At 38.1% G+C, this 65557-nt stretch overlaps 1 protein-coding gene and 3 pseudogenes across 2 annotated transcripts; all 4 read right to left on the bottom strand.

Annotated features, from left to right (window-relative positions):
- Positions 1-1168: 1168 nt before the first annotated feature.
- On the bottom strand, positions 1169-42408 carry HAT1 (histone acetyltransferase 1). Of its 2 annotated transcripts, XM_075529360.1 has the most exons (11): positions 42308-42408; positions 40153-40257; positions 29706-29781; positions 23992-24112; positions 11201-11380; positions 10908-11029; positions 10303-10407; positions 9877-9983; positions 6590-6741; positions 4265-4381; positions 1169-1592 (listed from the first exon to the last, which is right to left on the bottom strand). In XM_075529360.1, the coding sequence occupies exons 1-11, from the start codon at positions 42312-42314 to the stop codon at positions 1425-1427; spliced, it is 1260 nt and encodes a 419-aa protein (XP_075385475.1). In that variant the 5' UTR covers positions 42315-42408; the 3' UTR covers positions 1169-1424. The 2 variants fall into 2 exon arrangements, with proteins under 2 accessions (XP_075385475.1, XP_075385474.1); XM_075529359.1 differs by lacking the exons at positions 40153-40257; positions 42308-42408 and adding an exon at positions 30647-30847.
- On the bottom strand, positions 31109-31763 carry LOC142424244 (BCL2/adenovirus E1B 19 kDa protein-interacting protein 3 pseudogene; annotated as a pseudogene).
- Positions 42409-53614: 11206 nt separating the features above from the next.
- Positions 53615-54132, bottom strand: LOC142423822 (large ribosomal subunit protein eL21 pseudogene; annotated as a pseudogene).
- A 4391-nt stretch (positions 54133-58523) lies between these two features.
- On the bottom strand, positions 58524-58909 carry LOC142423995 (cytochrome c oxidase subunit 5B, mitochondrial-like; annotated as a pseudogene).
- Between the last annotated feature and the right edge of the window lie 6648 nt (positions 58910-65557).

The raw sequence follows: 65557 nt of genomic DNA on the forward strand, positions 1-65557 counted from the left end.
ACCCAACTTGTATGTAGGTGGTAGATGGAATGAAGGCTAAGACAAGGAGAGTGTTAGAAGTGGGCCGAAGAGACTGGCCGTGTGGGGTTTCACACCTGGTCCAGTGTAACACTTTTGGTATGAATGATTATCATTCTCTTATTTTGATTTCAAGTACTGAAGATTAATGTCAAAACATCTTCACCTACGAGCATAGGAACACTTTGCTTACAAAATAGAAAATGTATTTTGCGGGTTTTTCCTCTTCACAGTTCATCCTATCTATCAATCATGTGGAAACATGCATATACACAAGGGCTCTTGAAAATCAAGTTTTACCTATACTCAAGCTTCTGAGATGAAATGGGTTGAAGTCTGTGTAGCACCCCATCTGAAGAGGGCAGCTTGGTTGCATGTTGCTGGTCACAGTTGCTTTGTCTTCTTTCGAAGCTACATGTTTTTTGCCTTCTGCTTTGTTTGCCATACTTTACTGATGGAAGGATAAGATAGTGGGACTTTGCCCTCAGCAATGAGTAAGCCAGATTTTTAAAAGGTAAAAATTCAACTTTACATCTGGCTTTAGATGTTGTATAATACCTGGTTTACTCTGTAACATAAACAGCAAACTTTTTAGTGATTATCTAGCAATTAATTTGTGATACTTACCAAAAATTAAGCATTTTGGCAATAAATACCTTCATGTTCCCTTTGATTTAAATATAATAGTATCCAAATACTTTTATAAGATCTATTTTTACAATGGTATATATAAATTGGATTTTTAAAAGTTGGATTCTATAAACTGCTTTCTATAATACCTTAGTTTATAAAATGTTTATGCCAAATTCTAAATTATGACTAAATTTATTATCTGATGCCAAACATTAGGTTTTAGACTGCCAAGTTTCTCTTCTCTCTTACCTGTCCAAATCCCACAAAACAGTTACTAAAAGTTTCTTAAAAATGAGCTAACAAAAAAAGCCCAACTTTATATTAGGCATAGTTCTCATTTTGAAAAATCCCATAGAGAAACCAAGATTACCAAGACCTTAAAGAATGTTATTTTAAAGGTGCTAGAATGTAGAAGCAAAATATGGAAGGAATAATAAAAACTTTAAAACTTAGTATTTTAAAAATAAATGGAAAATGTATCACCATTATTTAAGGATCATATCGTCACACATTAACGTATCACAATCAAGTGTTTATTATATATGCTTATACTGTTTAAGAGGGGAAGCAATTGCAGTGGTATTTCAGAAGCTATACCTTTTTTCAATGGAATATATGCTTATAGATTCTAAATAGTATTTTAAAATATACAATCTCTCCAAAAGAAAATATTCAACTAAAGATAACTTTTAATGTAAGTAAAATATCACAGGATATTAAAATTAAAGTCATCATGAGATTTTTCACAGCACATTGTACAGACATTTGCATCTTTATTCTTGAGCAAGTCGTTCAATGACACGTCGGTAATCTTCCACGAGTTCCTGAAATCTCTCTTCCAGTTGTTCATGTTGCATGCTTATTTCTATTTGGTTCATCTGGTTTGTCAGTTCTTCTGGTCTGAGACATTTTCTCATCTTAGCAAGATCTCGCTGCTTTTTCTAAGCAATAAAGACAAATATTTGTTAGACTCAAAAAACGAGATATTTCTTTGTATCATCATTTTAAATCTCCAATATTTTTATTAAAAAGTGCATGAATATACCCATTTGTCTGTTTTTTTTCTTTCTTAAAGAACCTAAACTTAAGACTAAACACAAATGGAAAACCCTCTAAAAGGTGCTAAAGAACTATTTTCACCAATTGATGGGAAATAAAGGTTATGTGAACAGAAGATTGCTCCAGAGCTTAATAAAAATCGTACATGTCTCATTACGTATAGATGCTCAACCATGTCTTTAATAGAAAAATAACGCAGATGAGCTATAGATACACGATTAGTTTGGGGACTACCACCACTGTATGCTCATTTCCAGGTTCCCTTATCCAATATTATTTCTGACCACATGTTAATTTTAACTGTTAGAAAATTTTCAGAACGATAAATGAAAGAACAAAAAATACCCTCACTTTTTTCTTTTTTATAATTTTAACAATTTATTAGGGGCTCATACAATTCTTATCACAGTTCAAACATATACATTACCCTCACTTTTTAGACTGTTATAGATTTTACCACTATTCTTATTAGAATATGAGTTGATTTTAACTTTCTGAGTTACAGCATAAGTAAACTGAGAAGTCTAGCTTCAACAACAAACAGTTCGGCTGGGAATCTGTACTCTCAGTCTCCATATCAAACTGCCCTTTAACATACCATTACATTAATTTATACCCTTCTTAAAATGCAATAAAAGTCCCTTAAGAAGCACCCCAATAATTTTAGAATACTAGGCAAATGTTAGGATCACTACTTAAAAACTCATAATAAAATTAGTCACACAAAATTCCTAAAATAAGGGAAATAACAGTACTAAAAATAGGCCTTTATAAGAATAAGCTAACTGACCCAACAAAAAATTAGGTCGATCTTCGGTCTAAATTGGAAGGCGTAAAAGAAGTAAACAAGGGTGAAGAAAGTTGATGGTGCCCAACTATCAAAAGATAGAGTGTCTGGGGTCTTGAAGGCCTATAGATAAATAAGCGGCCATCTAGCTGAGAAGCAACAAAGTTCACAAGGAAGAAACACACCAGTCTGTGTGATCATGAGGTCTTGACTGGATCAAGAATCAGGCATCTAAGACCCAGAACAAAAAAAAAAATCACATCATTGTGAATGCGGGGGAGTGGAGACCCAAAACCCATCTGTAGACAATTGGACATCCCTTATAGAAGGATCCCAGGGATGAGACGAGTCAGTCAGGGTGCAATATAGCACTATTGAAACATATAACTTTCCTCTAGTCCTTTATTGTTTCCTCCCCACTCACTATGGTGACCCCAATTCTACCTTACAAATCTGGCTAGACCAGAACATGTACGTGAGTACAGATAAAAGCTGGAAGCACAGGGAATCCAGGACAGATAACACACTCAGGACCAATATTGAGAGTAGCAACACCAGTAGGGTAAGGGGAAGGTGAGGGGAAAAAGGGGGAAACGATCACAATGATCTACATATAACCCCCTCCCAGGGAGAGGGACAACAGAAAAGTGGGTGACAGGAGACACCAGTTAGTGTAAGACATGAAAAAATAATAACATAAATTATCAAGGGTTCATGAGGAGCTGATACCAAGGGCTGAAATAGAAAGAAAATGTTTGAAACTATGGCAACAAGCGTACAAGCCCCCAATAAAATGATTTAAAAAAATGGCTCTACAAAAAAATATATAGCAAGTAAAATTTGAGTTTTCTTTGAACTTATGTAAGGAAAATTAGAACCATGTGTATATGATTTATGAATTACTGATTAATTATTTTCTTCATATTAATTTTAAAACAGATTTGCATTGGTCATTTATAGTTCCAGGTAGCCTACTCAACTCCAACTCAGAATTCTACCGGACACAGTAGACTTATCCCCCTGAGCATTTCCATGATATCTATGGAAGCAGATAGCAACGCCTTTCTCTCTTGGACAAACCTCTGGGTTTAAACCACCAACACTCCGTATTTGGATCCAAGCACTTTAACCAATGCACCACTAAGTGCAAGCCTACAGGGATAATGTATATCAATGCAGAAACCATGTTAATAACAGGTGCTTAGTCATTATTTGTTGGGGAAAAAACCCAATTCTCTTCATTCAGCTCATGGCACAGTTTAACTAGCAAAGTGACTCTTCAGTCACACAAATTGGCACAATATCCTCATTACCACATCAGGAAAACAAATGAACTAGGCAAATTTTTTTAGGTAAAAGAAAAAGAAGTTACAGGGAATGAAAAAGTGAAAGGAGGGGGACAACAAATAGATAAGAAACTGCCATGGTATAGTTTCAGCTGTCGTGAGGTATAGTTTACAAATGGCAATCAAGGCCAAAATAGGAAGGAGAGCTATGGCACAGATGGATGAATATGGCAAATCGGACAAGAAAGACAGATTATGTGTGGGATTAGCATTGAAACAAAAGAAAAACAGATTTGTTAACTAAAGTTACAAAATTTACAGTGAGAATTTTTACTATCAACCTGGAAGAACATGTGCACTTTTATAAAAGTTAATATAGTTAAAAAGTATTTGCCCTCTCCCATAAAAGAGCATTATTATATTTCCTTCCCATTTAAACACTGACAAGAATACAATGGTTAAGATTATTAAAAAATCCTACCTTATAGGGACTGATCAGTCTTCTTTTAATATCCAGTCTGTAGCTTTTATATTGTTCAGCATCACTCATGTCAGTTACCAACAGTCGAAGAATTTCATAAACACGTCTAGTATGTTGCTAATATAAGAAGCAAAATAAATATATGAAGCTTTTAAAATTAAATTGTGGAAAAGGAATTGTGGTAGGTTTAGAGGAAAAGCAATGAAGTCATTTTCTTCAAAGGATTAGTAATCTAGTATGTTATATTAATTATTAAAGTATAGTCAATTGAATGATAGAAAAATTGGTAGTGTTATGGTAGCAGAAAAACTTCCTGGGAAAATAAACCCTGAGATGAACCTGAAGGCAGGGAGTGTGCCATTAAACTAGTAAGGAGCCTGTTCCATTAATTTAAAGAGCTGAACTTACAGTAAGTCAGAGGTTTTACATGGGCAAGTGAGCAGCACATACAGATCTGAGTAAAGCACTCTTTCAGTTACATGGATATGGGGAGATGGAAAGGGCAAGATGAACTGGGAAGTTGAGGTACTAAATCAGACAAAAAACAACCCAAGAAAAAAAGACCGAGGCAAATATTCTAGAAATACATAAAAGTAAACCTGGCTAAAAAGGAGGGTGTGAAATTACAGTGAATTTTCAGTCTAAGAGTTGAGGAGGTTGAAAAACAAATCTGAAGATGAGAAAGAACTTCTGGATTAAGGGTAGGGATTTAAGTGTTATCAATAGATAGATAAAGAGTTAAAGTCGAGTCATTTGTTAAGATCAACAAGGAAAGCAAGCATAATGATAATATAGGGGGAAAAGGTCAGAAGAATCCAGTAGTTTAGTGACAGGGCAAATAAAAGTCAGGAAAAAAGTCAAAGAAGCATCAGAAGAATCAGGAAGTTATCCCTGAAGTCACAGCTTCATATTTGCACTGTTTCACTTATTTATTTGGGGTTGTATACATTAAGCTCAGAGGATACATTTAAACTTCCTGTAAGGGATACATGAGATAATTTTTTTAAGGGGCAAAAATGGGAACGTAGGCATAGGGAATATCCTCAGCTTCAAAATTTTTATGGAAAAATGATGAAATTTTTCCTTAAGCTTCTCAATCCCTTCAAGTATATAAAGGTACACAAAAGAGTGATTGTGACATAGCTGGGCAAGCGATTAGGTAAAGCCAGAGCATTTAGGAAAGTGAAGCTAATGAGGTAGGCAGGGTTCAGGTTATGATGAACTGTGTATGTCAGTGGTTCTCAACATTCCTAATGCCACGGCCCTATCATACAGTTCGGCATGTGGTGATGACCCCCCCAACCATAAAATTATTTTCGTTGCTACTTCCTAACTGTAATTTTGTTACTGTTATGAATCATCTGCTATATAGGATGTATTTTCATTGTTACAAATTGAGCATAATGAAAGCATAGTGATTAATCACAAAAACAGTATGTAATTATATATTGCGAAATACTTATTTCCAATTACAAATCAATGAAATTTTGTCTTGAAGTACAGTATAGCATGGGTAACAGTCTTCAGGTTATTAGGGTGGAGACGATAGGGGACCGGTGTCTCGGTTCACAAGACCATTAGAAATCTGTGTTTTCTGGAAATCTGTGTTTTCCGATGGCCTTAGGCAACCCCTGTGAAAGGGTCGTTTGACTCCAAAAGGGGTTGCGACCCACAGGTTGAGAATCGCTGGTGAATGCCGTTATTAAGGAACTTGGACTTGTTTAAAACAAATACAAAATTGGGGTTGTTTTCATGCTCTCTTTAAAAAGAAGAAATAGTTAATAAATTTTCATGTATAAATATAGATCTAACAGTCTGGAGACAGAACCTTTGGGAGAGTTACATTTAAGGGGCATAGAAAAAAAGTAGAGGAGCCAGTGAAGGAATTCTAATAAGATATTAATGCTAGCTGGAGATGGAAAACCAGAGGATACAGTGTCTTAGAAGGCAAGGCAGTGAGTGCTCTTTATTACTGGAATACTCTTCATCCCACAAACCTCCAAGGCTTAAATAAAATGCCATACTCTGACTTCTGTGCTTATAGTCAATGTAATAAACTCCATCCTCTAAACCTCCATATTATTTTCTGTACCTATAAATAAGTGAATGTATGTATGTATTCTACTTCAATCCCTTTCCTGTTAATACTGTGTCTAGTATAAAGTTTAAACATTTTTTTTAGTTTAAACATTTTTTAAGTAAATACTAGATCTTATGTCCATCTCTGTTCTGCTTGTTACACTTTATAACTAAACACACACACAAAAGCCTTAAAATTTAAATTTTAAAATAAAAACACCTTAATCTTGAACAGAATAAAAATACCTTATTAATCTTGAACTTCTTTTGTGCATCTATTGCCATTTCTTCATTGAATCCTTGCATTAACTTTTCCCGAGAAAAACAAGGCAAATCTTGACAAAGCTTCACAAGCACAAAGTCTCTTAATTTCACATAACTTTTAGATGGATCTTCCGCTAAAGAAATAAAGCTAGATGAGATCAGGTGCATTCAGGGTGATATGACCATCACCAGAAATAGTCAGAATAACATCTCCTTTATTCAATCTAATTTTTTTCATTATTTACAATATAAGTATACACACTAGGATAAGAAGGCACAGTCTTTCAAGAATATATGAAAGTTGAAACATCTAATAAAACTATTTTTAAAAGCGTCAAAACATGAAAAAGCCATTTCTTATTAGTAATAAAACTATTGTCAAAATTGTAGGTAAAAACCTTTTGCAAGTGTATTTTGCAAATATACTTAATATCATTTGTGAGATGATAGTTACTTTGAAATGAAAACTTTTTGACTGGCATGTTATCACATGCTTCTTAGTTTTATTTTCCGTTAAGAGTAGCTTTATAAATAAGAGATTCAAGTTCAGATGCGCAATTCCAGAAATAATTATCTTCTGGTAGCTAAGGGCTCACAATCCATACATTCATCAATTGTGCAAGCACATTTGTACATGTTGCCATCATCATTTTCTTTCTTTTAAAAAAATCATTTTATTGGGGGCTCCTACAACTCTTATCACAATCCATACATCCATCGTGTCAAGCACCTTTATACATGTTGCCATCATGTTCAAAACATTCTTTCTACTTGAGTCCTTAATGTCAGCTCATTTTCCTGTTTCCCCACCCTTCATTCCTCATGAACCCTTGATAATTTATTATTTCCCCCTACCCCATATCTTACACTGACCACCTGCCTCCCCTCACCCACTTTTCTGTTGTCTGTCCCCCTGGGAGGGGGTTATATGCAGATCATTGTGATTGGTCCTTCCTTTCTCCCTCTACCTTCCCCTTCCCCTCCTGGTATCGCTACTCTCATTATTGGTCCTGAGGGGTATTTTACTGTCCTGGGGTATTTTACTTTTCAAAGTGAGTACTAAAAACTGAAAATAGACGGCGATTAATACCAAAGCACCTATTCATCAGCAGACTATTCTCAAGCAGGTAGGTATCACACCTACGTTGGTCACCAACAGCAAAGCAACCCAAACTCACTGCCAACTTATAGCAAATCTACAGCACAGACTAGAGCAGTCTCTTAATCCTACAGAGAACCTGGTGGGTTTAAACCATTGACTTTGTAGTTAGCAATCCAAGCCCCTGGGCACCTTTATTAAGTTTTAATTATTATTGCTTCTTGGCCTTTTGTCTAAGAATAAGTGAAGGTTTCATTATTTTTCTATAAGAATAAGTGAAGGTTTCATTATTTTTCTATCTGGCTAAGGAGCCCCAGTGGGTTATGAAACGGGTTGCTTACCACAAGTAGTTCAACACCACCAGTTGCTCTTCAGATTAAACGAGGCTTTCTGCACCCCTAAAGAATTACTTTCAGAAACCACAAAAGCCAGCTCTACTCGGTCCTATATGGTTGCTATGAATTGAAGTTGACTCAAGAGTGGTGACGTTTTCTTGTTAAGGTTAAGTATGCAAAATACCACCCTCACTATAAAGAACATTTATGATTTTAAAGGGAGAGCCAGAGTCTGCAAAAAAATCCAAGAGGTTATAAACGAAAACTAAATCAAATGTACAGGCAACCAGAGTAGGAAATTCTGTGTGTATTCACACACACACACACACACACACACACACACACACACACACACACACACACACGCTCTCTCTCTCTCTCTCTCTCTCTCCATGTACTAGGTAATGGGAATCTAGAATACTTTAATAAAAACAGTTAAGACATTTTCAGTATTGAAATTATAAATGTTATGCTAAAACTAAAGGCTAACACTCAGTTGTTAAGTTCACAAGTACTTTAGATTTAGGCCTTTCTCTTTAAAGACTTCACCTTGCAATAAGTAAAACCCAAAGGAAACCCACTGCTATCAAGTCAATTCCCGTTGCCTAGCAACCTGACAGGATAGTCAATCTGCCCAATAGGATTTCCAAAGCTGTAAATCTTTATGAAAACAGACTGCCATAATTTTCTCCCAAAGCATGGCCAATGGGTTCAAACACTGGAGTAGTGTAACCACTGCACCACCAGGGCTCCACAATGAATAAAGACTCATCACTAAGATTTAAGAAATAACATTCTTTATGTGCTAATTGGTGCTAAGCACCAAGGACTTTATTGAAGGTGGTAGACAAAAGAAAGTGGTTAAGTTTCACAAGAAAGAACTCCTCACATATTATACACTACAATAGAAAGATTGTGAACTCTTCATATCTTGATTCAAATGACCCATAAGACTCTCCATGTGGTATTAACTCCACACTCTACAAATGGAAATTCAACATTATTCAGTTCTGCTAAATAAACTGGTGCTGCTTCTATAAGTGACCAAGTCAGTGAAAGTTATCACTTAAACAATTTATAACTTTTGGCAGAAACAAATGTAACACTCCCTAACATTGTATCTCCCAAGTTTCAAGCCCATTTAACAGTAGCAGGTAAGCAGACTCAGAAGAGAGTAGAATCTCTTCTAAACATCCTATTTATAACTACGTCGAAGGCTACTTATACAGAAATCCATTTTCAAATCAAACAGGCCTCCAGTGTTCATCATCAAATAAAAGGGGGCTTCAAGTAACTTAGAGAAAAATGGGATTAAAAAGAGAATGGAATTTTTCTACAAACTTTTGAAGCCACCTCAGACTGCTGTGAAAGCATGCACTTAAAAAGTATAAATATGTGTATTCAGGAATATTTCCCTTGGTTTTTTTCCCTTGACGGAATTTAGAATCTTTGTCCCTCTTTAAGACAGACTATACAATGAGAGCATGGGCAGCCTATGAACACTTTTTAAGAGCTTACCAATGAAAGTGAAACAGTAAGTTCTATTGTAGCTTACTTGTTAATTTACTTAATGTGCTCAAGGCTGACCAAGATTTTTTGAGTATATATTCAAGTTATCTTCAATTTGGTCAACTAAATACTTAAGAATTAGGGATGTAATCCAACCCCCACCACCAGGATCATAGTCTAAAATGTTAGTCTTAAGCCATCTTTAGACAGCTCAAAAAAAAGGGCCCCCAAGGAGAATGGTATCAGCTGAAGCAGAAGAGTTAATTTCTGACAAGAACAGTATCAACCAGTAAAGAAAACATTTTTAAGAAAGAAGTTTCATATACCTGTAATATCAAGAACTGAAGGAGAGCCGATGTAGTATCTATGAACTGTTTCAAGAAGTTGTGCGCCATGGCCTTGACCTTGAAATGGAGTCAGTATCAGCATCTGACTACAATAAAAAATTGTTTTAAAATTAAAACATGACAATTTGAAAAAACAAAGCATTAATATGTTATAAACAACTTAAGTTGTGTGATTTAAATTTTAAAAACCTCCAATAAATCCCCAAATTATTATGATACTCAAAAGTGGTTTAATCTTCCATATTGTTTCAAAGGGAACAATGAAATAAATCAGTACAGAGCCAGTAAATAATGGTGATTTTAAAAAAACAAAAACAAATCAACACTATTATAACAAGTATTGGAAACTTCAGCAGTTCCTTCTTCTAAAATAAAAGACAAGGCACGTGTTATACTGCCAATTACCTTACACGTGGCCGGGTTTTGTCTGGGTACACATAGTAATTATAGACTGTCATGTAGCCTACGGTCGCAAAGAGCGTAGCTCCATCCTTATTATACTTCTCAAATCTGCAGATAAAACAGAAAGCCAAGCAGGTCAATTACAGTCGCGCTCCCATGCAGTGTCCATTTTCTTTTCCATTCTCTGACTGAATTTTCAGTGTCAGCAAGCTACTCTGTGAGGGCCCAATGGGTACACCTGCTACGTTCTGAATGTACAATTCACTTAATTGGTGTGCAGCAACTTGGATAAATCAGACCTCTTTACATCACTTCAGTGCACTTGCCTATTATAAAGATGAATAGGTGGCAAGTAAAAGAAAACACAGGCAAAGCTCATTTTACTGTTTAAGCCTACATTCAGGGTCCTAACGGACAACAGCATTTAATTCAGTTCTATTCTCAAGGTCTCCCAAAGCATAATGAAGGAAAACTCAAGCCTCATAAACAATAGTTTTTCATTCCTGGGAAAAATATCATTATACTGTCCCAATAATTGGGCCGCCACAATTAAAATGCTGGCTTTGTGGAGGTAATAAGGTCTACTGTGGCTTTAGAACTGTACTTACACTAGAAAGTAGTGCCATCTTTCATCATCCACGTCAATAAAGCTAGCAGTTTCAATAAACCACATCAAAAAGGTCTGGAGCCTTTCATGATATTCTCGAAAGCCTCTACATGTCATGTCAGCCTAGGGAAAAAGCCAAGAAAAGTCAGGTGAAGCTCATCACAGAGGTAAGTAAGTCTGCAAAGCATAAAACTATCCTTTGGGAAAATGTAGAGAGAGAGGGGGAGGAGGGGAAGGCATACAGGTTACAGGCAAGTGGATTTAACTATACCCTAGATTTACTCATATCTTTACCTTGTAAATCTGAAAAGTAAAGTTTTCTCCTCCTGTTGGACTGAGAACAGAGTAGGTATGGAGTAGGGTTCCAAATGGTTTGAAATCAACCTCTTTTTCCAGCAAAGAAAGAAAATCATTTGTGTTTGTGCAAAATCCAGGTGGAATGATCTGTCTAATTTTGCCCTCAACATCATCAGCCTAAGAAATGAAGATTTAAAAGACATTAAAAAAAGTAATAGCATATTAGACTTTTGGTCAAATATCCTCAATTTCTTTGAAAAGAACATAACAAAACTTCCATTCACAAATTATACAAACATACTGAACTGGAAAAGGTTAAGTTTCATGTACATAAAACTACACTGCCACAGTAATTTGAGATGAACGGAAATACAAATTAAAAAAATAAAAGTGTCAAGTAGCCTGATGTTAAATACGTAAACAAGGGAAAGTATATATTGAAATTCCTGACATATATAAAATGCTGACAATATCCCTTCATGGCAATTTAAAGTAGCCGAAACAAATAGGGGTTTTGTATTTTACAAGTGTCAGAGATTATATTATCCAAACATGAAAGGATTACCAAAACTAGTGACGTGAGGCTAGAGCCTCAGCAAATGAGTAACAACCTCCAATGAATTAGCAGACAGGTAACAACTTCACATGTCAAACTCAAAAATAAGACAGTTTTTATAATAAACCCACATAAGAAACACATAAACTATACGAATGGCTACATTATCCACTCCTTCCTATAATGTGGCAGTTTTTATCGACTTGGATTTGTGAAGGTAAAAATAGAGACATGTCTGGACAACAAAATTAAACTCAAAGATTAAAATTACCCTTCTTAAACAACCTTGATGAATGTTAAAACTATCAGCTGAGCAGACTTCATAATCCTTTTCAAAACCCCAAAAGACCACTTGATTGAATACATTTACTACTTCTCTTTAACCATGAATATTTGATGAAGTCTTACAATAAAGTATTACTGCTTCTCACCAGGCAATAAAACTTAATGAATTGGTCTCAACTTAACAAAACCTTATCCTTCAATACAGTCCCTAAAAGCCTGACATTACATTCAACAAAATGAGCTTGCATTCTATTCAAACTTTTTCCTGAACAATGAAGCCAGGTTTTTACTTAATGGAGTTTGCCGTGAGTTCAGCTGTAATGTTTGTATTGTATCTATTTCCACAAGGACTGACACAAGAACACTTTGTGTTAACTTACTAAGCAGCTCTTTCATACCGTTTACATGCATGATGGGTATTAGTTCTAAACCAAGACCCTTGCTACTTAGCATTCAAAACAGGGAAATTAAGATGCTTAGGACAAAATACACTACAAAAGGCTAATACAACATGCTACTAATTCCTGTCCTTTCAACCATCTTTTAAACCAAGTAGACGCAATGCACCTGCAGATGAATAGCACTTTATTATCATTCAGTTACATTTTAGGATAGAGAACCAGAGATGGCATTTATCACAAACAAGTTTTATTCTCAATACTCTGGTACCACCAACATTTATATGTAACTTGTTTCTAGCTATTTAAAAAAGAGCTTTTATTTTAAATATAGATCTGCAACATTTTGCCCAACATACATAAACCAGGTCCTTGCAATCCATTCACCCTGAAGACCAAATAAACTGCATTTGATCAGACTGTCTTGGCTTATTTTAAAAATACTATGTGATAAATATTTTCCCTCATAACTGCTATCAAATGTGACCATCATAACCATATCTTATAGAATTAGTATAGATTTCAATAAATACAAGTGAATACTGTAATAACAAGGGATAATTTTAATAGGTCTATTGTGTAGTAATTAAAATCCAAAGTAATGATGAACAAAGTAGCATAATTTTAGTTCTGTTCTTAAAAAGTTAAGGAAAAACTACCCTTACCAAAAGGATTTATAATCAATCATTTACAGTATGTATAATTTTAACTTTTGAAAAATTTCCCTATGTTGTCTTCTTAGTAAGTCTTCAAAAACTTGATCAAATCACTTTAAACATTTCTTGCCTCATATCTACTTCACACATTTCTCAGATACTAAGCTTCAAATGGCAATCCTGGTGGAAGACAGCAATTCAACAGTTTGAAGTAAAGTTGGTGAATTCATATTTAAATTTCAGCATTGAAATAATCTAATAAATGTCTTAAAATATTTTTCTCTCAGCAAGTTTACATATTATGTAAACAACTATTCTACAGAGGAATAAAAGAGGGGTGCTACAGAGGAACAGACTAAAAAATAATGTATTATTCGACCTACACAAAACACGTAACTTAATAAAAGACCAAATATTTACTGAACTTAAAATTAAGGTATTTGCTTCTCTCAGGAAAAAATTACTGTATTAAATTGATTCCACTGGAAAAAACCTCAGGAACTTTACATGTCATTGAGATCTGTACTTCAAAAAAAAGTTTACTAACAATTTAACATTGATTTTTAAATTGGCCAGGTAATTAAATCATCATTAGAGAAAAACTCTACCTAAGCAACTTTTAATTAAATGTAGGTAGTTAATGGTTAATGGAAACTTTCACTTAAATGCTTGTAGCTGAGTCAATTCTACTTTCTGCAGATCACTGACTAGAGACCAAGAATCCAGAATGCAGCCTGATGTCAGCCAAAAAGAAGACATCACTTACAAAATTTTCCTAATATGTGGCTATTCCTTTTAAAAAACAAGAAACATTTTGGACTATATTTTATCACTTTAGCCATTTCAAGTTCAAATGTTCTATACTTGTTACATATGAAGAGTATAATAAGCAGCAATTTTTGCTTTTCTTCTTCATTGTATTTAAAGGTATCTGAGAATAACTGGTGATTTTTTACATTTACACTTATTTGCATTTACATATATCTGAAAACTAAGTAGTCATTTCCTAACCTAAATAAAATAGCCAACCCACTACCATTGAGTAGATTCTGACTCATACTGACCTGACTCTAGATGGAGTTTCCAAGGCTGTAAATCTTTATAGAACAGAAAGCTCATCTTTTTTTCCCCAAGGAGCTACTGGTGGTCTTGACCTGTGGACCCCACAATTAGCAGCCCAATGCATAACCCACTAAGCCACCAAGGCTCTTTTTTACCCATAAGAATGAGGTAGTTAAGTAGCCAAAGGCATGTTAGGCAGGTGGTAGATGTTGTTTTTTACCTGGATACAGTGGTATATAAACTTAACAGTGCGTTATAAATGGGCTGTTTACCACTGGACCAACAGTTCAAAATCACCTGCTGATCCACAGGAGGGGAACAGAAATAAGGCTTTCTGCTCCCATAAATGTAGCTTCAGACACCCAAAGGGTCTTATATTGTGATAAGTTAAAATTGACTCGATAGTAGTTTGTTAGTTTTGGGGGGATTTATAATTCAAAGAATAACTAAGATTATGCTATATATAAAAAAAAGGTAAAACAATTTTCTACATTTAGTCAACTTGTTTAATTGTACATTCGCTGGCTTCAAAATGTATTTGGAAAAAGGGGATGGAAAGATAATGGAATTTCTCTACAAACTTCTAGAAATCTCTTCATATTACAGTTAAAAAAATCATTTTATTAGGGGCTCATACAACTTTTATCACAATCCATACATATATTGTGTAAAGCACATCTGTAAATTCACTGTCCTCATCATTCTCAAAACATTTGCTCTCCACTTAAGCCCCTGGCACCAGCTCCTCATTTCCCCCCTCTCTCCCCACTCCCCCCATATTACAGCTTTAACGGTATAGCTGAGTACTGTCAGAAAGTAAATTGTTTTTAAAGTGCACATTTCCTCACTACTGGACAAACATAAGGTCATATTTTATTTACTTTCACTGGATTAGACTAGATGCTACTAATAATAGCAGCACCTTACTATCTAAACTCATAAAATCTTAAGATTTATTTTATAAAATATTACCCATAAATAAAATTGTCCTATTATGAAGAATGTAGTGGAATATTAGTATTTACATGTTAAAATTTTGCATAGAAAGTTTATTCAAAATAAGATTTTTTAAGTGCATAGAATTTTCCAGAAAGAGGCTATCAAATCCTGATATTATAAAACAAAACTGCTCTAATTTACTCAAACTCAGTCACATTAATGGAGTTGAGGCCGACTCATAATGACTCTATGGAGCAAGGCTAAACTGCCCCTGTGATTTTCTAAAGCTGTAATTCTTGATGGGGGTAGAAAGAAGGAAAAGCTGATGGTTTTGAACTGCTGACCTTGTGTTTAGCAGCCCAACATGTATACACTACGCCACCAGTTCCAGGATAAAAGAGTGGAGTTCAACCTAAGGCCTCTCTTTGTGCTCACACAGTTGGTAGAAAACGACATCCAGGTCTAACAAGAAGCTACTGCCTGGCATGAAGGTCTTCGACTGGCACTACTATAACATGGTGCTGGGGAATGTGAAGGAGAGATGAACTGAGGTCTGAGAGGCAAAGTCAAGATGTCCAACCCTGTCAACAAGGACCATCACATCTCCAAGATGTTCCTGCAGGGGTCATCATTCAACAAGCAGAGGTCAGTCCCCAAGCCATATGACTGGGAAGAATAATTTCCGAGTGTTTTCACTACTTAAAAAAAAAAAAAAATTAAGGTAGTGCTTAATTGAGAGACTTTATAGACATCTTAACTCTGTCTCCAGAAGTTTGATACAATTAGAAAATTCAGTTTGGAAAATAAACAGATAATTGAATAATTTAATGGCAAAAATGAATGGCAAATTTACCCCTAATAAGATCTGCTATGGTTTCTGACCAAGTAAATGAACTTATTTTCATGCTAAAAACCAAACAATAAAGTTATTGCTTGCTCCATTATTATGAACTCACCACTAAGGTTTCTATCTGTAATCTTTCAAGTTGCTCTTGTCAGTTTGAATCTATATAGATAGATCACCCTTATTATTGCTTAGAAGGTTCATTTTAAACTTAGCTGGATGGCAAAACTGACTAACTCCCATGTTAAGGGTTCCATATACCCAATCTGCATGCCCCCATACATACAAAAGTGCCTTGTATATTATTCACATTATTACTAAACTATCCAATTCCCTTGCTGGGGCATAAAAACCCCACATTGCAAAACCTACCCAGTCACTTGGTGGGAATTCAGAGACTATGGCGAGAAGAATCTTAGCTAGCAATTCACTGCACTGCAACTCCTCCCTCCCACTTATTACGTATCTGACCCCTCTATATGGGCCCATCTCTGCTACTTATTCTTTTTTAAATAAAGGAGAAAAAGGTCTCTACTTGAACATTTAATAAAGTTATCTGACCAAAAAGCAACTAAGTAACACTGCAAAGACAGTATAAAAGATTGATTCCCAACGCAATACTCGTAAAAGCAGTAATAAATGGTTTTCAAAAGTGGAACTTATAAAAGTTATTAGAAGTACTATTAGAAGTACTATTAGAAGTTCCACTTTTTATATGAAAATAAAACAACTATTTTTACTGCACACAACATTTGAAAGATTTATCAATAACAAAGTCAATAGTTTCTTTGGAAGAAATTGATTGTGCTCTATTGGCCTCAAAAAAAAAAAAATAGAACCGTGAATTTTGTACAATATACAATAGCACCTGTGCTTTTAATAAGCCCTGGGTGAGTCTGAATGTCAAGATTAACATCTAATAAAAGTATCCACTTAAGGGGAAAAATGCAATTTTAATAAAGTTATGGTAAAATGCTAGTTTATCAAAGATGAAATATTTTCAAATATCAAGTCACCATAACTACAATATCATTAAAAATTAGTTTTTAATCCATACAATTTCCAAGGAACACAAACAGCTAAATAAAACAAGTAAGTACAACTCCATATTTATTTGGTAAGCTTAGTATTCTCAAACCTGCCTAGGAAGTGGGAGCAATAAAAAAACTATCACATATACTCGTGTATAAGCCAAGTTTTTCAGCACAAAAAATGTGCTGAAAAACGGGTTTGGTTTACACACGGGTCAGTGGTACCCCAGCGAGGTGTAATATCTCGCAGGTGATTGCTGTTCCTCCGCTGTTCATTCAAAACCCCGCTGACACTGCAGGGCTTTGAATGTTTGTTTACTCACATCTAACCAATCAGAGCCATCCTATGACATGGATGGCTCCAATTCGCAGAAGCATCCTTAGTGATTCACTTACGCCGTAAGGATGTGGCTGTGTTCTATCTCTCCCCTCTGGTCTCTGTGCTATAATTCACATCCTGCATTTCCCACCCTAGGCTTATACTTGAGTCAATCAGTTTTTCTGGTTTCCCAGGTAATAATTAAGTATGCCAGCTTATACTCGGGTCGGCTTATATTCAAGTATATACGGTAGGTGCTCAACAAACAAAAATGCATTAGTAAGAAGAGAGGGGTGGTGGTGGAGCGGAGACCTGAAGCCCGCGTGTAGACAATGAACATCCCTCCACATAGAGGTTGCAGGGGATGAACCAATCAGGGTGTAGTAGAGCACTAAATTGGTCACGCGATATACCTCTGAACCCTTGAAGCCTCCTCATCCCCCACTATCATGACTCCAGTGCTGCTTCCCACTCTGGATTAGACAGGAGCATGTACACAGGTATAAGCAAGAGATAAAACTCACAACACGTAGAACCCAGGAACAGGAATAAAGATACCAAAAAGATAGGGGGACAGGGGGGAGAGGTGGGAAAGGGGGCACCGATCGCAATGAATTGCATATAGCCACACACACCCCCATCCAGGGGGAAGAACACAGAAACCAGAGGGGAAGGGAAGAGTGTGTTTGGTATGATATTTGAAAATTAACAATCTATAATCAAGGGCCCATGAGGGTTGGGGAGGGGAGGAGTAGGGGGGGGGGGAGCTGATCCCAAGGGCTCAATGGAAAGTAAAGGTCTAGAAAAGGACAAAAGAATATATGTACTAATCTGTCGGATACAATTGATGTATGGATTGTAACAAGAGTTGTAAGAGCCCCCAATAAAATGAACTAAAAAAAAACCTGTCTAGGTGCTCAAAATATTTCTAACATTAAAGCTGAATAGCAGATGTGAAAGACTATTCAGACCATACTTATGGCACACGGTTTTTACATACAATTCCACTAAGCTTAGTATTATTTTTTTAATCTGTAAGACACAAGGAAGGGGCTCTGGGAATGCTATAGGGTTAAGTGTGAAAGGGCTAACTGCAAAGATGATGGTTCAAACATACCAGCTGCTTCTAGGGAAAGATGAGACTGCTCCAGAACAGATGTAGTCTTGGAAACACTATATACCACATATACTCGTGTATAAGCCGAGTTTTTCAGCACAAAAAACCTGCTGAAACACTGGGGTTCGGCTAATACACAGGTAGTGGTATCCCAGCGAGGTGTAACATCTCGCTGGGGCCCCCAAGGTAACGGGAGGAGCACCCGTTATCTTGCGGGTGATTGCCATTTCTCTGCTGTTCATTCAAAGCCCCGCTGACACTAAAGGGCTTTGAATGTTTGATTACTCACATCTGGTCAAACCCCACTAACAAAAGGAGGATATCTCATGAAGCCTAACAGAGTTAATAGCAAAGTGGGTTCAAGATGCACGGGAAGACATTCCAGAAGACATGGTGCGATGTGCCTTCCAGAAGTGTATTATTAGTAATGCTATGGATGGCAGTGAAAACTGCGCTTTGTATGAAAATGACAACAGTGATGGTGAGGACCTTGATCTCAGTGAGGACAGCGTCTATGATGACCTCACACCAGCTGAAGCTCTGCATTGGGATACGGATGATGATGAGGAATCCAGTTTTGAAGGATTTTAACTCTTTACATTTTAGTTTGGTTGCTGATTGAGCTCAGGGAATAGTACTCTTAAGGTATCATTGTTGATACCATATTGTTTTTGTTGAACCTATTTTCCACTTACTGTGCTGGTTTACTAATGTTAAATGACTTGTCCTTTTATTTATGTTTTTATTTAAAATAAATATTTAAACATATTACCCCACTGATGTCTCAAATTTTAGTAATTTTATTTTTATTTGTTTTGATTATTGATATTCACCAATAGCTTCTGCATTTCCCACCCTAGGCTTATACTCGAGTCAACCAGTTTTTCTGGTTTCCCAGTTAATAATTAAGTATCCCGGCTTATACTCGGGTCGGCTTATATTCGATATATACGGTAGGTTCAGTAAGTCAGAACTGATTCAATGCAATGCATTTGGTTTTGGTAAGGCAAAAAGATTTGTAAAACCTGAAAACAATGTCAGGGTCACCATTGGGGAATCTTAATGCAAGTTCCTTCTTATTTCCCAAGCTTCTATTCCTTATTAAAACCACAAAAACACACAGAAATAATGATTATTTTATATGATTGCTGTGAGGACTAACGAGTCCACGTTAAGTAAAAATCACCACTCATTTGTCAATGAAATCTTATGGATTACTTTTTAAATCTTAGGTACTTGCTCACTCTTCAAGAGTAGCAAGGACTGTCCTACGAAAATTTTATTGGGAAACTTCAACTCAGATACCCTATAGTCTCGATTCTGTCCCTTGAGACTTCTTTTTGTTCCCCAAACTCAAACACTGAAAAAGAACAAGATCTGTGTACCTTGAAGATGCCAAAAGCACCATTTAACACAGTGTAAACTGAAGAACATAGAATTATTCAGAGAAGGATTAGAAAGATGAAAACTGTGTAGATCTACATGAAGGATTAGTTGAGAAATGTTTCCTATTTTGATTTTTGCTTAATGCAATTTTATATAATTTTGCGGCAATATTTTTTCTTACTCAATAATAGGTAAGTATCAGTTCTTTCAGTTAAGCAGCCAAACTGATTGAAGTTCACAGCATAAAGGTCAGTATCACTTGCTTATTAATCAGTGTTAGCTACCACAAATATCCTATCCCTAGAAAGCACTGAACAATGATGCTGGTGTTCCTCCATGTCTAAAGTCAGTTGAAAGTCTTGAAAAAGTTGACCTCTTTGAAGGAATCGCTACCTCTACAGAAAATATATATAGTCTTAGACTGTGTGTATACTCTGTGTGTGTATGTATGTATGTATGTATATATATATATATATATATATATATATATATATAAAGTCTTCATTTCCCATATTTTAATTCTGTGCCTGATTGGATGAAGTAAAAGTTGATTAAAATAGAACATATCTGATTTGATAGAAACTTGCCAGATTCATGAACCCCACAGTGGGTGAATCTACAGACACAATAACCTGGGGGATACAGGAGGGGGGGGGGGTGAGTAAGAGGAAAGTGGTTTCAAGGAGTACGAGGAAGAAAATGTTTTGAAATTGATTGTGGTAGGGATTGTACAACACTGTCTGATATGATTGAACTATGGAAAGGTATGATGGCTGGATTAGATTCTAATAAAATGGTTTGAAAGAAAAATAGATTGCCAGAATCATAGGTCTAGAAGAGTTTTACTAAAAGAATGCAATTTCCCACTTGACACTTTTACAAACTTAGTAACAAAAGGATTTAAAAAAAAATCAGCACTGCAAAGCAACCGATTTAAAAAAAATCTTACAATATATTTGAATATTTTAATATTATTACTGGGAATATCCAGTAATAGAAAAAGCTTAAAGCACAATTTTGGGAGTCCTCCAGAAATTCATGCCAATCCTACATGAAAATCCATCTCAACATTCCCGTGCCTCAACTCATTAAGTCTAAAATCTCAATTAACATCTCAAAATTCACAAATCTCATTACCTTAAACTAAATTACATATGGGTGAGACTCAATGATCCATCCTAGGGCAAAATTCCTTTCCATTTGTGGCCATGTGGAAGACCCCTTCAGCCCAAAGTATTGCTTTCAAATCACAATAGAGTATAGGCACAGGGTAATAATTATTGATATTATCATTCCAAAGAGGAGGGAATAGGAGTCACTGTTGTCAAGCAATGACAAACTCCAGCAAGGCAAAGTCCATTAAGTTTCATAGCTCCACCCTGAGAATTTTGTCATGTCTCTATCCCTTTCAGTCCAAGCAGTGTTTATGCTGATAAAATACTCTCCAAATCCTTGTGGGTCTCATGTTTATTACTGGTACTTGCAAAATTGGACAAGATGGTTCTCCATAGACCTTTACTGAATCACAATTCCATCTCTATTTCTGACCTTTAGGGGGAAAATGATTAAGGATTCTATGAACCCTGGTGGCACAATATTTCATGTTGAGCTGCTAACCTCAAGCTTGACAGTTCAAAACTACCAGCAGCTCCATGGAAGCAAGATGAGGCTTTCTAGTCCCTTAATAGATTTACAGCCTTGGAAACCCATAAGGGAATTCTACCTTGTTGCTGAGTGGTTATTGTTTAGAAGGCATTGAGTTTGGAGTTTTGGGTATGAACCAGGGGCCCCTGGCAGCATAGTAGGTACACACTGAGCTGCGCACTCAAGGTCAGCAGTTCAAAACCACCAGCATCTCTGTAGGTGAAAGACGGGGATAGCCCCATAAAGAGAGTCTCAGAAACTCAGAGGGGGAGGTTCTACCCTATCCTACAGGGTCTCTGTGAGTCGGTATCCACTCCGTAGTAGTAAATCTGTTATGACCTACACACTTAATCTCTTCCACACAACCAAAGGGCACTCAGCCACCATTTTTGGCCTTCTCTAGAGTACACTTCTCTAAAGATAAATCTCCTAGTACTCACGTCTTTCGCAATCTGGACAGGCTGAGAATTTCCTCTATCCTCAAATATATATAGACCCTTTTATGCTTCTTAGTTCTTCCTTTAAAGAGATAAATTTCTTTCATATTTCACTCAAAGCAAGCAAAAAGAAACTGTACTACATTTTTAACACAACTCTTGGAAAGCTTATTAACCAAGTTCATTATTCACAAGGTCTATTTTCCAAATAATTATACAATTCAGCTAGGTTTGACACTACATGAGGGGGTTTAAAAATTTCATAGAAAAGCACCATTGTTTTTTTAAATTCAATTTTTCTACAAACTTTTTGACAGCTCTTTTATATATTAAGTGTCACCTTTTCTTGTTTCCAGTAACATGTTCGTTTCCTTCGGCAACACCTCCCACCAGTGTCTTAATATTCTATTTCTACTAACTTCCTATTTAAGATGATAGTACATAATCTCTAAAATGATATAGGCTTTCTCTCCCATGATTCTAACTTCCTTCTGATCTCTCCCAACCAGCAATCAAGGCTTATATTTCTACCTGTATCCAAGGAAACCTAGGCTTTTCCTACCATAAACCTAAAAATCCTTTAGTATACACATTTCCCAATTCCAAAGTCATTCCCAAGGCAGCTTCCCACTTGCTGATACCAATATTGTATTATTTTCCTGTGACTGGTTATAACCATTTACCAAAAACTCAATAGTTTAAAGCACCAGTAATTTACTATCTCTCAATTCTAGAGGCAGAGCCTAAAATTACCGAGTCAAAATCAAAGCATCAGCAATACGGTGTGCTCTGAGGACTTTAGGAATAACTTGTTCCCGGCCACTTCAAGTTTTTGGTGGTCATTGACATTCCTTGGCTATGACCACATCTCTCTCATCTCTGCCTCATTGATCACAATGCCTTCTCTTCTGTCTGTTGTCAAATCACTTTTGGCTTACCTCTTTTTACATGATTGTATTCAGGGTCCATCTGGATAATCCAAAATAATCTCCCCACCAAGATCCATTACTTACTATTTTTAGTTTTTTGGTTTTGCTTTGCCATCAATTATCATCCACAGGTTCTAATGATTGGATGATTAATATCTTTTGGGCCATTATGAAGGATACATAGCCTTTAATCCCTTTCTTAAAAAAATATTTTCCAATGGATGTATGTACGGATTGTGCTAAGAACTGTATGAGCTCCCAATAAAAAGATTAAAAGGACAATGATTTTATTAAAGAAAGCTACCTACCTACCAAAAAAAAAGATTAAAAGGAATTTCATGTCCACAATGAAAAACAGAACTGGTAAAGTTTAAAAGAAAATATAAGTTGAAGGAGGAAACGCTACAACTAACTGTGATGATGTATATAAATACAACTCTTTCTTTCTTTTTTTTTTTCTAAAAGTGATTTAACCATGGAAGCATACGCTATGTGAAAATTACATCAAGAAAACTACTAAAAAAAAAAAAGAAAAGAAACCAAACTTAATCAATTGTTACCATGGGTGAAGGAGAAAGAGCTGTTACTTATGGGGGCATTGAGTTTATGTTAATGGTGGTGGAATAATTTGGCAAAAGGCAATCAATATTGGGGGTACAAAATGAAGGGTATAATCAATGGCACCAAATTACGTTGTATACATGTATAAGTGTAGAGTTGGAGAATGTTTTGTGTATACTTTTTCCACAATTAGAAAAAATATTTACATAAGTAACAATATGCACAAGTAAGAAAATGTTCTAGACTGAATATAGTGCTAACTGTACAACTCTTTTTTTGGGGGGGCACAACTCTTCTTGATAGGATTGAATTATTGAATTGTAAGACATGTGGATGAAATGCTAATAAAACTTTTAAGAAATACAATTTGGATAATGAAAGCAGGATTTTATTTTTTTAATGGATTCCATTTATTTTTTTAACAGTATTTATTTATAAAAACCAGGTTTTTATGGAGAAGATCCACTTAGGAAACAATAAAGTTCATGATTCTAGCAGCTGTCTCTATAACTAAAGATTAAAAATGTGATTTTACAAGCACCACATAATAGTATCTCTCCCCCTCATGTCTTTGCATTTTAAAGATCGGAAAACAGTTTAATATAAACTTATTTCTGTTCTTACCTCTACACAATCAAAATTCTCATCAACTTTAGATGCATATTCAACACGGAACATTGTTGACAGGCTACCAGCAATATAGTATAAAAGGATCTTCAAACCCTTGTAACCAAAAGCAGTTTCACTAAAAACAAAACACAAAGCCAAATGAATTAAAATTATTTTAGCACCACTATTAACCCTACATAAAATTTTAATCCCACAGTTTTTTCTTTTTTCCCCCAGTACTCAGTGTCCTTTTATTGCCAAGCTTAACAAAAATTATGTCCTTATTCAGGAAACTTACATAACACTGGAATTATACTGTGTACAACTGGATGGGAACAATAAAGAGAAGCCCAAGTTGAAAACTGAAAAAGATGAAGGACAGGAGCCAACTACAGTATATTGATACCAAATTAATAGCGTGGGTTATAGTACTGAGTGACTTTTTGCTTTCCAAGTAGTATTTGGTTCTAGGAATTATACATCACCAGTGTCCTCTTCTAGACCACATGCAGTTTCAAGAAGGTTACTTTTTAAAACGTATTTTTTATGAAACTGTGTCTCAGTTTTCCTCATTTACTAAAATGGAGTGAATAGCAGAACTTACCTTAGGATTGTTATTTAGGTTAAGTAAGTTAAAAACAAAACAAAAGAATATAACAATTTTAAATATTTAATGTTAGTCATTACTACAAAGAGCCCTGGTAGCATCATGGGTTACACATTCAGCTACTAAAAGCAAGGTCAGCAGTTTGAAACCACCACCTACTTCTCAGGAGAAAGACAGGCTTTCTACTCCTGTAAGTATTACAGTCTCAGAAACTCACAGGGGACTGACTGTTCTACCCTACCAAATAGTTGGCACCAACTTGATGGCAGTGAGTTTGGCGTGGTTTGAAGTCATTACTACTACTGCAAATGCTGTTGGTGTTGCTATCACTAGTGTTTAATAAAAGCATTTCAAATCAAAGTAGTATAAAAACTAGGGCAGGAACTAGCTGGGCAAGCAGCTAAAAGTTAAGCTTGGCTGTCCTCAACTTAATATTTATTCAATCACCAATATTCAGGGTTTCTGAATAGCAATAGCAACAATTTGAGCCTTTGAAAGTGGTGATATACTACCCCACTACCAACAAGCTGATTCAGACTCATAGCAACCCTATATAATATATAGTACATGTGGTTGGTAAGACTGTGAGTTATATCTTCATGGAAGCAGATAGCCTCATCATTCTTTTGAGCAGCAGCTGGTGAGTTTGAATCACTGAATCCTGCAGTTAGAAAACCAACGCTAAGTATACTTAAAGGAGCCCAGGTGACTTAGTGATTCCCCATTGGGCAGCTAACTGCAAGGCTAGCAGTTCCAAACTACCAGCCAATCCTGGGCAGAAAGATGGGGCTTTCTACCCCTGTCCTATAGGGTGGGCAGGTCACTATGAATCAAAAATCACTTGATGGCACTGAGTTTGGTTTTTTGGTGATTCCCTCTATGAACCCAAAAAGCATATGTAGCACTGCTGTCATTTTTCTAACCTGACTTTTTGAGATTCCTTTTGCCAGCTTATTAAGTCTTCTAAAAAATGAAATTTGAAATGTGTATTCTCAATAGGCAAGTCTACCAAGACAGAAAGTAGATTCAGAGTTGCACAGAACTGAGGGTTGGGAAGGAGACAAGGCTGATAATAGGGGTAGGCAGGGTTGTTTTGTTTTTTTTTTGCCCCTAAAAGCTTATAGTGGTGGTGAGAATATTCTAAAATTAGACTCTGATGGCTGCATAAAACCAATGAATTACACATTCTAAATAAGTGAAGGTGAATAGTTACAGCTCCAAAATACTATTTTTATATACTTTTTTCTTAAATAGGAATGCCAAAAGAAGAATGTCTTTTAAAAGCAGTGCCATTTTCCAGATTTCTGTCCAGGCTATCAAATTAAAATATGTGCACTACAGGGACTCTGAAATGTACAGTAGAAAAGAATGGCAATGAGACATGTATCAAAACTAATGCCATGATGGGTCATGAAACACAGGGTTATAATTATACCAACTGCTTTCCTTAAAAGAGTGGTATATAACCTCAACACTCTCAGTGACATTATGCAAAACAGAGAGGTGAACATGCAAAGTGCCAGTAAGAAGCAATATCTATATCCACGAAGATATCAGCACAGGAAAAATCTTTCAAATTAAGAAAATATCCCCTTAGAGATATAAATCCAGGGAAAACATTTTGCTTTTTTTATAATAAAAAACTTTCAAGTATGAAAAGCTCAAATTTTATATGAACTAAAATTACAAAATATAATTAAGTTAAAAAGCCCATAAAATCCCTTAATACTTAAACAATGAGACATTCTTAAAAAGTTTTTGTCAGATATTTATCATTTTAAAAACACATAAAATAAATACAATGCTAAAATAATGTATATAAAATCCATGAATAACAAAATAATTTATGAATTATGAAGGGTTCATGAGGTAGCAGGGAGTGGGGAGAAAATGAGCAGCCAATATTAAGGGCTCAAGTAGAAGGCAAATGTTTTGAGAATTATGATGGCAACAATGTGCTTGACACGATGGATGTATATATGGATTGTGCTAAGAATTGTATGAGCCCCCCAATAAAATGATTTAAAAAAAGAAAATCCATGAATATAATCTTTTAAATGTCAACTGTTTAGGGGGAAAAGTCCTTGATTCCAGACTAGTAGGCAAATTTCAAGATAAATCTGGAGCATTTCATTATACCAAAAAGTGTCCCTCAAATGGTGAAGACCATATCAAAAGAGCTCAGAGGTTAGTTTGAAAGGGTTGTAAAGTGTAGAATCTGGGACAAGTGGAACATCAAAATTGGTAGGTTCATACATCTACGGTCAACAAAATTTTGGCAAGAGTGCCAAGACCATGTAATGAGAAAAGAATAGTCTCTTTAATAAATGGTGCTAAAATAACTGTATTTTATTGTAAACAAATAAAGTTGGGTACATAATGCACACCATATAAAGAAACTAACAAAACTAACCAGTGACTTAAATTTCAAAACTAGAATAAGTCCCTTAAAAGAAAACAGGGAAACAACTTCAGGGTCTAGTCTTTGATAATGAATTTTTAGATGTACCTCCAAAACTATTGGCAAAACAGACAAAATAGTTAAGTTGGGTTTCATCAACATTAAAACCACTTTGCTTCAGAGGGCTTTATTTGGCAACTCCAATTTATTAGCTTAATATCCAAATTATATAAAGAATTCTTATAACTCACCAAAATTACAAAGCAATTCAATTAAAAAATGAACAAAGGATTTAAATAAACACTACTCCTAAGATACACAATTGGCTAACAAGCACAAGAGATGCTTAACAATCATTAGTCCTTAAGGAAATAAAAGATCAACTAGATAGCACTTTTACCTAATAGGGGGGGTTTATGGGGGGAGGGGGAGAGGGAGAGGGAGGAGTTAGCAAAGATGTAATCAGAATCCTTGTATATTGCTGGTGGAAATGTCAAATGGTGCAACCTCTATGGGAAAAACATGGTTGGTCCGGAGACAGTTAAGCAGAGAATGACATGACCCAGCAATTCCACTTCTAGGCATATATCCAAAAGAACTGAAACCAGAAACTCTAACAGACACAGACCAATGATCCCTGCAGCAATGCTCACAATAGCCAATAGGTGGAAGCAATCAAATTACCCACCAACACACAAACAAAATGTGGTACTACTCATACAATGGTGTATTTTTTAGCCATAAAGAAAAATTATTTTCATGGATAAGACTGAAAACATTGTGCTAAGCAAAATACTTGTCTCAAAAGAACAAATATTTTAGGATTTCATTGAAATGAAATGTTTAAAATAGGCAGACGGATAGAGACAAAAGCTTATTTAGTGGTTCCCAGGAGTTGGAGAGGAGTGAGGAATTACTGCTTTAGGGCTTAGGTTCCCCAACTTACCTGGCTTACCATGCCATTTCGGAAGAAAAATTACTTGCCCCCCACGGCAATTAAAAAACTTCCGTGCTATAGCCCATAATCCAGGATAAAGTGTAGGTAAACCTTTTTGCAACCTCTCTGGATCATTCTGGCACACAGCCCCTGGGCTGTAACATCTGCTTTAGGAAACACTGTTTTAGGGTAAAAAGTTTCTGTTTGGGATAATGAAAAACACTTGGAAATGGATAGTAGTGATGATTGTCCAACAGTAATGTAAATAGTGTTCCTGAAGTATACATTTTAAAAAGGTCAAAACAGCGAATGTTTATGTATTTTAACAATAAAATTTTAATAAACAGTAATAAACTATAGCCATTGAATTAAAAAAACAAACAAACCTGACTTCATTCTGCTATAAACAAAGAAAGGGGAAAAACAATACTACCTTAAACTGGAGGAATAATAGTTATAAAATCACTATTTTACAATCACAGTAAAAAGGGTGGGGGGAAAGGGGGAGGAAATTAAGGCAAAAATGACCAAGTGAAAATTCATAGGAAACAGACTACTTCCCACAGGTGGCTTACAGACTACAAAGGGAAACTATTATTAAGCTTAAAATATAAGAAACTTGGTAGACATCTCCAAAACAAGTTATCCCAGTTAACCAACAATGGGACAAACTGATATGGACCTATTGGCGCAATACACTGAAAAGGATACAATACCACTTCTTTGCAAAAAAAAAAAAAAAAAAGCATTTTCCTGAATTTAATCACAAAGAACAATAAGACAACCCAAATTCAAAGTTCTATAAAAATCAGCAATACTACATTAAATTCCCTAATTAATGGTAACTGCACTATGGTTAGTGACCTTGTTTTGGGGGCATACTGAAAAATTTAGAATCAGGATAATATCTGCAACCTACTCACAAATGGTTCACTAACAATATAACATTTATATAAGAGTGATTATAACAAATATAATTAAACATTAACTGGTGAATCTAGGGAATGAGATTTCACTGTACTACTGTATATTATATGCTCACATGTATATAATGTACACAGTATATGCAGAAACTAATGCATATGTGGAGGGGTGGCATATTTATTAAAAAATAAGAGTGTTTTTATGTAGATATAGTAATCTTGTAACTCACTTGTCAATTCCCCCCACCCCACTCCCACAAATGATGTTTTAAAAAAATGAAATAAAATAACATGTAGTAGACTCAAAGCAAAATCCCCTGGGGGGCACTAGGAGCTGTGACTACTCATCAAAAGTTTTGGCATTTGAAACCCACTGAGAAGCCTCTCTGAAGGAAGGCCTGGAAATCGATTTTGAAAAGTTCAGAGTTCAAAGTTCTCCAACACCAAGAATCAATGGCTACTGGTTTTTTTTTTTTTTTTGGTACTTCCAAGTAGCACAGCAAAATGAGACGGGAGGAGGGGGATGATTAGTTATGGCTTTGGTTCCTGGAATCAGATTACTTGAATCTGAATGTCAACATTCATATGTCCTTAGGCAGTTCTCCAAAGCTACCAATATACAATAAATATAATAAATAATACCAGACAGTATTGTTTTGAAAATGAAATGATAATCTATATATAGCACTAAAGAGGACAATTCTATATCCGATTGGTAACTCAATGTAAAAAATGCCATTCCAATATGTTTAATATTCAAAAGTGACACAAAAGAAAAATTTTTATCTAGGACCTAAAGAAAAAGAATGCTCTTTTTATTTTTGCCGTACTCATTTGGCAACATTTCACTAAGTTACTTACTCATCCCCAAAGAGTTGGTGGGTATATTCAGGAAAGAAAGTTCTAATGTCATTCTCAAGATCTTCAGGAAATCGAACTGTTTAAAAGGAGGGGAAAAAAAGTGTAAGATATAGCTATATAAGATATCAAGTTAAAGATAAAATTAAAGATAACAGATATATCTCTTAGTGTAACTAAGATAACGCCATCACCTTCTAACTTAAAATGTCATTTTTATATTATGTAATTTATACTGGATTTTCATAAAAATTAGAAAATTACCAATTCCTTTGGCTTTAAAATGCTACTGAATCCAAGAATTAGAATAAAAAAATGAAGGTACTGCGAGAATTATTCTCTATTATTCTATATATTTAAACTAATGCAAAAATAGAAAACAAAGATACTTGGAGATAAGAAAAGGTATAGTATCTAGTTAAGAAACAATCAAAGAATAGCTTGAGTATAATATTGAGTATGATCATGTCATTTTTCTGAGTGCTAATAACATTTGTTTCTCCCAATTTGTCATTTAAAGTATTATTTTTCTAATATAACATGCATAAAGTACACAGAAAAACTCAACAAGAGGGGTTGGGACATTTGCAAATGTGCCTGTTATTATATGTCTATGTCTCATTATTTACATAAAATTGGGTTATATGCTGATATCCAAATACACATGTATATACTTTTTTGGTGGGGGTGTTTGGCAATGGTTTAATTTTTCACTTTCCAGTCTTTGAACCCAATACATGGATTTGCATACACTTGATTCTAAGAAACAGGAAGTTCCACACAAAGAGCATGGGACCCAATGATCCAGGCCTAAGGAAGAGGCCTAGCAGGCAGGTGCCCTGGAAGGAAAACTCATTGTCTGAGATGTCAACTTCACAGTCAGTGGGAGAGGGAGGGTCCAGTTAGGGCTAGTGTGTGAAGTGGCAGGAAATTCTAGTTTTTACCTGACGCAGTAACCTTCCGTCTTTGGTGGGCAGCCTGTGTCCGCTTAGAAGCAGCACAAGATGTCGTCTCACTACCAAATGAATATAAGGCCACAATATTTACTGTGAACAACCCCCTTAATGTAGTTTTAATATCAACAGTCTTCATCCTCCTGAAGTACAAAGTGTTTGAACTGAACTACAACTACAGCTAATTTTCAGTAAAGCACTACATGTCATGACTTGCATATTACAATTATTTCTCCTTAGATAAAATATCCAAGGGAAACTCACCAGGAGACACTGCAGTGGTGAGAATCCCTGACATGCTTAGTAACGGAGCCACAGGCAGGGCAGGGGGTTAGTGTGGTCTGGGTGTCACTCTTCCATGATTTACACAACAAACACCAGGCATGCAGCCACCCGGCTGAGACGCCCCCACCCAGGAGCTGGCAGGCCTCAGAACCCCTCCGCAGGAACAGTCGAGCCAGGTCTCCATCAGAAGGTGCTGGTTGAGGTGGTCAGACGCCTCCCGATGTAGATCCCAAGGCCAATGGCCAGCAAATGAGAGCAGCAGAGACGGGAGGAAAACCTTCAGGAATTCTGCCGAGAAGATGCCCCCCTTCTTCATGACACTCGTGTTCCTCATGCTGAGGCTGGCTGTGCGCTTGGGGTGCTTGAAGAGGAACTCCTTGGGGGGGGGGGGGATGTTCTCTGGCCGACTTGACCAATCCCATACCCAGTCCGAGTTTTCCTTCAAGATGTTTTCGACTTCTTTCCTTCTCTCAATGTAATCTTCCTCAGACTGAGAGCTGTTCTTTTCCCCAAGGCTGTGGGCATCGGTCTTAGAAGTTCGGTTTGTGTCCTGTGCCGTCTGGGAGCGTGGTGGACTGTCACAGTGGGAGCACTTGGAGCTGCTCCGTCCAGACTCCTGCTGGGCGTCCAGCAGTATTTTCTCCATGTCACCATTATACATGGACACCGAGGCAGGGACGCTGCCTCCATTCCCATTGCTGCTGAAGTGCAATTCCACCCAGGAGCCCTGCAGGCTCTCCTCCTGCAGCCCTGGGGCCCCGCTCTGCGACATGGCGCTGGAGGGACGCCGGAGGCCCGCGGCGGACACGGAGCAGCGGGGGCCAAGCAGCCGCCAGGGCAGCGCGTCACGTAGGCTCCGGGGCCGCGCCGCGGAGCGACCGACCGACGGACCAACCGTCAGACAGACGTGCTGACAATCACATGTATACACTTTTACAAGCATAAAATTGAGTACATTTTAGGGGGAAAATGCTAATTAATATATTAAAGTATCTTCAAAAGTACTGCTTTGATCCCTTTAAAAATATTCTAACAGTTCTTTAAAAACATTCTAACAGTTATCTACCAATAGGTACTTGAGTTCCTTGGTTCCCATACTTCTGAAAATATTCAAAATTATCTTCTACCAATAAGATGAAAATTAGTGTCTTGTTACTTTTACTCACATTTATTATGAGTACTGATATGGGCATTTAAAAAAATATTTTCCTTATAAAGTCCATATTTACCAAAAGGAACCTTAAACAACATGAGTGAAAAGATCAAGATATAGACTAAAAATTTCTGACACTGTTCTCATTGAGCAAGTAATTGACTGGTGCTAATGCAGATTACTAATTTATGAAAGTATCTTCCACTGATAAAGCACGGCATCACACAACACAGAGTAGCCCAACATCATGTCTTCTGATTCATTATAAAATATATATCATTATCTAACAAGTTTCTTTAACCAAACAATGCATATTTTAAATTTAGTCAGGCTTTAGCCATTCTAATTTATAGAAAATACAAAGGATAGAGAAACAAGTAATCATAATAGGAAATAATTAAACAATTCCAGATTGTTATCTACTAACATCAAGTCGACTCCGACTCCGAGTGACTGCACACAGGGTTTCTGAGGTTGTAACCCTTTACAGGAGCAGCTAGTCTCATCTGTTACCCACGGAAATGATGGTGAGTTTGAACTGCCAACCCGTGGTTGGTACTTCAATGCTTACCAATCCAGAAAATGGCTATTATCTATTTCTATAAAATGACTTTATTCTTTTAAATAAATCAATCAGGGGGAGGGAGGAAAAGGGGGGGGTGGGGAACCGAGCGTATTCCAGGAACCCAAGTGGAAGGTGAATTATGAGACTGACGAGTGCAACGAATGTATAAGGGTGCTTTGCTCAATTGATGTATGTACAGACTGTGATAAGAGCTTTACGAGCCCCAAGAAAAAGATTTAAAAAAACTCAGAAAAAAAATCAATCAGATTGGAGGGTGAGGTTGTATGTTGAAGGGAGGAAATGTTTTGGGTTAAAAGAATAATGAACTTTAATAATGCAATTCATGGCTTTTTTGGTTTAGTTTTTATTTACCGCTGTCAAGTCAATTTTGACTTTTTATGACCCTATAGGGCAGGGTAGATGGGTTTCTGAGACTGTAACTTTACAGGAATAGGCTGCTTCATCTTTCTCATGTTTAGTTCTAGACTTAGATAAAAGGAACTAACAACTAGTGTTAAGTTCTTAAAGAAAGGATTAAGTCTATTATTTATGGATCATTTGTGTTTACTCTAACAGAAAAATCTTTCCTACACAAGAGTAGTAATTACTTAGAAACAAAAGCAGATTTCTAAATTTTCCTATTGTGAATATTTCATATAAATGAAACCATACAATATATGGCCTCTTTCATTTAGCATGGTCCATTATCCATGTTGTAATATCTATCAGTCATTCATACTCTTTTGTGGTTAAGTTATATTCTATTATCTGTATATACAACTTTTTGTTTACGCACTCAACAGTTAATGGGCATCTGGGTTGTTTCTACAACAGGGTCCCTGTCAGAATAATGGCAGTGGGTTTTTGTTTTGTGAGTGTATGAAAAAAACAAAGTGTATTATGAACACTCAAGTGAAAGTTTTTGTGTGAACATTAGGTGTACTTTTAAGGAAAAAAATCACACACAAAGCAATATGTTATTAAGAATATCAGTTTTTACCTGAATATTTACTATGTTCTGGGCAATGTTCTAAAGATTTTATAAACATTACTGCAGTTAATCATCACAAAAACCATTAAAAGCAAGCACCATTATTACTTGCCTTTAAAGATGAAAAATGCAATAAAGACTGAATTTCTGAAGGAATGAATTTGGTAAGTAGTTGGTTGAAGATTGGCCAATCTGATATGCTATATGCTGAGCAAATCAGAGAAACTGGATTTTATGAAGAATGCGGGATCAGGATTGAAGGAAGGCTAATTAACCTACTTTGTGCAGATGACAAACTTGCTCACCAAAAGTGAAGAGGACTTGAAGCACTTGATGAAGATCAAGGTTAATGTCCTTCAGTATGGATTACAATTCAGTATAAAGAAGGATTGGTCTCACAACTGGACCAATAAGTAAAGGTAATTATAAGGATAAATGGAGCAAAGATTGAAGGTGCCAAGGATTTTGTCTTGGTTAGACTGGGGAAATCTGCTGCATAAGACATCTTTAGAGTGTTGAAAAGCAGAGGGGTTATTTTGAGGACTTAGGTGGGTCTGGACCAAATCAATTAAAACCTCACTGCCATCTAGTCCATGTCAACTCATAGCAATTCTACAGGACAGAGTACAACTGCCCCTGTTGGTTTCCAACACAATAATTATGGGAATAGAAAGCCACGTCTTTCTCTGGAGGGTTGGCTGATGGTTTCAAACTGCTTACTTTGCAATTAGCAGCTCAATGTGTACCCATTATGCCACAAGGGTTCCTGCATCTATTCCAATCCATGGTATTTTCAATTGCTTTGTATGCATGTGAAAGATAAGACATTGAATATGGAAGATCAATCAATGCCTTTGAATTGTGGTGTTCATCAAAAATACTGAAAGTAACATGGACTGCCAAAAGAACAAACAAATCTGTCCCAGAGAAGTATGGCCAGCATGCTCCTTTGAGACAAGGATGGCAAGATTGGACATATTTTCAGGAGAGACCAGACCCTTACAGACATTCTTGGTAAAGAGGCAAGGAAAGCCAAGTATGGCACAGGACTGGGCAGTGTACATACTAATTCTGCTGTGCTTAGGGTCCCTACAGGTCAGAACTGACTCAACAGCACTTAATAATCTGATATACACAGATACCTAAGAATATTCATGAAGCGTGAACCTTATGGGATATTGTAAACAGAATCTTTAACAATCTTTCCAATGCAGTTATGTGAGCAGTGCAGACCAAATGTCAATCAATTAAATTACAGTAAATACAAATACATTAAAGGGTTTATAAAATCATTAAAAAGCATGTTATTGAGAAATATTTGGTGATAGTTAAAATGACACATGCAGTTAAGTGAATAGGGCTCTGGAAACCCAAAAATTGTTTGAAAATAAGTAATTTAAGCAAATATATAGTAAAATAAATACTAAATGGGGTGAGGCTAAGGGCTCAGTGTGCTCCTACCAACAACCCCATCAGCACAAGGCTACATATCAGAGGCTTTATCATTACAATACACATTTGAAACCCTGAAACTATTGCTTTAACCTTTAAACCTTGCTCTAATCTTTAAACCTTAACCAAAAATAGGTTGAGAACAGCAGTTCTCAACCTGTAGGTCGCGACGCCTTTGGGGGTCGAAATTAGTTATGAAGTAGCAATGAAAATAATTTTATGGTTGAGGGGATCACCACAACATGAGGAACTGTATTACATTAGGGAGGTTGAGAACCACTGCTCTCAAGTCTTCCTAAAATGAAACAGTTTAACTTGTAAAGAATGTCTGCCTTGAGCACAGTGCTCTTTTAAAATCTATTTATATGAGATTAAATTGAAAACAGCAACTAGAAAGCCTAACAAAAGAGGTTCTGGGGAAAGTGAATTTCTGTGTTTTGTTTGTTTTTTTGTGAATTTCTGTTAACATGGAAAAATAACTCAGAAAACAAGAATGAGAATGGATGCACATCTTGAAGAATGTAATCATTGTGACTGAGTAGCACATTGAAATTGCAGAAAATGAAAAAAATTACAGAAATTGTTGAATTGGTGTATGCTCTAAAATTATTAGAAACTACTTTGGAGACCACTAAAATTAATTACATCATATTCATTATTATAATTTAGCCAAGTTCCTAGGCTTCCTTTATCTAGATTTTCATCCTACAAAAGAGTAAAACCATTAATTTGATACCAACTCCAACTCCTTTGCAACTCCTCCTGATCTCAAAAACTCTCACTGCCATTGAATTGATGCAGACTCATAGCATCAATTTATAAGACAAGATAAAATTACAGTTCTATGGGAGTAGAATGCCCCAAATTTCTCTTTTGGAGCATCAGTGGTTTTAAACTATTAACCTTGCAGTTAGCAGTCCCAAGATGTAACCATTATGCCACCAGGACTTCTGAAACTCTCCTAGCCATTGTGAAATTCACAGGTCAATTTTGATGATCATTTTGGTGACAAGCAAAATTCTCCTTATAACCACCTCTTCTTAAGAGAATGATTCCTAAGGCTTTCCGCCTGTATCAGTTCAGTGACAACCACACTCTCTTCCAGAACAGTGTTTTTTATAGCACTTTTCCAAGCTCTGTATCTTCACATTGTTGGGTCAAGGTGTCCTTATTTTCCCTTGTTTCGGAATAAAGTCTCTCTATACCATACCCTACCTCTATCTCCTCAAGAATATTCAACTTTGAAGCTCATGACAGATGTCTCTCACCCATTCCTTTTAGAATTTAGCTTCTTATTCTTTGATACTATTACCAACATTACATTGGATATCATTATTGGTAACTTCAAAATCACAAATAATAAATCTTCAAACCTCGCCCCTCATGGTTCCCTGATTATTCAACTCCTTGAAGAGTTTTAACATAACTTATCTTACAAGTACCAAGAACTGCTAAAAGAACAAAAATATCTGTATTAGAAGAAGCAAGGCCATAGGGCTCCTTGAAGGCATGATAGCAAGACTTCATCTTACATACTTTGGACATGCTGTCAGGAGACACCAGTCCCTGGAGAAGGACATCATATTTAGTAAAGTGGAAAGTGAGAAAAAGAGCAAGGGCCACAATATGGATTGAAACAGTGGCTGCATCAATAGGCTCAAGCATAGGAATAATTTTGAGGATGGCGGAGGACCATGCAGCGTTTCCTTCTGTTGTGCACAGGGTGGTTATGGATTGGAGCCAACTTAATGGTACCTAACAACATCTTACAAGTTAAGCAGCTTAATTTAAATAAGGAGAAAGATCTTGCTACTCATTATCTGAAAACTCATGGGGAGCTACCAGAAGAAATGTTAAAGCCACGACAGGAACCAATGCTAAATTCTTTTATTTCCCTTATTCTCTATGGTAGTTAAAAGGCTGAATTTGACATGAGAAAATACCTGGCTTTGGACCCCAGCTCCTTTACCACTACATGTGTGACCCTACATAAAGCACTTTACTTCTAGTTGTTTGGGCCAGGTCCGGACCATGCAGCCACCTCCACCTCCCCCAGCTCTCCGGCAAGATAGCCTGCTGGACTGTGCAGTCCTTTCCCCTGCCTCTCAAGGCCAGAGCTGGGCTGTGCAGTCCCTGCCTCCAGCATTCCAAGGAGCTTATCTCTCCAGACTAGGTCTGTACAGCCCCTTCCCTCAGTGTTCCGGAATGATTTACTGACAGACCACATCCTGACTCAGACCCTGCAACTGCAGCACCAGAAGGCCCTCCTTCCCCTTACCAGTACATGCGTGCCAGGCTCAAGTCCTCTATATGTCCCACTGCCCATGGCCAGGCGCGATTTCCTAACTCTTGAGTCTCGGAACCCAACAGGGGGCTTAAGATGCCCCTGTACCTTTCTCTGTTCTCCCTTCCCTCCCGGAAGTTCTTTCCCTGCCTCAATAAACCCTTTCTCAACTTCACATTCCTGGCTAAATTCTATCTCTGTTCCACGCCTCCGTCTCCAACCTCTCGGTGCCGAAAGACCCGGGACCAACAGGAGGGGCCTCTGTGGCGCCCCATCCTTCCTCTGGTCAGTGCGTAGCCCCGTCCTCCGTTTTCAACCTCTCACTAGTTAACTCAGTTATCCTCATCCATAAAACATGAATAGCAGCCATCTCAGCAATGTTGCCTAAGGGTTCGATGAGATTTTATATACATAAAGACTTAACACACGGTTAAGTGCTCAGTAAAAGTGGTATGTGTATGCAGGGGGGATACTTGTCTTCACTGTGTCTTATTCCCATGACTTCTTTTTGAGATGTTTAACTTTCATATTCATATACTATTTTTCAAGCATATTCATCCTCCCCTCCCCAACTCGCCCACATAACTATTTCCACAAACAACCCACAACTTTCCTTTAGAAACAAATTTTCTCCTGATAACTTCACTGACGGTTCAATTAGGAAACAGAAACATTCAGAGAAACCTGTACAGACTGTCAGCTTTATTCTTTCCTTACTCTATATTTCATACTCTCAAATTTCCTCTGGTTATGGCACAAAACTTCCCTATGCTCCCAACTAAAGCTAATTATTTTACTTAAGAATAAAATATTTTCCTCTACTGTTCTCAAGGACATCACTTCAGTACTCCCTTACCTCTCCTAAATCACTTCCCCCTTCTCTGACAGATATGACATCAGTATATAAAAATGTTTCAAAACTAATTATCATATTAGTATTCTAACAAAGATTTCAAGATAAGGAAAAGATGGAGCATTTAATATTTAAGTTTCACTTGATCATGATTAATGATTAAAGGGTTAATTCATCAAGAAACATGAGCCAAGTTATCTGCAAATTTAGACAAAAACGCATGAAACAAAATTGACAGTGGAAAACATGAGACAAATCTTCAATCTGTTAGATTCCAAAAGTCCTTTCAATTAATTATTCTAATTGATATAAAATAATAATCAGTAAAAATATTAAGAAACTGAATAAAACAATTAAGCCAAAGGACAATTATAGAACATTATACAACAAATTAAATTTTTCCCTGATGAACCTGAACATTCACCTAGGCTGTGAAACAAGTCCCAATAAATGAAAATAAAAATAAATAATAGAATTAATCAGGTATCAGAAAAGCCCCAAGATATGGAAAATTGAGTACATAACTTTTCTGCATAATCCATTGGTCACAGATGAAATAAAAAGAACATTTCTAATTAAATGGTAATGTTTATGTACGCAGATAACCTCATTTTCCTGCAAAGAGGCGGGTGGGCTTGAAAGGCGGACACTGCAGATTAGCAGTCCAATAGTAGTACTCGATCAACAGCTCCTCCATGGTCCTTTAATGCGGTTGTTGTAATGTGCCTTCAAGTCCAGTCCAATTCATAGCAACCCTATGTACATTGCCTAGTGCTGGGTCATCCTCACAATTGCTATATTTAAGCCATTGTTGCACTCAATGTCAATCATCTAATGCAGTCTTCCATTTCAATGCCACTCCACTTTACCAAACATGGATTGGTTTCTCCTGATAACATGTGCAAAGTATATGAGACAAGTCTTCATATCCTCTCTTCTAAGGAACATTCTGGCTGTACTTCTTCATGACAGGTTTGTTTGTTGTTCTGGCAGTTCATGGTACTTTAATTACTTTTCATCAGCACTATAATTCAAATGCACCGATTCTTCTTCTGTCTTCCTTAACCAATGTCCATTTTCACAAACATAAGAGGTGATCAAAAATACCATGGTCTGGGTTGGGCACATCGTGGTCCTCAAAGTGGCATCCTTGTTCTTCAACAACTGAGGGGTCTTGTGCAACTGATCTGCCCAATGAAATGTGTCCTTTGACTTCTTGTTTGCTTGTTTCCTTTTGATTTCTTGATTGCTGTTTCCATGAACAATGATTGTGGACCCAAGCAAGATGAAATTCTTGACAACTTTGATCCTTTCTCTATTTACCATGATGTTAACTATTGGTCCAGTTGTGAGAATTTTAGTTTTCTTTACACTGACCTGCAGTTCTTGAGCTTCATCAGCAATGCTTTCAGTCCTCCCATCTTTCAGTAAACAAGGTTGTGTCACCTGCATATCACAGTTTAATAAGCCTTCTTCCAAAACTGATGCCACATTCTTCCTCATATAATCCAGTTTCTCGGAGTATTTGTTCAGCATACAAATTGAGTAAGTATGACAAAAGGTCACAACCCTTACATAAACTCGGAAGCATTCCCTTGTTATATTAGAAGAATGGCTCTCTCGCTCCATGGACAGGTTCCAGAACAGCACGAGGGTTCTGAAATTTCTATATTCTTCTCAATGCTGTTCAGTTTGTTATGATCCACAATCAAATGTCTTTGCATAGTCACAAGTAAACCTCTACTTCTCAAACATCTTCCCAACCTAAAATGTTAAGACTGAATAACATCTAAATATGCTCATTAAGTGCAGTGTAAAACTACAAATTGTTCTTACATAAAATCCTACTTCAAAATTTTTTAAAAATCACTACATACATATAGGAGATATATAGTATCATTTAGAAACACATACCTAATTTTAATTCAATTGCTGTGTTGGTATTACATTTGTACTCTGCCAATTTCTTCTCCACCGCACTCTTATATTCAACCAAAAATTTCTCCATAGCACCAAATCCTACAAGAAAAGGCTTTTTTAAAAAAGGTTTGGGTGGCAGTGGTTTACATAGTTAAAGTTAGAAATGGAATTAAGATAAAATTTAAAACATGCTAATAAATCATAAAAATATAGACCACTCTTCACATACTGCTAAATCAATGTACTAAGTATGATTACCTCAAAACAGAAGAGGGGAAAACGTGCCCTTGAAATAGAAGTTTATAAATGAAGCCTGCTTTTTAAAAATGAGTTAACACTGAAAAGGACAGACTAAGGACATGTCTGAATATTTCATATTACTACTATTTACTTTGTAGGCTTTATAACCAGGCAGTCTTTCTTCTAAAGATCAAATGTTTAAGGGATATCAATACTACCACTTGTAGATATAAATAAGACACAAGGTGAAATGATCTTTTGATAATTCTGGTAACATTTTATTTCTGCTACTGGTAATTTTCTAGTGCTTTAGACTATTAAAAAACATTAACAGATAATGCAGATAGTTCAGAAAGAATATGCAGCTTACTAGTTAACAGAGATACAAAAGAAAAAAATTTCACTCTATTTTTGTTTTACCATGTGCATATAAAAGTCAAACATTGCGGGCTACTGGCCTGACGAAATGGCTACCCATTAATGTACATGTAACAAAAGGTTAGCACTAAAAGACATCATTTTCAAGAGAAGTTTTCAGGTAAATATGACAATATCCTGATAAAATAGATATCAACAATTAGTAAAAATTCAGTTCCATCTGCCAAAAAAGAACAGCATGAAACAAGTACACTGACATACCATATACTTAAAAAGTGACTAAAACACATAGAAAATGGGAAAGATGTGACATAGTGTAGAATGGTTTGAAGTCGGAACTCCTGGATTTAAATCCAGGCTTCACCATTTACTTACCAGCTCTGTGAATTTGAGCACCTTCCTTAATATCTGATCATTGTCGAAACAGATCATCAGAACTCTCAAGAAACCTATGATTAACCCAAGGAACGAAATCTAACGGGAAATCATGCATTACCTTACTAAACTTCTCCAGTTCTAGAAAACACATAGGTACAATGCCAGTGACATTTCCAATGTAAAAACTCAGTAAGTTTAGTGATGTCCTCAAGAGCACCCATCTAACTAAATGATGACGCTGAGATGAGAATTTAGGTGTAATTATTGCAATATGCCCCCATCTGTACTTGCGGTGGTACCCCATGTTCATTCTGTCATGATACTGTCTGGTACAACAGTCCTCCCTTAAACATATGTAAACTCAAGCACATCCATAGAGGCATTGGGGAACGATGAATAGAAATAAAGAGAAACTACCCGTCACTTCAAGACGTGTAAGTGGACCAAACGTGCTCCCACCAAAGGTGACAGCCCTCACAGACGTCCTAAGGCATAATAACCATTTTCAATGTGACGAAGCGAAGGGAGAGAGCAGGGGAGAACTGTCGATCACTCTCACGGACCAGTTTGGATGAAATTAGCGGGCGGCAGCTAACGCTTTCCCGAAGGAAGTCTAAATGCGAAACGAGTGTGGGATATTTCGGAGCCCACTTCCAAGGCAGTCACGACCCAGGGAGCCTCCTGGGGCGGCGCGACGCTAGTGGACTGGTGGCCAGCGGAGGGAGCGAGGTGAAGCAGGGAGCCCCGGAGCACTAGCATCAGCTGGCGGGTGGCGGGAAGACCAGCTGGGGTTGGGCTGATAGCCCGCAGAGGGGACGCAAAGAGAAACGGGCCCCAGAACAGGCAAGGTCTGGAGGACATCTGGCACCTTGCAGGCCCCAGTCGCTGGTACTTTCCTCCGGGCCTCTTCAGCCTTCAGCGCGAAGGCTCCTCACAGAAGGCGGACCCCAGACCGGTGGGGGAGGGGGCGGGGGCATGGAACGCGGGCGACCGAGAGCCGCGAGGAGCGTCCGGCGCTTCCCGGCCGAAGGCGGCCTTCGGGAACTACAGCGGAAGCCCCAAAGTCCCCGGCGGGCACTCCCACTGCCGTTTTGCAGTCCTTTCCCGGCCCTGCCCGCTTCCTCCCCTTGGTAAACTTTTCCCGGGAACTTACCCGCCATTTCCGAGCTGCGAAGACCCGCGGCTGAGGAAGGACGAATCAACCCGCGCGCTCTCGGGCCGGAAGTGAGCGCACAATCTAACACTGTTCCCCCGCCCACCTTCGGCGCGACGCTAACCAATGAGAGAAGAGCGTTCAAGGCGCGCATTAGCGGAAGCGCAGCCAGAAGGGGAGCTACCGCCGTCAGGAATGCTCGGTCCGTTGCCTGGCAACCGCAAGGGCTGCCGGGCCGCCGCCTCCTGCAGGCTTGAGCTTGAGGGGAGGCCGCAACTGGGACCTCCATTGTAGACGGACGCGCTGGCTCGGGAAGACTCCCTTCGGACTTGATTTGAATGAAATGGACACTCCACAACCATTTTTCCTTTCCTTCTACGGCTGTTTCGATGACTTGTTGAAAGCTTTCCCGTTGGATGAACAATAATTGGTTCAGTTTTAATTTTACCTAGGTAAATTTGAGGGACTTTGACATTGAGGGAGGCATTTTCACTTGTTTTCTTTTTCTTAACTTTCTGTGTTTGCTATAAATATTTTTAAGTGTTTTGTTTCTTTCTCCTCTCACGTTTTTAACTATCCAGTGATATTTAGATATTCAACTTTAACTTTCAAGGTCCTAGCCAGCCATTTAGTACACCACAGAGTGGCCTGATTCAGTCTGTTTCCCAAGTTCTAGTGGCTTGATCACAGTACTTATTAATATTTAGTAGCTGCCAGCTCTGTTTCCTCTAAAATATAAATTATTATTTCGGTGTCCTTAATTATATATAATTAAACAACCATTAGGAGAATGACACAAGACTTAAAACAAAGGATAAATCCTAGCTCCAACAAGTAGTTCTTACATCATGGCCCTGCTCAATACTCACCCTCAGAAAGGGAACACAGAAGATATGAGTACTGTAGCAAAATGTTGCGAAAAAAATTAGATGGTGCCCTGCTATCAGATAAAATAGCATCTGGGGGAGTCTTAAAAGCTTTGTCTCCAAACAAGCAGCCATTTAAGTGAGATGTTAACTAACTCCACTTGGAAGAAGCCCACAGAAGGATTGTAAATTGCATAATGTGAAATCGAAGGAGGGATTAGTATCTGAGCCTAAATTGTGAGAATCCAGTTTGTAGAAGACCTTGGATGTCAGGGGAACCCAAAATTCATTTGTGGGAACTATACAGGAAACAAGCATCTAGTGAACTCCCTCTATCCACAATTGAGAGATGGGAGGAAAGGGGCTCCTAAACAGCGGACAATGGAGAGAAGTATAAAAGATCAAAGGCATACATCTGACTTAAACAGTTAAAACTTAGTCAGTTGACTCACCCCTCTGATGCACGCTGGACCTGATCTGGTTTTCAACATTCTCTGTATTTTTGTTTTGATTCTGTTCATTCAATATTAGGGTGTATCTCAGTAGTGTTATGTCATCAGAGGTCACCCTCTTGAAGTCACCCTTTTTCTGTTTTTTTTTGTATATCAAACTCAGGACTCATGAACCTATAGGAACAGCAAGCTGAATAAGAATTTCGGGGAGCAGGAGGTAAAATGGTGGTGGGGGTTAAAAGGGAGACAATGTCAGGGAGTTCAAGAGGAAAAAGATTGTTTGGAAACTGATTGTAGGAGCAATTGTATAATTCTGTTTTATGTGATTGAATGATATGTGTATTAACTACCAATTAATAATTTTTTTAAAAGACAAGTCACTGCCATCAAGTCAATGCTGTGTCCTATTGACCCTATAGCACTGGGTAGAACCACCCTTTCGAGTTTCTGTTAACTATTTAATCATTATATTGGGAGCTCTTACAAATATCATAACACTCCATAGTTTAATCACATCAAGCACTATTGTACAATTGTACATAGTTTTAAAACATTTTCTTCCTGAACTCCTTGATATCAGCTCTTCTTTATTCCTGCCCACCCCCTCCAAACCAGGAACCCTTATGCATGTATGTGTTTTTGCTGCATCCCTTGTGAATTTCTGAGACTATAACCCTACAGGAGCCATTCTGGTGGAATGGTTGCAAGTTGGGCTGCTAACTGCAAGGTCAGCTGTTCAAATATCACCACAGGAGAAAGGTGGAGCTTCCTATTCCTATGAAGAGTTACAGTCTTGGAAACTCATCCCCAGACTCTTTTTCTTTAAGTCTTAGTTAAACACTAGAAATTAATAGTTATAATACTAAAACACAAAACCGAAATCACCACTACTAATGACATGGATCAGAAAAAGGACAATTCTTTTATAATTTTTAAAGGCAGTCCCCAAGGTTATGAGCATCTGACTTAGAAAACTCATACTTGCCCTTTAATATTACGCAAATTTTCCCTTAGTTTGCAAGGATTGAACCAACCCCTAAATCAAACCTAGTGTCATCCAGTGTAGACTAGATCAAGAGGTTTCTGGACGGATAACTGGTTTCTGTCCAGTATCCTCATGAGACTAGTATTCAGGTGGGAGCCTGCCCCTGCCCTCCTACCGGTTGTACCTCGGTGCTTGGTCTCTCCATAGCTGTGTCTATGGACTAATTCTGGCACCCCTTGCCAGGGGACTTGCTGCATTCCATTTTCTCTCCATGCCTTTCCTTCTAAGGAGGTTGACAGGGAAAGGGTTTGGGGGCTTTCCCCACTAAAATTGAGAACACGAGGTTGTGAGAAACTGAGGACCTGGAAGAAGGTGTAAATGGTGTATACTCCTGACTACAGCACTTGGGAAAGTAGGACTAGTGTTGAGAGGAAGACCACCACAGATCTCTCAAGATGATTAATAAGCATCAGATGCATATATTTCTCCAAGAAAGAGGTTCTTCACATATATCCTCTATAAAACCATAAGTTGTCTCTTACAGAATGCTGACACACAGTTTATAAGGATGCTTATCTCTAAAACTATCTGCTACCTTAATCTCTTTTAAAAATTCACTTTACTGGGGGCTCTTACAGCTCTTAACACCATCCATCCATTGTGTCAAGCACATTTGTATACATGTTGCCATCATTTTCAAAACTTTTTTTCTACTTGAGCCCTCCCCCACCCACCCTCTGTCATGAGCCCTTGATAATTTATAAATTATTTTTTCATGTCTTACACTGACCGCTTTCTCCCTTGACCCACTTTCCTATTGTCCATCCCCCTGGGAAGGGGTTATATGTATATCATTATGATCAGTTCCCCCTTTCTTCCCTCCCCCACCTTCCCCTTCCTCTCCTGGGATCACCACTCATTATTGGTCCTGAGGGGTTTATCTGTCCTATATTCCCTGTGTTTCCAGTTCTTATATGTACCAGTGTACACACTCTGGTCTAGGGGTCATGATAGTGAGGGTGGGGAGGGGAGGAAGCATTAATGAACTAGAGGAAAGTATGTTTCATTGGTGCTATACTGCCCTCTGACTGGCTCATCTCTTCCTTGTGACCCTTCTGTAAGGGGATGTCCAATTGTCTATAGATAGGCTTCGGGTCTCTACTCCATGCTCCCCCTCATTCACATTGATATGAATTTTTATTCTGGGTCTTTGGTTTCTGATACCTGATCCCATTGACATTTCATGTTCACAAAGGCTGATGAGCTTCTTCCATGTGGGCTTTGTTGCTTCTCAGCTAGATGACTGCTTGTTTATCTTCAAACCTTTAAGATCCCTGATGCTATATCTTTTGATAGTCGGGCACCATCAGCTTTCTTCACCACATTTGCTTATGCACCCATTTTATCTTCAGCGATCATGTTGGGAAGATGAGCATCACAGAATGCTGGATTATTAGAGCGAAGTGTTCTTGCATTGAGGGAGTACTTGAGTAGAGTTCCAATGTCTGTCTGCTACCTTAATACTAAACATATAAATATATGTACATAGATCTATTTCCCTATCGTTATATAAAAATATATTTACATATGTACATGCCTGTATTTATACCTCTCTCAATGTCCTTTGCCTCCTAGTTCTTTCCTCTATTTCCTTTTACTTTCCTCTTGTCTCACTATCATGCTTAGCCTTCATTTGGGTTTCAATAATTCCTCTTTAAGTTCCCATTCTTTTTTTTTTAAGTCATTTTATTGGGGGCTCATACAACTCATCACAATCCATACATACGTCCATTGTGTCAGGTACATTTGTCGCCATCATCATTCTCAAAACATATTCTCTCTACTTGAGCCCTTGGTATCAGCTCCTCAGAGATTGACACCAGGTGTTTATGCCTGCCAGATGCTTCCTTTGAAGTTTCCCCTGAAAATCCCATATTCATACTTTGCCTAATCTATTGTGTATGTCACCGATGGAGGCTTGCATGCCTTTTTACTGTATAAACTCGCTCTTTTATTCCAAAAGGTTAACTATACCCATCTTCTCTATTTTCCTTAATTGCACAGGCTGTTCCTAAGGACCCATTCGACTGTGGGGCTGGAACACTAGGTGTTCTCATGAGTTCTCCCCAGCCAAGGTTGGATCCCTTTCTAAGTGGCCAGCCTAGTGCACTCTCCTTGTTTTTCCCTGCTGGACAGTTCAGCCAGTTTTTTCACAGGCATTACTGCCTATATGTGGTGCCTCAGCTTAGGACCTCTCAGCCATCCCTAACATCTGTCTTTGCTGCTCGTGGAATTACCTGCCCTTTCCCACTCAATGGAAAGATGTTCCTAAGACGATGAATGTGCCCTAACTGGCCCCATGTGCTTTTGACACATGCATCCCACTGACTCAGTCCCTGTGTCCCTAGGGGCCTTTCCCATCTGCATCAATATCAATAAAACTTCTTGTCTCCATTGGGGGCGGGGGGGAAGAGAACATATTTGATGCATTAAGTGTTGCCTCTAGTGAGTGAAGGCCAGAAAAGTTGTGGAATGATACCAAGAGCATCATACATGAAGAATGGCAAAGGTCATTAAAAGACAAGAGAAAGAAAAAATAGAAATGGATGTCAGAAGAGACTCTGACACGTGGTCCTGAACATAAAGTAGTTAAAGCAAATGGAAGAAATGGTTAAATAGATCTGCTAAACAAGATTTCAAAGGGGAAAGCAGTATAATGAAATATGCAAAGACCTGGAGTTAGCAAACTAGCAGGCAGAACACATTTGGTTTTTCTTAAACAAGTAACTCCAAGGAAAAGCCAAGCCTTAAGTCGAAATATCGAAGGGCTTCATGGGTTCAATATTAAACAATGCCAAAGGCATTGAGAGAAGATGGGAAGAATACACAAGACCATAGTTCTAAAAGAATTGGCCGACATTCAGCCATTTTAAGAGGGAGCATATGATCAAGAACTGATAATACAAAGAAAAAAGTTTAAGCAGCACTGAAAACTTGATGAAAAACATGATTCTAGGAATTGAAGGAAGGCCCATTGAGATGTTTCAGCAAACAGCTGCAAACCTGGCAATGCTCACTTGTCTGTACCAAGATATTTTGAAGACAGATAGCCTGCCAACTGACAGGAAGAGATCTGTATGGGTGCCCAGTCAAAAGAAAGGTGATACAATAGCATGTGGACATTATCTAAATATACCAATCAATATGACACAAAATTTTGCTGAATGTGAGGAAGCTGTGGGTAGGGGAGGTTTTTTTAAGAACTCAAAGCTACTTAGATATTGAAGAAGTAAGATTTAAAAGGTGGTGAAAATAATGACTAGAAATAATTTAACTTGATATGTTGTTTATCAATCTGTCATTTTAATGAATTACTTTTAAGCTAACTCCTTTGTAACCTATTTACATACTCATAAATCAAGATGTAGAGCAAGACTCTTTGCTGCCTCTGATCTGGGCCCACAAAGTAACAAGAACATGAAATTGAAGTTTTTGTTTTTTTTAGAGTTTGATTTTTTATTCTACATTTCTTATAATTTATTACAATTTTCTATTTATTTTTGGTGGGAATATGCACAGCAAAGACACTTTAAAAAATAAGTCATTATATTGGGGGCTTTTACAAAGATGAACTTTCAACAGTTTCTACATATACATTTCAATGGCATTGGTTACATACTTCACATTGTATCACCATTCGTATCACCTCTGTCCATATTGTTTCATTTCCCTTTTCTTTCTAACCCTTAAAAATGTTCACATGTGCTTCATAAAGTTATTATTGTCAGTTTGATCAAATACATATAATTCCTGAAATATAAACACTATGCAATGAAAGCATACTTTATTATTATTTTTTTTTACATTTTATTAGGGGTTCATACAGTCATGGTGCGATGTAGTACCGATGAAGAAAACAGTTTTCCCCCAGATCCTGGATGCTTCCTACCCCCAACTACCATGATCCAAATTCTACCTTGCAGGACTGGATAGGGCAGAGGTTGTACACTGGTGCATATGGGGGCTGGAGGCACAAGGAATCCAGGGTGGATGATACCTTCAGGACCAGACGTGTGAGGGGCGATACTGGGAGAGTAGAGGGTGAGTGGGTTGGAAAAGGGGAACTGATTACAAGGATCCACATGTGACCTCCTCCCTGGGAGACAGACGGCAGAGAAGGTGGGGAAGGGAGACTCCAGATAGGGCAAGATATGACAAAATAACAATCTATAAATTATCAAGGGCTCATGAGGGAGGGGGGAGCGGGGAGGGAGGGGAAAAAAGGAAAAAAAAAGAGGACCTGATGAAATTGAGGTTTGTGGTAGTGTTTTTTCTAAATTTTTAAAATGAGAATTTGAAGGAATGTGTAGTTTTCTGCAAGCTAAATCAACCAGGATCAAGTTACTGTGATGTATAAATAAAGGTATTTGTTTTTCTTAAAATTTTGTTAGGACAATGGAAAAAAAAAAATTTGTTAGGAGATCCTAGATCTTAAATTGAAGGTTTAAGCTCATCAACTCAAATCTCTTAGAGAATCCTTTTGCCAATGTCTTAATTGAAGGAAGAAAAATAAAAGAGGCAGGTCAGCTGGCATCCTGTAATACAAAGATGACTGACTTCATCAGGTACGAAGAGCGTGTCAGATAGGATCTATATAGAAAAAAAGGTTTTTTTGTCAAATTTGTTAATATAAGGAAGTTAATCTTACTATGGACATGGTCTTATTGATGTAAGATAAGCTAGTGCACTATGAATAATATAAACTCATGAATTTTAGAGTGAAGTCATTTGTGTGTATATGCACAAAAACTTTTGCTCATATCTCTCTACCAACATATATGCTATATCTTTTTACTAATGTTAGTTCATATTTTGCTTACTTTTAATTATTTTCTACCACAGTAGACCACCTATCCATTCTGTCAAATCCCTATATTAATCTCACATTCTCCCTTGAAATTATTCAGTGAGTGATTGAGCTGATATTTTGGTCCAAGTTTCTGTATTTGATTCTGTGATTTCCCACTTTCCCCCTCTGTTTCATGTTGTAGAAAGAGCTGATTTCCTTCATGAAATATTTTCATTTGGGACAGAAAGTCACTGTGTCTGGGACATGGTTAACACCTATTAAATGTTTGTTAAATGATTTCATGCTAATACCACAAAGAATACAATGAATTTTCCACTTTAGTTCAAACACTTCTTGTTCCTGAAATTGGAAACCAGTAATTTTTTTAAATTTAAAACACCCTTGAGCATATGATTGGAACCAAAAGGCTAAACTTCACCTTATCCACATTTAACCCATTACTACCAACATGTGGGTAACAGAGACCTCTCCCTCTTACTAAATTGTCTTCTGGATCTCATCAGATTTGACCAACGTGATTAAGGGACACTATTTCTAGATGATATTTTATTTATTTGCCAGAGTAAATTATATCTTGTTACAATGGCTCTAAAGATAAGTCCATATTTCTACAGAACATTTTAGCACAAATTGACTTCTAAGCTTCTTTAAATGAAACCAAACTCACTGCCCTCTGGGAGATTCCAACTCAGTGATGCTATAGGACAGTGTTTCTGAGACTGTAACTCTTTAGGGAAATAAAAAGCCTTGTTTTTCAAAATGCTGACCTTGATGTTAGCAGCCCAACACAAAACCACCATGTGAGCAGGGCTCTCCTCTTCTTACAGATCTCTAAAGCAGACTAGCTCATTCTCACTAGGCGCTAATTCTCCTTCCCCTCTGTTCAGTCACCAAAACCCAAACATTTTAGACAGTAACCATTTCAGCAACGACTTCTCCCAAGTCTAGAGCCCTAATTGGATACACTTAAGGAGCTCAGAAGAGGAATTTGGTAATGGGCCCAGTGGATCTAATATCCTTCCTGCTCTTCTCACTGGGTCTCCCACAACAAACAAGAACAAGCCCTTGCTGTTCTCTCCAGAAGTCCTACCTTTCACCCCCAGGAAGGCTGTTATACCTTTCTCTCACTGCACTTCAGCTGGCTTCTCTGGGGCCTGCACTGGGTGGGACCATGTTCAACCACCCAGGGTGGTCTGCTTATTAAAGAGCAAGTGCTTCGCTCAAATCTGTCCTTCTGCAGGATAATTATGCATCACAACATTCTCCACTCCTACACTTATTTACCCCTTATGGATAACTCCCCAGGACTGGAACTAAGTCATCTTCACTCCTGAGTTCTACTTTGAAGTAAAAACAAATTCCTTTAACACTTATTAATATATTATAATACAATACATTAATATTTTTGCTTGTTCATATCATCTCTTCTTAGCCTATGGATATTCTCATAGATTTGCTCATCCTCCCTCCTCTTCTCTGGTCCTTAAGGACAATTCCTATATAAATAGAATTGTTTGTTCACTGAAATACTGGGCTATATCCTCATTTTAGACAAAATCGGGATGTAACTTTTAAAAAGCATGTAGTGATTAATATTCTTCTTTAAGAATCAATAACAAGAAATAATACCGTCCATTTCAAAAAGTTGTAGGATTAATTTCAAGGGGTTTCTAAAGTCTTTTAAAATATTAAAAATAATTATACCATTTTGGTTTATGTAAGTTTTAAGTCAAAATCACAACAACTGGGAGGGAAATGTCTTTTAAAACTGTGGTGGCTACATATCCACATTGACCTTGGATATGTAGAAGCCCTGCTGAGCTAAATTGCATGTTTCTTTCATTTGATAAAGATGTTTTTCCATTTTTTCCCATTCAAGTGGACTTGCAAGTTCTTTTATTCTCAGATTTTGATCTTCACATTGTTCTTTTGAGTAAAATGCACTGAAGAACTGCCGCAGGGACACGGCGTATTCTATTCATTCAAATAGTATCAGTTTGAGTTAATTATCTTAGGCATTTCTTTGCTCTCAAGTGAATTAAATTAGATATGTTTAAATACCAAATGGCAATTTTATTTACTATTATAGGATTTGTTTATGAGCCCATATTTAGTACATAATGCCTTCTCTGCTTATTAAATATGGATAAATACTTATGTAAATCATTACTGTGACTGAAGAGAACAATAGCTGTAATTTCAAAGGGTCATTGTTTGGTGAACTTCACTTTATTTTTATGTTATCTATTTTATATATATTTCCCAATGGGTTTATATAAGGTTGAAATAAAAAATAAAGCCAGGATTAGTTGGTAAAGCACAAGGCATTTTTCAGAACAGTTAAATTATATTGATACTGTAATGGTGGCTGCAGACAGTACGCATTTGTTAAAGCCTATAGGCTGTTCAAGACAGAGTGTGAACGCTAATGGTCTTTAGTTCATATCGATATTGGTTTGTCATTTGTAAGAAACTAACCTATGAATGCAAGATGTCCATAACAGGAGAAACTCTGCAGAGGCAAGAAGGGATAGATGGAAACTCTCTACACTTAAACTGCATAATTTTTCCGTAAACCTACAATGGCTTTAGAAAAATCTCGCTATAAAATACAACAGGCACAAACTTTTTATCTCTTGTCAATCTTGTGCATTCTTGAAGTTAACAATTACCTAGGGTAGTATTTATAAATGGAGTATGACATTCTTAGGAATGAAATCAATATAACACAAATAATACCCAGAATGTCTAACCCTGCTCCAGTGTCCTAAATCACTCCAGTATGGCAACGAGACGCCATACGTTAAAGTCTTCATACAAATATGACCAGTGATGCTGCTATAGAAATGGGACTTAGAGATGGAACAGGTGAGGGAAGATGATTTCACATCAGGTGGGCCTAAAGGAATCTTCACTAGAGCGTTCAAAGACATGTTCTCTGAAATCTCTGCACTATTAACAGTTATATGTATGGACTCCCTGCAAACTGGAGTGATTATAGATAATGGAAAAAGTCAAGAATACTCAATTTTTAATGGAAAAGGGAGGAACTGAGGGATCATCGTCTGTTTAGTCTACTTCTTTGAAATACTATAGCATTAATCTTGAAAAAGAAACAACAACTACAAAAAGAGAGAAAAAGACCCCCACAATTTAAGGGTCTACAGAGGTAGCCAAGTATCTATCATCCAGCATGGGTCTGTGAAAAGCAATCACGCCAAACTTATTTTACATCTTAAACAAGTAAATAGAAAAAGGGTATAATAATAGGTTTGGTTAGAAATATGATCATTGCCACCCTAGACAACATTGTGATTTAGGAAAAATTCAATGATCTGTTCCAGGCTTTGCTTAATATATTTAGAATACTCATACAATTTTATTGCCACATGCATTAAAATTCCACTGTTTCACTCACGTAGTATTTATCATAAACCATATACTACTTTTTTGTGAACAGGCTACAAGACCTCTAAACTTGATTGAGCTACAAGCATACCAAAAAATCCCACAGAAATCCACTACCATCAGGCAAAGGCCTAGCTTACAATGTGCTCAGTTTATCATATTGAAGAAAAGTATACCAACTTTTGAAGATAGTACATCTACTAATAAGTGTATAAAAGAAAAGAAAAAAATCTACTAACATCAAATCAACTCCTACTCATAGCAATCCTATATAGGATTTCAAGGCTGTAAGTCTTTATGGGAACAGAAAGCCTTATCTTTCTCCCGCAGAACAGCTGGTGGGTTCTAACTGCCCACCTGTGGTAAGCAATCCAATGCATAACCAACATGGTTCCATTAGAACTACAACCGTAAAATATTTTATGCATGTACTTACCTACCTATCTACCTCTCGCCAGCCACTACTCCCACTTCTTTATATTGAATACCCTTTCCCCCAGGCAGATTCCATACTTTTCTTGTCTTTAAAATTATTTAAAATTCAGCCTGGCCCACTTTAAAACTTTATTCTTCTATTAAAAAAACCTCCTCGATTGCTGGCCACAAAAACTTGAAATGGAGAAGGAAGTACATTAGTTAGATTTTATGTCAACTTGAACCTGTGTGAAAATGTAGAGTCTAACCTTTTTTTTTTTTTTTCCTTTTCCAGGACAGCTTTATTTCAGACTAGGCCATGAACTCCTAGGGGATGGGCTCCAGCAGCTCGGGCTCCTTCCCATTGGTCCGCACAAAGTGGGCCTCTCGTGGAGGGGCAGGCTGGCGCTTCAGCTGCACCCAGGTGCCCTTCTCCTTGGCCTCCTTCTTCTGGTCGTTCTCCTTCACGCGCTTCAGGAAGCTGTCCCGGTTCTTCGAGTGCTTAATGTGCTCAATGCGCACGTTGATTCTCTTGGCGAGGATCTTGCCCTTGACTTACGTGTTCACAATAATGCCGACAGCGTGCTGGGTCACGTTGTAGACGCGTCCGGTTTTGCCGTGGTAGCATTTGTGTGGCATCCCCTTCTGAACAGTGCCCATGCCCTTGATGTCCACAATGTCACCTTTCTTGTAGATTCGCATGTACGTGGCCAGGGGAACGACGCCATGCTTCCTGAAGAGCCTGGAGAACATGTAGCGGGTGCCCCTCCTCTTTCCCTTGGTGTTCGTCATTTTGGCAGGTCACTGCAAGATGGCGGTTCCGGCCGAAAAGCGAGTCCAACCTTTTAATGAAATCACAGCCTAAAGATGCCTCCTTGGAAGTGTGATCTTTTTATAAGAGATAGATCTCTCTCTCTCTCTCTCTCTCTCTCTCTCTCTCTCTCTCTCTCTCTCTCTCTCTCTCTCTCTCTCTCTCTCTCTCTCTCTCTCTCTCTCTCTCTCCTTTCACATTCTTCCATGTTGGGACTCTGTTTGCCTCCAGGGGCAGCCCCATGTGGGCTACTGACACTAGAAGCCAACCTCTGAGTTGTCTGCAACTTGGCATGTTCCCACAGACCTTGAATGCATGCGACTCTGCACCTACTGGCCTGTGATCTCCCAGCTTCCCAATCACCATTATGATTTATTGGCTTGTCGCTATTTGAGTCTGAACAGGGTCCCAGCTAGCATTGGACCTGTGGACTTGAGTTGGACTGGGCTGGGATGCCTTCTTGATATAAAAGTATTTCTTATATCAAGTACATGAGCATCACTGGTTTTGTTTCTCTAGACAACCCAACCTAACACAAGGATTATAGTCACTTTTTCCTTCTTCCCAATCACCTGGACTAGAATCGCATCTGGGCATAGGATATTTCTTCTTTTCTTTCAAGGTCAACTCCTCTGATATTGGTGCTAGAAGGAGGAGCAGAGGAGAAATAAACCTTTTTAACCGCTCTCTGGTTATTTCTGTTTCCCTAGCTGGCATTGGCAGGCCATCATGTTTGTACTTCTTCTCACCTAGCTTGCTTTTCAAAGTTCTTCAAGGAGCCTAAAAAGGCTACACTGCACCAGTTCTCTGAAGAGAAAACCCTGGTTTCTTACTGCTATGGTCTCTACTACACAGAAGTCAGTTTGCCTTTTGGGTAGAGCACTGAAGAGGCAGGGCAAGTCCCAAAATCTTCCTGGTGTCGATTGAGCTAGAAGAAATTTTTGCATCATCCCTTATGTATCAATTGGTGTCCTCAACATGAGGAACATGCTTCGGCCTATCAGTGATCTTGTCATCACGGGATGATGTCAAGTCAGTCAGACTTGCATCTGAACTTTAAGAGGTTAGCTGGGGATCAACAGGACTATTCAGAGGATGTGGTGATGGAGTTGGAGACTGAGGCCAGTGGCCTGGAGCAGGCTGCTAAGAAGCCTGGAGAAAGCGTGATAGTGGTGCAGCGCACCTGGAGCGAGTCACCAACTATGTGGAAGAGAAGGCGATCCAGAATTCCAGTCTGGAGACAGCATGTGATTGGAGACAAACCATCCAGGGAACAGAAAGCCAAACAGGAGCCGGAGAAGGAGCTAGCAAGAGTCACTCTTAAGAAAGAAGATCTGGGGTTGATAATGATCGAGGTGGAGATCTCCAGAGCAGCAGCAGAAGGGCGCTTGTGGGAGCACGTGACAGTGTGGTCAAGACCCATATTGCCCTCACCAACTGATTTGTGGGTATCACAGATTAATTTATTGCAATAAAGATACTTTTGTCTCTTTTTAAAAAAGGGGAAGGAGTTGGGTTAGCCAATGTCAGTGCTCTTCATGTAAGGAAGGGATGGTGGGGGGAGTGAGGCTAATCAACATAACACATGGCTGGCTACATTTGACCCTCACTTCTGTAGGTGATTATGCCCAAGTCGATTATTTCACCTACCTTTTCCATTCCCTATTATCCCTTCAAGGCGGCCTGGTGATACTGCCAAGTAAACACTGAAAGATGAGGTTATCTGCTCCTGTTTACAGTCTCATAAACCTTATGAATGGGTTCTATGAAACAGAATCAACTTGGTGGCAGGGGATTTGAGTTATCCCTTTTAAGCACTGGGAGAGATTTTTTAAATCAAGTGTAGTGTCCCAAATCTCAATTACCAAATGACCTGGGTCGCTTTTGGCCTTACCTTTTATTTAACATTTAAATTTTATTTTATTGGGGGTTCATATAGCTCTTATCACAATCCACACATATCCATTTTGTCAAACACATCTTTACATATGTTATCTTTTTCAAAGCATTTTCTTTCTCCTTGAGCCCTTGGCATCAGCTCCTCATTTTCCCTCCTCCCTCCCTCTCCCATGCCCCCTTGATAATTTATAAATTATTCTCTTTTTTTCATGTTTTACACCGACTGCTATCTTATTTCACCCACTTTTCTGCTGTCCATCCCCCTGAGATGGGGACCATGCATCGGTCATTGTGATCAGTTCCCCCTTACTCCCCACCCCCTTCCCTTACCCTCCTCGCTGTTCCCCTCATTGGTCCTGAGGGGTTTATCTGTTCTGGATTCCTGTGTTTTGAGCTCTTATCTGTACCAGTATACATGTTCTGGTCTAGTCAGATTAGATAGAATTGGGATCAGGGGAGCATTAAAGACACAGAGGAAAGCTGTGTGTTTCATAGGTGCTATACTGCACCCTGACAACCTCTTCTCTTCTTGTGGCCATTCTGACAGGGAGTGTCCAATTGAATACTGATGTGCTTTGGGTCTCCACTCTGCTCTCCCCCTCACTCCCATTGATATGCTTTCTGTTTGTTTTGTTTTGGGTCTTTGATGCCTGATAGCTGATCCCATCATCACCTCATGATCACACATGTTGGTGTACTACGTCCATGTGGGTTTTGTTGCTTCTCAGCTAGATGGCTGCTTGTTTATCTTCAAGCCTTTAAGACCCCAGACACTATAATTTTTGATAGCCGGGCACCATCAGCTTTCTTCACCACATTTACTTATGCACCCATTTTGTCTTCAGCAATCATGTCAGAGAAGGTGAACATCACAGAGTGCTGTGTTAGTAGAACAAGCTTTTCTTGCATTGAGGGGGTACTTGAGTGGAGGCCCAACGTCCATCTGTTACCATAATACTTTATAAATAAATATATATACGTAGATAAAGTTCCCTGTAATTGTATCTAAATGTATTTACATATGTACATGCCTGTATTTAAACCTCTAAACTGTCCTATGCCTCCCAGTTCTTTCCTCTATTTCCTTTTACTTTCCTCCCATCCCACTATCATATCTGGCCTTCATTCGAGCTTTGGCAATTCCTCTCAGCTGCATTGCCCTTGATTGAGCACAACCCCACCTCCTCACACCCCGCCAGCATCCTATGCCCTCCTTGCCATCAATTTTTAAGATAATTTATTCTTCCCTTGTCCCTGGGTTTGTTGGCACCTCCCTCATTTTGCTCCATCTCGCCCTCTCCCAGTGTTCCCCAGGAACCGTCAGTCCCATTGTTCTCTCCTCTGGATTGTGCGCCCTGCCTTTCTTGTCCAGATGTTACATGCATAGACAATAAGATGTGCAAAAACAGAGCCAAACATAACAAAAAAGACAAAAAATAAATCAACAACAGCAAATATAACTAAATAAATAAAAACCAACAGCAAAAACTGAAAAGTCCTCAAGTGGTTCCAGGTCTGTCTACTGACCTTTATGAGTGTTTTCCAGTCGAGTCCACTGGGGTGCCATGCCCTGGCCCCCAAGTCCACCTTTAGCATTTCTTGGGGACTTTGTGGCTCTGTTGCCCTTGCTGCTCTGCTGTACACCCTTAGTGCTCACCCCAGTGCAGTGGGATCAGATTGGGCACATCTCCCACCCCGTGTCCCCAGTGCTGTCACCCTTAGCACTTTGTGTCATTGAGGGACATGTTGTCTGGGCTCGTGGTGGGGCCGGCCCTGTGATCCTCTTTGTGCCTTGGCTGCTCTGACTTGGAATATTGTCCTCAGACTTGGTGGACTAGCGCATTTTGGTCTTACTTTTGTTGGATTGGCTGTGTTTCTTGAGATGCCTCAGTTGGGTTTTAGACATAGTCCTTATCTCTGCTCCAGAGCAGCAACTCAGTTTCCCCTTATTGTTTGGGACTGATCACCACACTACTTTGGTGAGCCCTCTCTACTTTTCATTCTATAGCTTCAGAAGGCAGTCTCAGTTTCCAATTGGTCTGACTCATGATAGTGCTCCCTTTGGGGACTAGGATCTCAAAAACTAAGTTAATTAAAGGGGTGCAGCTCAGTGGTACAATGTGTATGTAGGGAAAAAACTGTAATTGAGAGATTATGAGGAAGGAAAACAAAAATTTGTTCCGTCGCTTATTTGGTATGACAGTGAAAGAATCCATTCTCATCTCCACTCCTGATTCATTGGCAGGTATATCTGGCTAAGAGTTTGTTTGTTTGTTTTAATCTCCAATGCTATTAAGTTTCATGATGTATATTAGTGTGGAACTTTTTTCATTCATATCTAGGACACTTTCACCTTTCGAGTATTGAAATTCATAGGTTATTCCTTTGATGATTTCTTCCCTATCATTTTATTTTATTATGTTTTGTTTTATTTCATGGGAGAAGGGGCCAATGCAATGGCTAGTCTTTATTAAAGAGGAGAAAACATTTAGAGCGGGTCAGTGCAGAGGCTCAGTGGGCTAACTGGTGGGGCACCAGCTTGTCATGGGTTCTGCAGCGAGGACATCACTGAGCATCACCTTTGTGCAGCCAAAACCAAATGACAGCACTGTGGTTCTCTTCACAGATGCAGCCCACGATTCGCTTGTTGGTAATGGAGGGGCATGATTAGGGTTGTCTTTGGTGCCTGCAGCTGACTTCAGAGCAAGCATATTGTATGGACCCAGCCCTATGTGTGTGGCCATCATGACCTTCCTCTCCAGCCCCATCACCTGCTCATCACCCAAAAGGAGGCTGCCTCCAGTCACCATACAGGACCCTGCTGCTACCCCCATTGGGATCGAGGTCCTTAGGGCCTGAGCTGCCAACGCTCCTGCTCCTCCTTGAGGCCATAACATGTGTAACCAGCAGACACACACTCCCTATCATTTTACATCTCTGAGGTCTCTGGGATTCCTAGGAGTCAGTTATTGGGCCCCCTTGAGTCGTACCCTATTTTTAATCTTTTCCCGTTTTCTGCTTCTTGTTGAAAACTTTCTGAAATATTTTTCAACTTTTAAAAATATTCCTGCTTGTTATGAATGGAATGCTGTTGTTCAGTGCTGTCTGACTCACAGCCACCGTGCGCACAATAGAAGGAAACACTGCTGGTGCGGGGCATCCTCAGAGTTGTTGTTATGCTTGTGAGGCCACTGTTAGAACCGGCCATCTGATCGGAGGTTGTCCTCTCTTTCCATGACTTCCCACTTTACCACGCATGATGTCCTTTTCCAAGGACTGGTCTCTCCTGCTAGCATTTCCAAAGCATGTGAGACAAAAGTCTCACCATCCCCACTTTTAAGAACCATCTGGCTGTACTTCTCCCAAGACAGATTTTTTTATTCTTTTGGCAGTCCCTGGTACTTTCAATAGTCTTCTCCAGTGCCATGATCCAAATACATTGAGTCTTCAGTGGTCCTCCTCATTTATTGTCCCACTTGGACCTCCTGCGGGATTAGCAATACCATGGCTTGGCTTAGACACATCATACTCTTCAGAGTGACATCCTTTTTCTTCAATGCTTTAAAGAGGCCTCGTGTGGTAGATTGACCTAATGCAATAGGTGGTTTGATTTCTTGACTTGCTTCCTTGCGCTTTGATGAGTGGATCCACGCAAAATCCAATCCTTGACAACTTTAATCTTTTCTGTTCATTATGATGTTTATTGATTCAGTTGTGAGGATTTTTGGCAAGTTCTTTAAATCATCCTCCTCCTTTCGGCAGGCAAAATTATGATTGTGTCATCTGCACATTGCAGATTAATATGCTTTTCTCTAATCTTGATGCTACATTTATATTCCTATATTCCAGCTTCTCAGATTATTTTCCCAGTATACAGATTTAAGATGGTAAAAGAGTACAATGGTGCACACCTTTCCTGATTTAAGCCATGTGTTTTAAACAAAGCATTCCCTTGTTCTGTTTGTCCAACTGCCTCTTGGGGCATGTACATGTGAGTAAAATGGAGTGTTCTGGAATTCCCATTCTTCTCAATGTGATCCATAGTTTGTTATGATTCACACAGTCAAAGACCTTTGTATAGTCAATAAAACGTAAGTAAACATCTTTCTAGTATTTATGCTTCCAGTCAAGATTCATCCAACGAGAGTAATGATATCCCTTGTTCCACATCCCCTTCCGACTCCGGCTTGAATTTCTAGGAGCTCCTTGCTGATATACTTCTGCAAGTGTTTTTTGACTTATCATCACTAAAATTTTATTTGCATGTGTTATTAATAATATTGTTCAATAATTTCTGCATTCTTTTGGGCCACCTTTCTTTGGAATGGGCATAAATATGAATGAATCTCTTTTAGCCAACTGGCCCAGTAGCTATCTTCCAAATGTCTTGACATAGATTAGTGAGTCCTTCCAATCAATAGTTCATCGATTTCTGGAGTTTTGTTAACTAATGCCGCCAGTGCAGCTTGAAGTTCTTCTTTCAGCATCATGAATTGAATAATGTGCCCTCAAAGGTATGTTGAAATCCTAACTTCCGGCCCCAAACCGAACCCAACATGTTGCCATAGAGCTGATTATGATGCACAGTGACCCTGTACATCTTCACTGGCGCTGACAGCTTTTCTCAATGCAACATAATTTCACAAATTTCCCTGCTGTATTAGGTCGGATTATCTAGAGAAATAAATCCAGTGATACTCATATATGTATAAGGAAGAGCTTTATATCAAGAAATAATCTTATATCAAGAAGGCATCCCAGCCCAGTCCAAATCAAGTCCCTAAGTCTGATGCTTGTCCATAGAGTCCCTCTTCAGACTTTCACAGTTGCAGGCTGGTGACGCAAAAAAAAGTGATGCAGAATGTATGAAGAGCACAAGCAGTGGGTGCGGAGGCTTGAGGCTCCAAGGTTGGTAGAAACATGGCACGGTGCCAAGTGCTCCAAGGGACTGGGGGCCCATATGGAGCCTCCCTGGAGGCAGAATCTCAGCAAGCAGTCACAGAGAGAGAGGGAGGGTCCAGTTTCTTCTTATAAGAAGGCCACACCCCCAATGAGACATCATCAGGCTGTGACCTGATTGATAGGTCGGACTCCACCTCCCCCCCATTCATAAAAATTCAAGTTGACATCAAATCACCTAATTCCCACACCTACCCACACAACATTTTTTGTCAAGCAGATTCAGCTTTGTTTTCTTCCTCTCCAACAAGACACAGAGGTCTACCAGTGATAAGAAGCAGATTCCACTACAATCCCTAGTCAAATTATGGAACTATCAACCTGGACAGACATTTTTAGTAACACGAAGACTCTACGAATATGCCCCATTTTATTATAAAAATTTTCAAATGTTTAGAAAAGTTGAAAGAGTATTTACAATGAACTCCTGCATGCTACCACTAATATGATGCCTCAATTCACCCATCGAGTTTTCTTATCTATGATACAGTTCAAAGTAAATTTAAGAAACCAGTGCTCTTCTCTCTAACTACTCCAGCGTGCATATGATAAACCAGAGTTCACTATTTGTTCACAGTTGGTCTTTTTAAGAAAAATTTTACATACAATGAAATGCACTAACTTTAAGCATATATTTTGGAAAATGCATACACTTGTAACCCAAGTGTTAAACAAGACATAGACCATTATCAACATTCCAGATAGTTCCTTCAAGTAGCTTTCCTGTCCCCCATCTCACCCAGGCAACCAAGGTTCTGATTTTTTCTACCAGACATTAATTTTGCTTGTTCTAGAACTTTTATATATGGAATCATGCAAAATATCTTTCACGTAACCTAGTGCTTTCAAAATCATTCATGTTGCTTTATCAGCCAGAGTCCTGGTGTTGCTTTCAGATTATGCATTTGGCTGCTTGCCAACCACAAGGTCGGCAGCTTAAACCCAAGAGCCACTCTGGGAGAAGGGTGAGGTTATCTGCTCCGAGATTTACGGTCTCAGAAGCCCTATGCAGCAGTTCTACTCTGCTAAACAGAGTCAGACTCAGTGGCAGTGGGCTTGGGTTTGCTGTATCAGCAATTTCAAGTTTTGCTCCTATTTACTCTTGTACAGTGGTCTATTCTGTGACTATTCTATCCTTTGCTTATCTATTCTTCTATTGATGGGTGCCTGGGCAGTTTCCATTTTTTTGGCTATTATTCATAAAGTGACTGTGAACCTTTTAGTATGAGCCTTTTAATAAACATATTTTCATTTCTCTGGTAAATAGTTCACAGGTGAAAATGCTGGGTCACAGGGTAAGAGAATGCTCAGTTTTATATTTTTAAAAAATTGCTAGAACTTTTCCCAAAGTGGTTGTACCATTTTACACTCTGCTACAGTGTACTAGAGTCCTGGTGTTCCACATTCTTGCCAATATCTGTATTTTCAGTGTTTGTAATTGTAGTAATTCTAGGAGAGTGTATTGCTATATACCTACTGTCATCTTAATTTGCATTTCCCTGGCGACTACTGACGATATGCACTTTTTAACATGCTTATTGGTAATTCATATAACTTTTGCTAAGTGTGGAAGCTATGTCACTGGTGTTTCAAATGCCAGCAGAGTCACCAAAGTGAACAGGTGTTTGTGGAGCTTCCAGACTAAGGACAACGAAAAAGGAGTTGACCGGCCACGTTGGAGGAAGTAGCCGCTGGAAACCTTCCATGTAACATGGAGACACTGTCAGACACTGAAGGCCTCGGGAATGGAAGCAGCGCATTGTCAAAGACAGCGCTGGAGGAGTACATACAGACCAATATCCTAGGCGTTAGTCAGCTGAAATGGCCCGGCATTGGGTATTTTGAGTCAGGAAAACCTATGGCTTACTATGCTGAGAATGATACATGAAGAGGAGTGGTATTACATTCAAAGGGACATTTCAAGATCTATTTTGAAGTTCAGTGCTGTCTGTGATAGGATTATATCTATAAGTCTCTCAACGTTGTTCTTTTTCAAGTTTGTTTTGGACATTCTGGGACCTTTGCTCTCCCCCCATTTATTTTTTAACTGTGATCTATATCTATTTATTCATACACATGTATGTGACATACCACATATATCCATATACATGTATATGTATACACATGTGTATACATGTATATGTACGTGGTGTATATGTATATGATGTATATGTATACATATATGTATATGTATACGATGGAAGTCCAAAGAGTTCATGGGAAAGTGTAATGAAAAGATAATGTATCCCCCCTCCCATAAACTGCCTGAAGCCATATGTACATGTATGCACCAGGAGAACTTCAAAACTTAGTGGGAAAATTCTCTTTATCTTTTCATTCCATATTCTCATGAACTTTTTGCAGCCACCATTAATCGGTTACTTTCTTGTACTTGAAAAATTTGGTCATCTTTTCCTTTAAAAATTGACCACTGAAAACGTTATGAATAGCAGCAGAATTTGCTGCGACCGTGCCGACGATGACGGCCCGAGGAGAAGCCCCTCAGGGTGGAAGGCATATGGAGAGCAAGTAGGAAGTTTAGTCTTTTCAAAGCAGAGTTGGTATGTCAAAATGAAAAGATACAGCTACAAACCTTCACAAATAATATACATGAAATATGAATCTAAGAAATGTAAAAAATGTTGTAAAAATAGAATACATAAAGATCAATATCCTAGCTGAAATGGACATAATTGGCCATTATGAATTGAACCATCTTATGATGGGAATGATAAATTGAAGAGGAATAGAATTGCATTCATCATTAAAAAAGAACATTTCAAGATATATTCAGAAGTACAATTCTGTCAGTGATAGGATAATATCCATCAAAGAAAGACTAGTTCATACTACTATTATTCTAATTTACGCACCAGGCAGTAAAGCTAAAGATGAAAAATTGAAGAGTTCTACCAACTTCTGCAGCCTGAAATTATCCAACCATGTAATCAAGATGCATTGATAGTAACTGGTAGTCAGAATGCAAAAAATGGAACCAAACAAAGACAATTAAAAAATGGAAACAACAAAATAAAGCTTGGTAACTGGAAAATATGGCTTTGGTGATAGAAAACATGCTGGAAAATGCATGGCAATTTTTCAAGACCATATGGTTTATTTGTTGGAATTTTTTTTCAATAACATAAACAGTAATACATATAGACCATTCCCAGTGGAATACACAGGAACCAAATCGACTACATCTATAGAAAGAGACAATAGAGAAGCTCAACATCATCAGACAGAAGAAGACCAGAGGCCGAGTGAAACAGACTATTAAATGCTTATGGTGGTTACATAATCTGGTGTCATTATAGGATTAAGAGTGTAGGGGTGGAGTCTAGTCTGTCAATCAGGATATAGCCAATGAAGCTTCTGTGTGGGCCTGGCCTTGTCCTGAGGATTCTGGGAACTCCTGTATTTCTTCTTGGAGGCGAGCGATTCTCTCTCTCTCTCCTCACTCCCTTGGAGATTATCTACTGACAAGGCTGACTCCCTGTGAGATATCCCTGAGGAGAAGCCACATGGACCTACCCTGATGCAGCCCTAAGTGCTGGAGAAGTCACGTGGAGATCCTGCCAGCACTGAGATGCTTACAACACCACTGAATCCACAGGACTTCCCACCCACTGGCCTGTGATCTTCCTGCATTTGATGTCATTGCATGTGTCTCATGAGTCTGAAGAGAAATTTATAGATTGGTATCGGACATACGGGCTAATATACTTATGGACTTGATCTGGACTGGGCTGGGATGTTTTCTCAATATTCAATTGGTCTTATATATAAATCTCTTTATTATACACATATGTATAGCTATGAATTTGTTTCTCTAGTCTACGCAGACTAACACATTGCTCATATATAAATTTAAGCTAAAGAAAATTAAAACAAGTCCATGAAAACAAAAGCATAAACTTTAGTATATCCCATTTGAATTTAGAGACCATCTCAAGAACAGATGCATTGAATACTAGTGATCCAAGACTAGGTGAATTGTGGGGTGACATCAAGCTCATCACACATATAAAAAGCGAGTGGTCATTAAAAAATCAGAAAAGAAAAGAAAGACCAATATCGATCTCAGAAGAGACTCTGAAACTTGCTCTGGAATGTGGAGTTACTGAAGTGAATGGAAGAAAATGATGACCTAAACAGAAGATTTCTGAGGGTAGCACGAAAAGACAAGGTCAAGTATTCTAATGAAATGTGAGAAAACCTTGGAGTTAGAAAACCCTAAGAAGAGAACATACCTGGCATTTCTCAACCTGAAATAACTGAAGAAAAAGTTTGTTATGGGTAAAATATTAAATGATGCAGGAAGCATCTATGGAAGATGGAAGGAATACACAGTCAATGTGCCAAAAAAGAAGTAGTTGGTGTTCAACCAATTCAGGATGTAGCATATGGTCAAGACCCAATAGTCTCTTCCCGGTTCTCAGTTTCCCACATCTAACAATGTTATTAATATCACATGCAAGTCAAATTTTGCTGAAGATAATTTAAAAACGGCTGCAGCAGTACATTAATCCTGCACAACCAGAAATTCAAGCTGGATTAAGAAGAGGCATGGAACGGGCCATATC

The sequence above is a fragment of the Tenrec ecaudatus genome, chromosome 13 (assembly GCF_050624435.1).
Source record: "Tenrec ecaudatus isolate mTenEca1 chromosome 13, mTenEca1.hap1, whole genome shotgun sequence".
Lineage (NCBI taxonomy): Eukaryota > Metazoa > Chordata > Mammalia > Afrosoricida > Tenrecidae > Tenrec > Tenrec ecaudatus.

Bases quoted from the DNA above. Each gene is read 5' to 3' on its own strand.
- HAT1 (XM_075529359.1), bottom strand. From the start codon at position 30,794: ATGAAGACTGTTGATATTAAAACTACATTAAGGGGGTTGTTCACAGTA. The intron at 11,381-23,991 runs GTAAGAACAGAA...TTCATTTCTTAG, and splicing joins AGAATTTTGATTGTGTAGAG to GCTGATGATGTTGAGGGCAA. The intron at 4,382-6,589 runs GTATTTTTATTC...TTCTTATATTAG, and splicing joins AGAAGTTCAAGATTAATAAG to CAACATACTAGACGTGTTTA.